The sequence below is a fragment of the Benincasa hispida genome, chromosome 12 (assembly GCF_009727055.1).
Source record: "Benincasa hispida cultivar B227 chromosome 12, ASM972705v1, whole genome shotgun sequence".
Taxonomy (NCBI): domain Eukaryota; kingdom Viridiplantae; phylum Streptophyta; class Magnoliopsida; order Cucurbitales; family Cucurbitaceae; genus Benincasa; species Benincasa hispida.
In genome coordinates this window covers 73,073,366-73,145,454 of record NC_052360.1, presented here as the reverse complement: position 1 = coordinate 73,145,454, position 72,089 = coordinate 73,073,366, and the positions used below count along the sequence as shown (strand labels likewise).

Here is a 72,089-nt window from a genome sequence, read left to right as displayed (position 1 = left end):
AGAATTAGGACACCAATCTCAACAATCTTCCACTTGTCCTAATGACTCGGGAGATTAATGTACAACACAATATAAAAATGTACAATATACAATAAACTAAGGCATACCCTTACCCCAGTATCATCTCCCACTTGCCCTAGACAAGATGCTGCATGTCCCGCAGACCCGGACTCTTCAGGTGACCCTCAAATACTTTAGTCGTGAGGGACTTTGTAAAAAAATTAGCAACGTTGTGCTCTGATGCGATCTTCGTGACTATCACATCATCGCGATGCACAATTTCCCTACTCATGTGATATTTCCGTTCTATGTGCTTACCCCGACGATGACTCCAAGGCTCTATCGAATTTGCCACAGCCCCGCTGTTATCACAATAGAGAGTGATAGGAAAATCCATATTTGGAACAACTTCCAAATTTGAAAGGAACTTCCTCAGCCAAACAGCCTCCTTAGCTACTTCACAAGCGGCTACGTATTCAGCTTCCATGTCCGCGATGCATCCTTGCTTGATGCTTCGCCATACTATAGCCCCTCCATTCAGAGTAAACACTAACCCCGATGTCGATTTGCGAGAATCTCTATCGGTCTGAAAGTCAGAGTTTGTGTATCCTGTAAGGATCAAATTCTTATCTCCATACACAAGCATGTAATCCCTCGTTCTTTGAAGATACTTGAGAATCGTCTTGACCACCGTCCAGTGATCAAATCCTGGATTGGCTGATACCAACGAACAATCTCTACTGCATAGCAAATGTCAGGTCTAGTACACAACATTGCATACATCAAGCTTCCTACAGTAGAAGCATATGGAATTCGTCTCATCTCCTCAACCTTTTGAGGTGTCTTAGGACATTTATCCTTAAACAATACGATTCCATGCCTGAAGGGTAACAAACCCCTCTTGGAATCCTGCATCCTGTACCTGATCAACATTTGATCAATGTATGATGCCTGAGCAGGGCTAACCGTTTGTTCTTGCGATCCTGAAAGATCTGGATCCTTAAAACATATTGTGCCTCACCCAAATCGTTCACTTGGAACTGGGCAGCTAGCCATTTCTTAATGTCAGTCAGATACCCTACATCATTCTGAATGAGTAGGATATCATCCACATATAGTACCAGGAAAGTTATTGAGTTGTTGATGCTCTTCTTGTAAACATAAGGCTCATCAACGTTCTGGTCAAAGCCAAATGACTTGACAGCAGTATCAAATCTAATGTTCCAAGATCGAGATGCTTATTTCAACCCATAAATGGACCTATTAAGCTTACAAACTCTTTGCTCTTGATCTAGAACTACGAACCCCTTTGGTTGAGTCATATAGATGGTCTTCTCAAGATTACCATTAAGAAAGGTAGTCTTGACGTCCATTTTCCATATTTCATAATCATAAAATGTGGCTATGGACAGGAGAATCCTGATAGACTTCAACATGACAACATGTGAGAAAGTTTCCTCATAGTCAATTCCCTCAACCTAAGTATAATCCTTTGCCACGAGTCTAGCCTTAAAGGTTTGCACCTTTCCATCTACACCTCTCTTCCGCTTATAGATCCACTTACACCCAATAGGTCTTACCCTATCAAGTGGATCAACAAGTTCCCAGACGTTATTGAAGTACATACAACTCCATTTCCTGGTTCATGACTTTAATCCATTCATCTTTGTCAACATCCTCCATTTCTTTCTTAAAAGACAACGAATCTTCAACCCCATCATTCGTAATGACGTTTTGGGCTTCAGTCAAACCCATTTAGCGATCCAGTGGGTTCATAACCTTCCCACTACGTCGAGGCAGTCTCAACTCTTGAGCTGGTTAACTAGACGTTCTAATCTCAATAACTTTTGTTGATCTGTCGGCCTGTTCAACAGTTCTTGTTGAACCCTCAGTAGTCTCAGTCTCACTAGAGATTTCACATAAAATGAGCGTACTTCGTGACTTATGATCCCTCATGTGGTATTCTTTCAAGAAGACAACATTTGTGGAAATAAACTTGTTCTCACTTGGATCATAGAAGTATCCACCTCTCATTTCCTTGGGATAGCCTATAAAGAGGCAAACCTTCGAATGTGGTTCCAACTTCTTTGGGTTAGTCTTAGCACATGTGCCGAACAGCCCCAAATCCTGAAGTGGCGTAAACTACCTTTACGGCCTCTCCATAACTCAAAAGGTGTTTCAGAAACACTTTTCGAGGGAACGTTGTTCAGGATATAACATGCAACCTACATTGCATAACCCCAAAACGAGTCTGGAAGATGAGAATAACTCATCATAGACCGAACCATGTCCAACAAGGTTCTGTTTCTCCTTTTAGATACACCATTCCACTGAGGTGTACCAGGGGTTGAGAGTTGGGACGCAATTCCATGTTCTATCATATAGTTCTGGAATTGGAGGTCCATATACTCTCCACCACGATCAAATCGTAGTGTTTTTATCTTCTTACCTAACAAGTTTTCAACTTCAGTCTTATACTCCTTGAACTTGTGAAGGGCTTCAGACTTACGTTGCATTGGGAAGAAATACCCAAACCTTGAATAATCTTCTATGAAAGAGATGAAATATTCATACCCACCTCGAGCTCTAACATTCATCGGACCACAGAGGTCTGAACGACAAGCTCCAAGGCTTCCTTGGCTCTATAACCTTTTCCAATAAAAGGTCGTTTGGTCATCTTGCCTTCGAGGCATGATTCACATATCGGCAAGGAGTTTTCTTCTAAACTCTTTAAAAGTCCACCTTTCACAAACTTCTTAATCCTTGAGGTTAATGTGACCTAACCTTAGATACCAAAGATGAGCGTTTTCCTTTGAAGAAACCTTTGGTCTTTTAGCTGTTGTTGCCGTACTGAACATTTCAGTGTTAAACAAGGCTTTTATGACTAACGACCTTAGTACATATAAGTTATTTTCCATTGAACCATAACCAATCTCCATTCCATTCTTGAAAATAAAACTTTATTCTCAGAAAAGGAGACAGTATAGCCTTATTCAATGAGACAAGAAATCGAGATTAAGTTCCTTTTAATATAAGGAACTACAAAAACATTATCCAATAACAGATAACATTTCTTGTCAACAAAATAACTTCAGCCTGCCTATTAGCAACAATTGAAACAACCTCACTAGTACCAACTCGAAGAGTCATCTCTTCCTGTGGCAACGTTTGCCAGGAACTGAATCCTTGTAAGAGGAACTAACATGATTGGTAGCACCTGAATCAAGGATCCAGGCATAATCATCATTCTCTACCAGACACGTCTCCAAGACCAATAAATCATATTTACTGTCTTGTTTCCTCTTTTAGAGAGTAATGGGATCGAGGTCGTTTGCCACGAAATTAGTTTCACATGATTCTTTCCACTGTAAATAGTTGGTCATTTAAAAGCTTTAAACAAAAATATTAACGAGTTGCTAAAAAGAATAACACATTGACCTACATTAGATTTTAAGCAAATACCCGTTGTAAAATAAAACAACATCTAATAAGGTTTTAGCAAAACTAACATGAACCCAGTGTGATATCTAGTTTCGCAATGACGCTTCAAAGGTTTAGGACAAAATTCGTCGAAGGGAGTTCAGTTATCCCTCCTCTTAATTGAGAAGATCTTCACACAGTCATCAATACCAGAACAACTCTTGTTCTTATACGACTATCTATCATTGATTTAACCAAGAGATCATTAACTTACTTAACAATCTCCCGTAAGTGTGACCCGCCATTTTAAGCCCTAGAGGTCTATCCCAAAAGGCCAATCCGAAGGGAAAAAATCCGATTGGGGAAAAACCTAAAGCGACCCTATCCATTTCTAGAGTTCACCTTGATATTAACCAACTGCACAAAACCCATCCGAAGGGGGACGCTCAAAGGCAACACGAGGGAATACAGAATGACCTCACGGTGTGAACTAATGACAGAGACCATAGGACATGTTGACACACACCCTTCACCCACTTACTATAAATACTCTCTCTATCCATCTTGATATTGATTCATGAAAACACCATCCGAAGGGGGATGGTCCCAAGGCACCACGAGGCCAAGCATGAATCTCACGGTGTGAACATACAGGAGAAACGTGATTGGAATCATAGACATATCATATATGCATTTTCCTCCCACTGAGTATTTTATAACCTAGGGTTTAGCTTACTTAGAATAAACATGGCTAAGGATTTTAACTAAATGACTTTTAGGTTTTCCCAAAAGTAACTTTTACCTTGAATAGTTAAACAACTTTTTATCATCATCCATTAAACTCTTTAACGGAGTCTTTGACCAAATCGTCGCATGCTTGTTGAAAATCTATCTAATTCACCTTTCCAAGTAGGTTCCCAGGTAGGGGTGTTATGTTTCCATCAACTTAAGAACCCCAGCCTAGCTAAAACCCGCCTTAGACAAAAGGTCCCTTATAGATAGGTTTATAACAAATTTAATCTTTTATTCCAACCAATTTAATCCCATTAAACCGATTTTAAAAGATTAATCTAGGTTACTAAACTCTTTAGAACCACTTAAACTTAGGTATATCTCAATTTAATTTTAAAACCCTTTTAAAAAACTTGAGTTCACCCTAAGTCCGCATGCAACTCTGAATTATTGATTTTAGGTCTAATTTTCTTTATAACACTTATAAACGGAAATCAACACCACAATGTTAAGCTAACACATGCAAGGCATTCATAACGATTAACAATAGCCTAAGTGTCATGCTCAATGCATTTTCCATTCATTGCTACTTATTTTATATAACACTTATACAAAACAACGATGAAACAAGCAAAATATGCTTCCATTCACCCTTAGACTATAAGATTTATAATAAAAAGATGATGCATGATAATGCTCATTGCATGCAAAATATAACTCTTATATTTCATGATGCATGCGCATGCTTTCAAGTAATTTCTTCATGCAATATTATAACATTTATAATACATGATGCATGAATAATTGCACAACCTAAGGTGGGTTTAGAACTATATGTCAAACACTTTAGCATATACATCATATATCACATGTATAATAAACCAATGTTGATGAACCGAGTAAAATTGCCTTCAAAACACAAAAGGAAAGCTAACTATTACAAAGACAAGGAGTCTTCGGTTCAAATAGGCGAACCGGGTCTTGAACCGCTCGGGCAAAGCATCACGTCTCCAACCATCGTGTACTAAGCACTCTGCGATCATCTACACGATAAAACAAACGCTTTGCTCTATCGCTTACCAGGGCTCCCAAAGCTAAACGATCGTTTAGTATTTACTACATGATCGTCTAGAATAATCTAAACGATCGTTTAGCTATTACGACACGATCGCGTACCTTTACTAAGTGATAAAGCTTGAAGTACACGATCGCTTAGCACGTTCAGCACAACGCCCGCCTTCCGCGATCGTCTAAACGACTACAATGTCGCATAGCACCATCGTCTAAGCGATCGCTTAGCTAGTGCCTTCGTATCGCATACGCGTGATCGTATAGGTAGTAACTAAGCGATGAAGCTTGTTAACTACACGATCGTCTAGCGTGCACATCTTACTAAATGATGAGCATCGCATGCTCCCACTACGATCGTCTACCTCCAGCACCTAGGAAAATTTTTTCCTTTTTTAAAACCTTTTCCAAAATTTACAAAATAAGGAAAATGATTTCCTTTTAACTCACGGTTACCATGAATCCAATAACCACCCACTCAATTGGTTATTAAAGAAAAAGAATTAATTATCCAATAATTAATATTATTATAAACATAAATGATAACCAACTTATCATACTATATTTATAACCTATAGTTTTAATATTTCATCTCATGAAATATATAAACCATAGTTCTTTTTCTATTCCATGGTACTTAATGTAAATCTCATTTACATCAATCCTCCAGTAGATGTATCTCATACATCATACCGATTATATCATATATAATCAAAATACATCTTGTCAATTTGAACATTTCAAATCAACTCCAAGAACTGATCCTCAACTGAATCTATTATGCTACCAAGGGGACCTCATAGACCTGTAGCTCAAAGCTCCAACAGTACGTGAATAACTGACTAAACTCTTTAATCATGGGATCCACCATCTGTTAACTATCAGGCACTCCACTAAAGACTGACAGCTGAGCTCTCTTTACCACAGATATATTATGTGTCCATCTTAACCAATCAATAGTGTGACAACCCTTCACAGATTGCTCGTAAGTACAGCTGAACCAATAACTGTTATGCCCCTGTAGTTACATCTATCTCCTTAAATACCACTGATCTCTCTAATGAACATAAGTCACAGTCCTACTATGACTGAGTCTTCTCTTTCAAAGAGAAGTTGTGGCCACTATGTTCAAGCCCCGAAATCAGCTCTTAATAGAGCAATCTCTTTACTTATCTCTGCTTCGGAAAAGGAGTGAATTTCATCTCGTGGATTGAGTTCCCAGCTCTCAGATCAGACAAGTCCCCAAAAAGGTAGGCATGTAGAGTTGACAATCTGGTCACTATCACCCATACTAATCAAAGGATCGCCCTCAAAGGCAGAAGTTCTCAAAACACTCAGGATTGAGGTTGTGTCACCTATAGTCGTTTAGGTGAGATGTAAATCTCTAGTATCAACGACGTTATATACAAAGTGTAGTCATCTCGTGGTCCAAGTGTTATACAAACTCTTTGTATAGGACACCCATGCTCGCAGGTCTCCACATAAATGGTTAGAATCTACCATCTGTAGTAGTTTACAACACTTGCAAACTTCTACAAAGCGAACCGTATCCGTAGTGTCACCAGGATCAAGTATCCCACCTTAATCTTATACTACAGACCTATTTAGGTTATCACTTAAATATGATCCACCCGTATGCCTCTACATACATGTTTAAGCTACAAGATAACCTTAGATGTTAGTTTATTGGTTTGTGGTTAATGCAACTAAAACATGGAATAAAATATCATATATTTTATTAGATAAACAATGAGTATGTTCAAATCATTTACAAACTATAAGACCCTACGAGATTTAGGGCATCAACCCCAACAGAAATTACGTTCTCAGTTCCCCATTCGGTCAAGTCTCCAAAATGGTAGGCATATTGAGTCAGTGGCTCGTGCCACTCTTACCCATGCAAATCAAAGGACGATCCCTTAGAGGCAAGAACTCATAACTCACTAAAGATTAAGATCGAGTCACATATTATCATCCTGTGAAATGTTAATTTCTTCAATTAACGAATTTACAAAGAGAGATCAGTTATTTTCCAATTCAGTCTTATACAAACTCTTTGTATAGGATATTCTCATTCACATGTCTCCACATGAACGATTTGCATTTGTAAAATTTACAAAATGGGTCATATCCATAGCGTCACAAGGATAAGGCACCCAACCTTATCTATTTACTATAGAAGTATATTGTTTGAACATTATCCACTTGTATGTCAACCACATACTATTCAAGATTTCATGTAGTAACCTGAGATTTTTCTTTATTGGATTAAGTTATGCACAATTTAAATAAAAAATAAAATAATAATTGTTTTATTGAAAATCGATAAACAATTTATTACTTACAAATATCAAGCTTTAGGGCACAAACCAAATGCCATGTCCAAAACTCATCATTTTCTTTGTCCACCAAATTGAAAACAACCATGTATATTTGTTTATTGGTATCAATCAAAACAACTTTGAACATAATACCTTCATACTTTCCTTTTATGTGGGTTTCATCAACTATAATTCACCAGTCGGATGTAGTTCAAGAAACCTCTTATAGAATCCCAAAGGCCATAAATACATACTTGAAGTGTCCTTCAGGGTCAAACTCTAACCCATATTGTGAATTTCTCTCTTGGCAATCCTCTATCACTTTATGATTCTACGTTGATCATTGACTCTCCCTCTGTGGTCATCAGATATTGATCTATCAATTGTTCATCATTAAGTGAGTCTCCATCAATGACACAATGTCTACCTCGAATACATTCACATTATTCACACTAATGTCTACATCATAATCCAATGACATATCTACATCTAAGATTGATCCTTATTCTCAACTCATCTGTATCATCTCTCAATTCAAATGGGACCACATTCTTCTTTAGTAGACTTAGGGATCACACATCATTCATATCCATGTGATATTCAGGAATAAAATCAAGTTGGGTGGGAAATGAGGGTATATTCTGCCCGAATGGACTTGGAAATGATGGTACCATAATCTTACAGTTTTGCACGACAAGCAGTAACTTAGACACTAAAAGAGTCATCTAAGAAATGTCATCATCGTTAAGAAAAAATGGAGGTCTTCTTGATTACCAATCACAAAAATAGAAACATTTGACCTAACATTATATAGAAACCTTATAACCAACTCAAACTCATCATAATTTATCCCACTTATTCTATATATTTAGCGTAAAAAGTCTTCATAGGTCTAATCATAGTCGAGATTTCTGTATTTTCTCGGAGACTATGTAAAGACTCACGCATAATACATTTTTAGGGGCCAACAACATGCATATTATAAACCAAACAATTTTATTAAAGATAAGAAATGAGATATATCTTGTTTTTGTGAGTTTGTGCAAAGAGATGTGTTGAAAGGGAAGGAAAGCCCCAAACGTGAGAATGAGGAAGCTTTGAGACCCAAAAACTTGTTGAGCAAGTCAATCGATGAGTTTCCAAAAAATTGAATAAATAATAATAAAAATAAAATAATTTGGGACATAAACGTAAAATCAACTTTCATTAATAAATTCAGACACATGACCAAATTTAATTTTTAACTCAATCTTGATCTTGATCTTGGTCGAGAAGAAATGAGTTTAAAAAATTCTACTATTTGTGAAAGGGGAAAACATTCGAGAGTTATTTCTGACAGTTTTTCAGGGTATACAATCTTAGAGCTTGTTTACAATCAGGTAGCTCTCGTGATTTTTTTTAGTCATATTTCTCTCAGTACAACTTCATTTTAACTAAATGCTAACTCATTTTCATACATTGATTTTTTTTTTCTAGCCATCCTTATAAACAGAACAAAAAAATGAATGGTTCTTTAATTTTCAAAAATTGAAATGATCAATTTTAAACTTTGTTAGACCATTGAAAAGTCAAGATAATTTAACATTTTTCTCATTTTATAAGCATGGTCAGAAAGAACACACAAAAATGTGTAAAAACGTGTGATCATTTAACGAAAACGGGGTTGTATCAAAAGAGATATGACCAAAATAAAATCATACAACTAGAGTTGCAAGATTGCACAATGCAAGGTATGTGATCGCACAATGATCGAGCTAAATTTGTCTGCCTAATTCTGGATTAAATAAATTGATTGTTTTTACCTATTATGTAGTAGTAATAGCACTAGTTTGAACTTAGGGAACCATTGAGTTTCTCAATTAAACTATTCCCAGCCCGAGGTAATCGAGGGGGGATGAGATTGTTTTGTTTGATTGTAGAAAATAAATTGCAAGAAAAATAAAGAAATATTAAATTCGAATGATTAAACAGTCTAGCCTAGGCTTTCGAATTATTCCCTAATTTGCAACTTGGTCATATATTCATCAAATTAATTCCTAAATTTGTTGGAGAAGAAATTTTGGCCAAAATCCAAAATGCCATGTGTTGTCCATTTGATCATTTGATCACAATCGATAAATTTGGTTGGATGACCTAGTGGGCTTTGAATCATAAATTGGATTGGACTGAGTATATAAAATTTCTCAGGTCCAAAATTCGACCCAATTCAAGCCCATGGAAAATTGGGTTGAAGAAAAGAGATTGGGCCTAAGTTCAATTTTAGCTCAAACCCAGAAAGTAGTTAGGTCCAAGCCCAAAAGTCCAAAGGCAAATGGGGCCCAAACCCACCTAAAATCTATAGAAATCCTCTATAAATAGAGGCATTTGCCTTTCATTTTGGGAGGAGGAAAAAGTTTTGAAGATTGGCAGCTTTGAAGATTAGAAGCTCTGAAGATTGAAGTTCTACATAATTGAAGTGTGAAGCTCCTAAGTTCTCAAACTCCAAAGTTCGAAGCTCCCAAGTTCTCAAGCTCTAGAATGAAGCTCCAAATTTCTCAAGCTCGAAAGACCAAAGCTCTTAAGCTCTCAAGATTTGAAGACTAAAGCTCCCAAACCCTAAAGATCTAAAGACCAAAGACTTGAAAGACTAAGGCTTCAAGCTCCTAAAGACTCTAGAACTTGTAAGAAGATTTGGAAGACTTAAACTTATTGTAACATTTGAGAGAAAGAATCAAAGGAATATATATTAGAGATTGTACCTTTACATACTACAAATTAATACAAATACAAAGTTTGAATTCAACAAATTAAATTTCTTTAGAAATCTTGTCGAACGGTCGAGCTTAGCCAACTTACCTAGAAAAGCTAGGCGAGAGTCCATTTTAGTCAATTTAATTAGATGATAAGAATCCTAATTAATTTGTACTAACCGCATTAAGACTTGGGATCATGCGAAGGTGAATGATCAATTTTCAAGTGCATACTTGAACATTCAACATGATTCTTCTTAGGTCGATGAAACAATATTTTTCATCATAGACATTGAATCACAAGTCTAACTAACTTTTTTCTACCTTAGATTAAATTACAATTATATGTCACATATTTTAATTCAATGCCTAGCTAATGATTGTACATCCTCAAGCAGAAATATAATCATAAACATGTAAAGACAATAAAATAATCCAAAGATAATATGTGAAATTATAATTAAACGATCTAAAACTCACAAGTCTACAACATAATTACTCTACGCCTAAGCTAGAATTCGGTCCTTAGCCCATGATCTTCATGGAGATTGATGAGGTAGAGTTCGGATACACTCAAACTCAAAGGTAGAAGAAAATAGAGAAAATAGAGAGAGGCTAAAAATCATTGGGTGGGAGTGCATCGACATTGCGGCGCCAACTCACGTGTGCTGGAATAGGGAAGCGTTGCGGCACCAAGGAATTCCATAAAAAATCGTTCTCTTGGGAAAAAGCATCGAGCACAACACCTAGCAGTGCAGCTGTGCATGCATTCAGGGGTAAAATTGTAATTTTAGCTTTCTCTTTCCCGATTGATGCATTTTAGCTCCGTTTTAACTCCATTTTAACTCTAACGTCCAAGTCTACTTCTCATGTGCTCGATACCTAAAAAATCAGAGAATAAATATATAAAACTAAATAACGACCCTGAATTAAGCGGAGCAAATATTTTCGGTGCTATCACACAATTCATGTGCGATTTTGTTTTGATCACATTTCTCTCGTTACGACTCCATTTTAGCCAAATGACTACTCATTTTCATAATTTTTTTTCTATATTCTTTTCAACCTTACTTACAAAGCTAAGTAAAATATTAAAGTATATTGACTTATAAAGTTAGAGAGAAGATGAAGATAAAGGTGAGAGAGAGAAAAAATGTTGTGAATCGATGTTGTTGAATAGGAAATTGGAATGAGAGAGGAAAGGGGAGAAGAAGACAAAATAGTAGATAAAGATGGGAGGAAGGAGAAAATTTAAGGTATTTAATGCTGTTTAATTAAGGGTAAAAATAATTTCATTCCTAAAAAGGATATAAAAAACTACTTTTTAGAAAGTATGTAGTTTTTTTTTTTTATCAAGTTTTTAGTATTTTTTTTTAGTAATTTTTCAATTTTTTTTAGTTCAACAACATATAAAGGTAGGAATATGAAGTCCTATTGATCGAGAATCTACGCCTTGACCAATTGAAATATGCTTATTGATAGCTCTAAAAAAGAGTTATATTTTCTTGCTTAATTTAGGCTCGTTAAGGGATTTTTGTGTTAATTGTAGGTACCGATCAATCAAGAGGTAGAATTAGCCATTTGATGAGAAACAGAATTAATTTGAAGTAATTTAGAGGTGATTTGAGCATTTGGGTTCAAAGGAGTTGAAATGACCAAACAATTCTTGTTAGAGCGTTGCAACGCTCTTATTGATTCAACCCTCTTGCATCACATCACTGTTGCAAAACATGCCTGATGCTTGAGGGCTGGATCGATAAGAGTGTTGCAACGTTCTTACTAGGGTTGCAACGCTACAACCAATTCTATAAATATTCTCTTCGGTTTTCAAGTTAGAAAGGATGTTGAATTTCATGGATGTCGAGGAGAGTTCTAACTTTCTTATTTTCCCTTTGTATTTTTAGTATCAATAGGTTAGATTTATGTTTAGCTTTGGATTGTAAGCATGGATTGGGTTGTATTTTATGAATTTATCTATGGTTTTTTTAGGTAAATTCCATCTAGTTTCTTGGATCAAGTATTCGATGTTAATTCCTTGAGTTTTGATCTACTCTCAATTGATATTTTGTATTCTGAATTATGTCTTCTTTAATTCCTAAACGTATAATTTTGAAGTTGACTTTTCATGCATAATCGTGCATGCTAATTGATTCTTAGTTCATCACAATTTTGCATGAATATCTTGTTAAATTTATTTTTGTATAAGAATGTCTAGTTAAGGTCATCTAAGTAGCAATAGTTGGGCCTTTGATGGCTATTCCTAGAATGTGCTAATTGCTAGGTTCAAAGATAAAATTGGTTAATTGAATATGACTTTCCTAATAGCTAATCGACATAATTGAATCTTAAATCATAATGCATGTGTTTTTAATTCTATATGATCGTTATCGAACCCAATAGAATTTAGAAGCATGTAGATTAGTTAGGGTATGTCCTTTCCGACCTTAATTAATAATTATGATGCTTTCTTGGTTAGATTCAAGCTAGTTGTCCGTCACTGTAGAAGCTAGTTAGATCGAATCGAGAGAGTAGTTATGCATGCATAATTTATTTGCATAATTAATTGGTAAAAAACGATGATTGAAATTACACTGAATGTCTATCTTGATTTGAGAACTAGATGAGCCAACCAATGTTTACATTTATTCCTTGCAATTTAATTTTCTGTATGTTTTCAAATTAATCAAAAACCAAAACCTCGTTTTTACTGTTTTTTCACAGCCAAATTTAGCTTAGGAGAGATTTAATTCTTGGCCTCTCTGTGGTTCAACCCTACACTTACCACTATTGCTACACCTATATAGTGATAGGAGTAGTTTGGTGATCTTTACAAATATTCTTTTGATCAGGTTTGAGGTTTATTAACAACATAAGCCTCAGACTTATCACTTAGCTTGACAAAAAAATGTAATGCTTGAGCTCCTGAGAGATATATAAATGAACCAAGATCACATCGAGATGAGAGAAATCTTGAAGGTATGAAAATGTGGTTATGAAAGACTTAAAAGAATTGATAGATATTATGTATACCAACAAGGTACACATTCCTTTTTGGTGGTCCAATCATAAGAACACAAAAGTTAAGTGTGGCTATGTGGCTCAATCATAAGAACCAAAATTAAGTGTACTTGTATCAATTAAAATTTTAAAACTAACCATTGTATTAAATAAATTTCTAAAGTTTTACAAGTTAACTCAAAATTATCTAAATAACATTATTTTCTCCAAAATCCTACCAAAATAGTAAGATATAATTATCAACAATTTATAACTACATACGATACTAAAATAATTGTTACCGTTTATTTCTTCTAAAAATATATAGTTAAAATAATTTAGTAAAAAATATCTTTTTGGTCCCTGGGTGTGTGATATAATTTTTATTTGGTCCTTAGTTTCAAAATGCTATACATTTAGTCCTTAAGTTTTGAGTTTGATTTCAATTTAGTCTCTAGTTTCATAATGTTATAGTTTTACTCTTGATATTTGAGTTATGTTTGATTTTGGTTCCTAGATTTCAAGATTTACATTTTTAACCTTAATTTTTCAGTAAATACTCATTTTTCATCTTCAGGTATGTCAATATATTTAAAATAATTAAATGAATTATAAGTTATTAAGTTTCATATTTTTCATCACTTTGAAAATTAAATTTAAAAATTTATTTCATAATTTATTTAAATTAATTAATAGACATTGATGTCAATGTTTGAAGGTAAGTATTTAATGAAAATTGAAGTTAAAAATGTAAAATCTTGAAATCTAGAGACTAAATTCAAACAAAACTTAAATGTCAAGGATAGAATTGCAACATTTTGAAACCTATTGACTAAATTGAAACCAAATTCAAAACTTAAAGACTCAATGTGTAACATTTTGAAACTCAAGGATCAAATAGAAATCAGACCTCAAACCTAAGGAGCAAAAAGGTATTCTATCTAATAATTTGTATAATCAATTTTACATGTTAGCGTTATCACATAAATTTACGTGAACAATACAATAAATGGTGTTCACAAGGAGTTTTTGTATGGAAGGCCCTTTTTTAGGGGCCCAAATGAAATTTGGCCCAAGATTCAAATTCGATCAAAAAAATGATTTTCCGCTTATGTCAACCGTGTGTGAAAGTACCATTTTGTCCTCAAACTACATGCGAGGGACTGATGCTCAAACGAATTTCTCGCTCCTTTCTTTTGTTCCTCATTAGACGCAACTACAATTGTTTTCTTTGTTCAAATTCTTCCTCTAGCTTCTTGCTTCACACTCTTTTTTCTTAGTCCTCATCAGGTACAACCACAACATATATTGTTGAAATACAGAAATAAGCAACGGAAGAAAACATGAACATTAAGCATTCTAATTCTATAATTTTGACATCAAAATAAGCATGTTCATAAGTAATTAAGAAGGTTTCAACACATACCTTGAAGATCCTCCAATGCAAGTTGCTCCTCACAAATCCTCATCTCCAAATCTTCAGTGAACCACCAAGAGATCTTCTCTACTATTCTTAGCCTTGAATTTGAGTGGTGGAACTCACAAATGGAGTGAATTTGTGAAGGAAATAGAATGAGTTTTAGGTGAGGAAGAACTTAACAGGAACAAAATTTTCCAGTAACTTCAACCCTCAATCCTGCCAAAATGGAGTGTTTTTATTCTTCAACTACATGCAGGCATGATTGAATTCAGTTAAAGACACCTCTAGCTTGAAGATTGAGTGGGATAGATGTGTGAATTGTAGAGTAAAACATATGAGTTTGAAATCTCGAGAGCCCAAATGCAACCAAACTCAAAATGTAGCGACAAAAATTATGACTCCATTTGGTAACCATTTGGTTTTTTGTTTTTGTTTTTAAAAATTGAACATATATTATCTGCATTTCTTACAATGATTTGTATCTTTACTAAGTACAATTGTTGAATTCTTAGCCAAATTAAAAAAACAAAAATACTTTTTTGAAAAATACTTTTTTTAATAATCAAAATTTGACTTGATTTTTTAAACTATTGGTGAAAAATAGATAACAAAAGAAAATATTTAGAGGTGGGAGTAGTGTCTATAGATTTAATTTTAAAAAACAAAATGATTACCAAACGGGGTCATAATTTTTTAAAAATAAATTTTAAAGTCAACAGTAAAGATGAAAATAAAACAAAATTAAATGGTACAATGCAATTTTAAAGAAATTAAGAAGAAAATAAAAGATAGAATTAATTTTTTCAGATGGGGATTTTTATACGGATGGCTCAAAATCAAAGACCTAAATAAAATTTGGCCTCTTCCAAGATTTTCAATGAAATATGGTCTTTTACTTGTGTCAACGGCATATGAATTTACTATATCACCCCCACAAAAGAGATTGACAGGCCCTTCGTGCGTTATACTCTCATTTCTTGCTCTTGGTCCTCGCATCTCACTCTCGGTCCACTTTGGTCAAATATTTTGACTTTTTACCTATCACTCGCTCTCGGTTCTCATATCCCACTCTCGTTTCGTGATATCGCTCCTCGTCAACATGTTTCTTGGTAATTAATGTGCATGCACGGCAATCAATTTAACAATTCACTCATTCCTTTCCAATCAACTTGAGTAAATTAAGTAAATTGTTTAACAAATTTCATTTGTGTGGATAGAAATCAAAATCATATTGCATTATGCAAATAACTTTTCATGAGTATCAATGGATCTATGGGTTCATCTATAGGAAAAATTTCGATCATGTTTGGTACCCATTTCGTTTTTTGTTTTTTATTTTTCAAATCAAATCCTAAAGGGGAAAATCAGTTTCTATGTTGGAGGTGGGAATATCACGCAAGAGAAAGCCGTTGGTAAAGAAGCCATTAGGGCACAATGGACAAGCAGTGCAAGAGGGCTCCAAATTCTCCTATTTCGTCTCAATCTCAAGTTCTAAAATCCAAACTCAGTGTTCCAAAAATCCTTGACAGTCCCTTCCTCACTGACAGAAAGATAAAAGATCAAAATAAAAAATTATAATTAAGGGTTATTTTCTTGCAAGAGATTCATTTCCAAGCCATAAGTCCTGCAAGAAGGAAATATTAGCCCCATCACCAAGACCAAGAGCATAGGGATATTCTATCATGAATCAGAGAGCAATGTTTCATAATAGCTTTCCATGAGCCCTAGGCTGTTCTAGGGAGTTGCTGCCCGCTTAGTTGTCGAGATGGGTGGTTCCATATTTCCTCACATTGATAACACCAAATCCATTTTGAAAAAAGAGGGCTCTATCCTGATACTTTCGGTTGTCTATACTGAGCCCTCCTTTCTCCATGGGAAGAAGGAAAATTTCCCATTTGACAAGATGTGGACCCTTAATATCACTGTTACCTTTCCAGGGGAAGTTTCTAAACAATTGTTCCACAATGTTTATTACTTCATTTAGCATTCGAAGATAGAATCTCGAAATGATGTCAAAGAATGACTTTTATTCATATACAAATGCTCAAAAGAATCAGCCAATGTATAGAGAGATGGCTGCTCAAGAGAATTACAAGTAGCAGAAACTGATTAACTACAAGCTCACTCTTGTTAAACAATAATCAGTTTGAATACAAAACTACTCGCCAAGTAAATCCAGAGTAGAGACTTTTATACAATGAATCTAAGAATGACTGCTATTCGTGATTGAATACTACTTATGATAGATTTTAACGCCCTCAAAACAAAACTTTGCAAGATTCTAATATAGATCTCACAGGGTATGGTAACTTAATCATTCTAATGGTTCAGCTAAAGATCAAACTCATAATTGATTGAATACAATTAAACAAGATGAGACTTCTTACTAACTTGGGCAAGAAGACTATCTGCAGTCAAGACTCGTTCCTTTCCAAACCTTCTCTAACAACAAGTTTCCTGTTGTTGTACTCCTACAATGAAAGAATGAAAAGGGTCAATAACAACAAAATGGAATACAAAAGTCAAATTTCAAGGGATACATAGAGAGAATTTTACTGTTCCATCCAAAGAAATTGCTGCATCACGCTCTGCAGCTGAAGAAAACGACAGAAACCCGTAAACACGGCTCTTTCCAGCTCTACGATCGTTCAAAACTTTTGCACTGACCACAGTTCCAAATCTGCTAAAAAGGTTCCTCAGATCTCCAGGTTTGACATCCCAAGCAAGATTTCCAATATATACTTTGTAAGGACTTTCATATATTATATTCTTCTTGGGTGATGAATGCAAGTTATTAAGGTTCCTCTTTTTGGGATTCATATCAACAGCAAATCTAACGCGCATTTCACGTCCACCAACATCCTTCAAAATAAAAAATTTTCTCTTTGAATGATACTGAATGAGCTAAGATTAAAACTAACTTATACTTGATTTGACACTAACAGAACCATCTAATGCTGCAATTGAAACTTTAGCGGAGTTTATTGAACCCATTGTGACATAGCCACATCCTTTGCTTATGCCAGTCTCTGGATTCCGAGAAACCTGAGTCCAAGTTACAGAGAAACAAATCAATACCATTCAAAACATGAAAAGAAACATAAACACTATTGGAGATCATTCTGCTGTTTAGTGTAGTTAACTGATTTGGTTTACTGTTTTTATCAACAAACAGTGGGTTATGTGATTTTGTTGTGTATTAACTTCAATCTTCAAGAACAATGTACAATCCAAGAGGGAAAATGCTTTTTCCCAAGGCAGATATGCAAATTGAGGACTGCCATTCAAGAATAATGATTATAATAACAACATTAAAACTCCAAATCCGGGAAAATGCTTTCTGAATTGAAATTCAATTTTCCCTAACTTAAGGAAATTCCAGACAGAAATAGAAGCAAATAGATTGTTCTAGAAAACTAAAATGAATGAGCAGACCATGAAGATATAGAAGGAAAAAAAGAAGAAAAAAGAAAAGAAAATCGTATCTACCTCAGCAGCCAAGACTGTGCCGTAAGGTTTAAACATCTCAACCAGCTCTGCAATGTCGCAACTCCTCGGCAAATTACAAACGTAGAGTTCACAAGGACGTGCTTGTTTTTTCACTTCCTGATTTGAAACACTGCCTTCGCTCTTAACATCGCCTTCCGCGATGACCTCCTCTGTAAGCGCGGATTCATTTTCGAGAACAGTGAAAAGCACTGGAAACCTAGCCCCGTGGTTATGCCTTAGAGAAACGAGCTTCGTGAAGTCGAAGTGGTTGGATGAAGGGAAAGAATGGAGTCGTTTAAATGAACAGTAATTTGGAGATTTATGTTTGAGGATCCATAGAGAAGGAGGAGAAGAAGAAGAAGAAGAAGAAGAAGAAGAAGAAGAGAAGGTTAAGGAGGTCGCAAGGTTAGCCATGGCGGAGATGAAGAAGCTTCGTTCCCCCTTTCTCTCCCACTCCGAGTTTGGGCGTATGGATTAGCTTTGGATAGCGCCACTAACGTAGAAGTCGGGTCGGGTCATAAACCGAAAGAAATCTAATCCGTTCGAAGTTTGAAATGTCAGTAAGGTCCCGTTTTCACTAAAATAGAAAGAGATGTTGAAATGAACGAGTACATTACACATTCTTGTTTTGAGAAATGTCTAAAAAGGAAAAATTAGGGTGAATTGCAAAAACCAGGTCTTTATATCCTTAAACCTTCCATTTGTGAAAATCGAGCTAAATTAGACCTCCAAATATTTAATGATAAAAATTGAATTCTTAAACTTATACAATTAGGGTTGGCAGAATTCCCCATGGGATCGAGTCCTCGAAGGGACCCGTCCTGATCGGGACGAAAAATCCCCGATTTGACTGGGGATGAGGTCAAACTAGAAAAAGCTTTTGGGGCCTTGCCCCAACCCCGACCCGATTAATCACCAACCCCGATTTGATATATTTATATTTTTATAAATATATATTATAGTATATAAAATAATTTATTTATATATATATATTTATAATGTATAGTGTTGGATTGGAGCCGAATATTAAATATCCAAATTCTAACTCTAAACTCAAGAAGTCAAGCCCAAACTTAAAAAACTTAAATAAAATCAAATTTTAATTAAAAAAAAGGAATCCCTGTAGGGAATCTCGGAGAACTAATAGGGGATTCCCCACGGGGAACTAGTAGGAGAATCCCCGTGGGGAATGGGGCCTCGCGGGGACCCCGTTTTCCCGACGGGGATGGGGGAGAATTTTCCCCACGGGTTTAGGGACGGGGGTGCCCCGGCCCCGCCCCGGCCTCGTTGCCAACCCTATATACAATGGCCGAAATTGACCCATAAACTTGTAAATTTGTAGAATTTTAACCCATAAACATTTAATTTTAAAAAATGTTTAGAGCTTTGTGTACAAAATATGATTGACATTTTTGCTCTTTAAATGGTTGACATGATTGATTTAAAGAGAAAAAGAGAGAGAGGGAGAGAAGTAGAAGGCTAGACATTCTTATATAAAGCAAATTTGGAGAAGGCTAGAATTTTTTAAAAGTGTGACATCTCATAGAAATTGGATCATGGGAACTATTAAAAGAAGGGGATCTCAATTTTGCATTGCTAGCCATCTTCGGGTGTAGACGTTGACGTAGGCCAAATCTTCTTTTGAGAAAACGACTTGAAAATAGATTATTGATGTTGGCCATGAATAATAATTTTGACTTTTGAGTTAAGAAATCAAGTAAGGATTTATACACTGTGCAATGTATCCATGAGACTTGTAAGTAGAGGTCTCGTGCAGTAAAGATGCAAGATTGTGACATCTTTAAAATTATAAAGTATATGGTTGTAAGCATATGTTTGATTGCTTTTAAATCATGACCACAATCAAGTAAGTATTTTGATAGTTGTGTACATTGGTTGGACTCAAATGCGTGCCCAAAGTTCAAAACTTTTGAAAGAAAAAGCTTCCGTCTCTATACAAGTGTACAATGCTAAATAAGTAGTAAGTAGGAAGCATTTTAACTATCATGTTCGAAGGAAATATTTAATTTGGTAAAAGATTTTCTTCAAGAAAACAATTGGACGTAATTGAAAAATAATCTTTAGAGATGGTAGGTTGTGAAATAAAAGAGGGATTCAAACATGTTTATCTTCACTAATAGGAGAATATAACATATTCATGCAACTAGCACATATGCTCCACCCACAAAAACAGTTGATTAGCAAGGTTGAGCATGTTAGACTATTTATGAGTAAAGCAAGTATTGAACCACATTTGAGTATCACATGGTGGTACTTACCAACATATTGTGTGGCTTCTTTCAACTTTAATTTTGATAGATTGTGGGGGTATTTTTTTTTATAACTTTAATCTGAAATAATATTGTATAGTTTTTTTTTAGAGAATTATATTGGAACTCAATTATGAATTTATCAATGAAATGAAATATCAATGGCATTCTAGAATTATGTTTGTCTTACTAAAATATAGAGTTGACAAAATTTTCGCGAAATCGGGTCTCTAAAGATACCTATCTCGATCGAGGCGCGGAATCTCGGATGAAGTTAAATTGGGAACCCACGGGGATAAGGCGGAGATGGGGAGGATATTCCCACCCCATCCCCAACCCCGCCTGGAATATATTTTTTTTTTATTCACTTTTTAAATACACTATTTTTTCGCATTTAATCATGTATATATTTTTACTTTATATATATTAAAAACGCTATAACAAGTTACTGTTTTTGTTTTTGCTTTTTTGTTTTTTTGTTTTTTTTATTTCATTTCTAATATAATTAACTTTTAATTTTAATTAAATTTTAAAATAAAGAAATTGTTAAAATATTTTTTAATTTATTAATATAATAATTAAATAAAATATATAATAATACTATACTTGTAAGTGTACAATTTTAATATAAATATAATATTTTATTATTTAAATAAAATAATTAAAAATAAAAGACAGAATTTTTTTCCCGCAGCGGACCCGATCCCGAATGGGATCCCCTGACTCTGATCCTAGCGCCAACAAATCTTTGCAGTGTTGAATTAGAGACGTTTAGTTTTTAACTGTCATCCTATATTATGTAACAATTGTCAATCAGCAACTAACATCATTTTAACATGTCAACCAAACATATGATGCATGGGGTATGATGTCGATTTGTGTGGTGTGTGTTGTGTTGTATGTGTTTTCGTGGTAAATTGATGGAGTGTGTGTGTTGTGTTTTCATGGTTAAAATTGTTTATAATTGTATCATTTTAATTCAATTAAATCATATTTTCTTACTTTTCTTTATTTAAATTAGAAATAATATTTGTTTCTATGGTAAAATTTGAGGAGCATAATGGAGACACAGATATGAAAAAAATCATAATATTAAATATAGAAATACATATAATATATAAAATAAAATAACTAAAATTATGAAAATTGGATAAATATGAAATTTTGAGAGAATTTTGAAAGTGGAATTTACCAATGTGTGCATTTTTCAAGATCCACCAAATGCCACTATTTATAGACAAAAGTGGTAAGTAAGATGTAGTCTAGGGTTGGACGGGAAGTGGTGCCCGTCCCCGGCCCGTGGGGGAAATTCCCATCCATCTTGCCTCACCTCCGTCCCCAGCCATTCTGAGCTAGGTGGGGACCGGGGGCCGGGGATTCCCGTGCGTAGGGAAACGGGTCCCGCCGGGGCCATGCATTCCCTGTTTCCCTGCGCTGGGATGTCCCTATTATCTAATTTCCCGGCTTCAAACTTTATAGAATTTATATATTGCACATATTGGGCTTACAACACTATACAGTCTATATGTATATACTTATAAACAATACATATAAATAAGTTATTTATTATTATAAATTAATTATTTTATATAATATTAAAAATATAAACTGATCGAAACATCGGGTGGGTCGGGATCGGGTCTGGGGTCGAGGAGCGGCATACCATCCCGTCCCCTGGACTGAGGCCCCGAAAAAATTTCTTCGGTTTGACCCCATCCTCGGTCTACATACCGGGGATTTCCCTACACTTCGAGTAGGGACTTGACCCTGCGGGAAATTTTGCCAACCCTAATGTAGTCTTATATGGACACCAAGTATGAATAATTACAAAACACATGAACAACAGGAAGATTGACACATGGTTTTTAGGACACTAAGCATTGGGCATCTATTTTTATAATATTTATAATAAAAATAATAATTAGACCATCTACAGGATGCATCTATTAATATCATAAAATATCTAAATGGTACACTTTGTGGATTAATAGATCCACATATATCACCATGAATTCGTTCTAAAAATGCAAGTGATTCAGTTCCCACTTTAGCTGGTGATTGTCAAATTATTAATTTGCCTTGAGAGCAAGCATCACATGATAATTCATTAGATTAAAGAATTTTATGACTCTTTAATGGATGTCCATTTGAATTCTCAATAATTCTTCTCATCATTATAGACCTTAGATGACTCAATCTATCGTGCCAAATAGCAAATATATCTAGATTCATGAACTTCAAGTTCATTGATGTATTGTCAATTGTAAATTTTATTTCTCTAGACAAAATAATATTTGCTTTTCCAAATCCTTCAATTAGGTTTGTAAAACCTGATATTGTATTGACTTTTGCTTCCAGCATTGTCAATTTGAAAAAAATATTTTTTATTTGTAAGTCTAGATATTCTCAAAATCAAAAGAAACACTTGATGTTCCATCGATTGTGTCAATCTTCTTTTTCAGGAGATTCAAATAAATCTACCACATCCAAATTTGTCATATGGGATGGGTCAAATATGTCATTATCCTGATATACAAAATTTGCTTCCACATTTTTTCTTTTTTCCTTTAAGAAGGCTTGATAGAGGTCAACTAAGTGTTTTGACGTATGACAAGTACGTGACCAATGCCCAGGCATTCCACATCAGAAACATTTATTTTCAACACTCTTTGAACTTTTATCTTATGGAGTTTTTTCTTTGTGACCACCATTTTGTGTGGTTCTTTTGAAATTTAAATGATTAGAACGACCACCACGAAAATAATAATTATTTCATCCTTTGCCATGGTCACAACCTCGACCACGACCACGACCTCGACCATGATTATTAACATTCACAACATTTCACTTAAGGGAATGATGTTGTTCCAGTTGGTCGAGATTCGTGGTTCTTCACAATAACTCGTTATTTTGTTCTACCACAAGAAGGCATGAAATAAGTTCAGAATATTGTTTAAAACTTTTCTCTCGATATTGCTGCTGTAAAAGCATATTCAAGACATGAAATGTAGAAAACATCTTCTCTAACATATCAAGCATCAGTAATTTTCTCTCCGCATAACAATAATTTTGAATGATTTTAAATAATGCATAATTTTAACCACTTACTGATTTAAAATCTTGTAGCCTCAAATGCATTCACTCATAACGAGTCTTAGGAAGAATAACTGTTTTTTTTTATATCATACCTTTCTTTCAAATTTTTCCATAAGATATAAGGATTTTTTATTGTAAAATACTTCATTTTCAATCTCTCGTAGAGATGATAACGAAGGAAAATCATAGTTTTTGCTTTGTCCTAACCAGATGTCGTATTTCCTTCTTTAATTGTTTATCCCAAGTTCATAGCATCCAGGTGGATTTCGGCATCGAGCATCCATGACAAATAATTATTGTCATTAATGTCCAGGGCTTCAAATTCTAATTTCGTAAGATTTGCCATGACAATACTATAAAAAAAACATTATATTTATATTAGAAATTTAATACGTACTAAATATGCAAAATAACATTTAATTTATTAACTATAATAAAGAGTAAAAAAATCGACCTACTTTAGGACTTACCTTCAGCGAGGGAAGCGACAGAAGCTCGTGTTGATAATATGTTGTAAAATTGAGGAGCATAATGGAGCACAATGGGAACACGAATATAGAGAAAATATAATATAATAATATATAAATATAATATAATAATAAAATAACTAAGATTATGAAAATGGGATAATATGAAAATTTGAGTGAACTTTTGAAGTGGATTTTCTCACCAATGTGTGTATTTTCAAGATCCACCAAATATCGTCAAAGTGACACATAGGATGTGATCTTACATAGACAACAAACATAATAATTACAAGGCACGTGAATAATATAAAGGTTGACACATGGTTTTTATGATACTAAATATTGAATATCTATTTTTGTAATATTTATAATAGTTTTCAATATATATGACTTTTTAACCATTGTTTTCCTATAGAAGAATTGAGATTGAATGATATGAAATTTAAATTAATTATCTTATAAAAAAATTGAGATTAAATATCAACCCAACATTTTGGTCATTGAAATATCATGCCTATTATTTTAGTTATTATAAGTTAAAAGCATAAATAGTTTAGTATTAATTTTAAAGTTAAAATCGGTCTTTTTTTAATTAAAAAAATTGATGTCTTTTACAATACAGTTGACAAAAATTATTTTAAAGCTAAAACAGTCTTTAGTCAATATATAAGTTCATCCCATTTATGTTAACTAATGACTATCACATGAAATAAAAAAAAAAATATATTAATTCCATTGTATATTGTTAATTGATTATTTACAACTTCTAAAAAGTACTGTATTTTCTAATGTTATAATATTTGAATTTTTCAAGAAATAAATATGTAAAATATTTTAGAAAATAAAATTATTAATTAAACTAATTTTGAGGTAGTAAAATGTTAAAAAAAAACTATCTGTTACAAATATAACAATCAGACCCAAAGTATTAACAAATATAACATAATGTAAAAAATTACAAATATGGTAAAATTTAGATAGTCTATAAGATCATATTATTGGTAGAAGTCTATCAACTGGTAAGAGTCTATCAATGATAGAAATCCATCTGATAGACTTTGCTATATTTACAAATTTTTTTAAAATGATGTGATACACTTGATTATTATCCCTAAAAATGCTATCAATTGCAATTACCTTTAATTTTATCGCTAATCAAGTTTTATTTTTTTATTAAAACATATATTTTTTAAAAATTTTTAGGAAAATTTTTCAAAAAAAAAAAAGAAAATAGCAAAAATTTAATCTTATTTGAGAGAGGCCGATAGAAGTCTATCGTCATTGATACTGTGTGATAGACACTAATACACAAATAAAAGTCTATCAATATTTATCAGTGTTTTTTTTTTTTTGCTAGATAAATAGTTTGACATTTTTTCTACCGATAAAAATTCTCAATTTTTAATTATTAAAATTATTTAAAAAACAAATATTGTTTAAAAAAAAAAAATTCTTCCTCTTCTTCTTTCCCCCTCCCTCCTTTATACATTCTCGCCTTCTTAAACAACCACCTACCATTGTCAAACTGCAATTTCATTTTTTTTTTCCATTTTCAGTCCCTTATTTTCCTTCCTCTTTTCCCTCTTCTCCTTTCTTCTCCGTTTTAAAAAAAATTAAATTAAATTAATTTTTTTTTTAAAATAAAAAACTGTGGATGGACCAAGGGTGTGCTACCAAAAGCACGCCTCAAGGGTAAATCCTTGAGCTTGAAAACTCAAGGACTTATTTAACATTATAGGGACTAAAATGTTAATTATTTCAATAAAAATATAAACTATCAATGGAAAATCTGGCCAAGCAAAATCACATGACCTTCACCCTATCACCACGATGAATTTATATTTGGGAAAGAGGAGACCTGCAAAAGAGAAAAAGTATCACATGAGTATGGTGTTTGCTACAAATACTCTAATAATACTTTAGTTAGTCAAAAGGGTAGAAAGCAACAAAGTTTTTAAGGAAACAACATGAACTTAAGATATATGAAACTATAATGCATTACGTAATTACAAGAGGGTAAGTCTTAGGACTATTTTTGGATTGAACTCAAGAAGTCAGAATTAGACTATCACTGGGGAATGGGTCAAGCCTCAAAGAGCAAGTCATGTTTTTTGTAGCCCATTTGTAACCAAATAAATTATGAAAATTATGATCCAAAGATAGATTATTTATGTAAAAGTCTCTGTACTTTATTATTGTTTTCTTTAATTAAAAAACACAATTAAACATGTTTAGTTTTCTTTTTATAATTGAAAAAAGCATAAAGGGATAAAAACAAAAAAAATATAATGAATCAGAGTTAAACTTTTTCTTTCGGATTATTGTTTAAAATGACAAAATTGTTAGAAATATTTTCAAATACAGCAAAATGTCATTGTTTATCATTGATAGATAGTCGAAGATACTGATAGACAGTAACATTTTGCTATATTTGTAATTATAGTGGATTATTTTTTTATATTTAAAAATAAGGATTTTCATTTTTAAATAAGAGAAAAATATATAGAGAGAGAGAATATACCAGATATTTATCCAACTTTTTATGGAAGATAAGAGAAAGTATGACTAGTATTGGGTATTATTACTGAGCACACAGACACTCATGGCCAACCCTAAAACCCTTTTATCCAATCAAACACCTTAAAATCCCTATCCATTTCAATCCTCTCTCATTACTCACTCACATAACATTATCCAAATTGATTGTGAAATGAGTGGTTGGCCATCCTCAAACTTTACAACCATCTCCAAAAATAAATAAATAAATAAATAAAACCAACGAAAAAAAAAAGAACTTAAGAACTACCTCCAAAAAGGGAGAAAAAACACATAAACACCTGTCTACAAAACAAAAAAAAATCAACAACAAAATCTTCACTTTCTTTCCTAGAGGAAGCTCTTTAGCTTGTTCTTGTGATATTTGAGTGTGGCAATGGCTTCTTCATCTTCCTCCACATTTGCTCTCTCTTCTTCCTCCACCCTCCTCGATTCTAAGGCGCCCCGACAATCCGCTTCGCCGTCAGCAAATGTGCCGCTCCCCACTCTCCCATCACCGCCTACTCCCTCGTCGCAGATCCGCCCTTGGAAGTCCACTGCCTATTGTGAGAATCATGATATGCACACATTATTTATTAAGTTTGATATGGTTTCTTTCCTGTCTTATCAAATCACTACTGATTTTAAAAGCTTAATTGATAGGTTACTATAAATTTAATCTTTTAACATTTTTTTTTTTTGTTTTTAGGTCGGAAGGTTGCTCGCAATGTGATGGCGATGGCAACCGGAGAAGTGCCGGCTGAAGTGGCCGCAGGGGAGCTGGCGGAGATGCCTGAAATTATAAAAAAAGTTCAAGAAGCTGTATGACAAAAAATAAAAAATAAAATAAATAATAATAGTAACTTTATTTTAGTTATTATTTATTGTCAATTTTTCTTTACATTGGCTTTGGATTTTTGTTTCTCAGTGGGATAAGGTTGAAGATAAGTATGCAGTAAGTTCACTCGCTGTGTCCGGTTTTGTCGCACTTTGGGCCTCCGCTGGCGTTGTCTCGGTGAGCGCTTTATATATTTATTTTTATAAAAAACAAATTTTAAAAATATCAAACTATTTATAAATAAAAAAATATAGATAAAAATTGGTAAATTTCTAATCAGTGTCTATCAATAATAGACTTCTATTTATTTCTATTATTGATGGACACTGATAGACTTCTATCAATTATTGAAGAAGATTTAAATTTTAATATTTTATGTAAATAGTTTCTCTTATTTTTCTATTTTTAAAAATTTTACTATATTTATTTTTATGTTGTGAAGAAACAATGATATAAAAATTTAAGAGCAAGAATAAGGAATGTTAAATCTTAGAAATGGGGAAATTTTGTTGGTTTATTGTTTTTATGTTTATTTCTTTTTTCAGGCAATTGATAGGCTTCCTCTAATTCCTGGCTTGCTTGAGCTTGTGGGCATTGGCTACACTGGGGTAAGTTTCCTTTAGTGGCTGAAAATTCTTCCAATGTTGAGGAAGAGAGGATTGTTAATTAACATAAAGGTTAAAGAAAAAAAAAATTTGGTTGTAGTCGGTTGTATCAATTGTGTAACCCTTGCTGCACCAAATGAAAAATTGCTACATGATAAATGGTAATTAAATTTTTTAAAAAATTATTAAAAAAATGTGTTTTTTATATATAAAAAATGAGGAATTTTGGTTGCATCTAAGTATTGGTCAAGATTAAATATCACACTTTCAATTTTAAGTTATGAATTTTTTATTTATAGAGAATTCATAACACTTTAATCATTGTACTTTAGTATGTAACCTTTAATCCCATATATACTTTCAAATTTTGTAACAGTTTAATCCTTATCATAAAAAATTTCATCAAAACTAAATGTGATTTTTATTACTCACAACATATAGTTTATAAAGAAATTTGCTAAAATAATTTTTATTGATATATACCTACATAAAAAATTCCATTAAATCTTCAAAATAATTTTTACGATAAAAATTAAATGATTACATATTTTAAAGTATAAGGACTAAATTGTTATAAAATTAAAAAATATAGACACCAAATCACTACAAATCAAAATTTAATGACTAAATTGTTACTTACCAGAGAATTTTGAGACTAATAGTACCCTAAACATGATGGGATAGAAAATTGGCAAGATTTTACAAGAATGTCTTAAATTAAATGTACATAATTGGTTTTTGTATTGGCTCTAATTTATGTATTCCCTCTCAATTTTGCCTAATTTCTCTGGATCATCAGTGTTCAATTTGGCTTCAATATATCTACTTGGTTCCTTTTTTTTTTTTTTTTTTTTTTTTTTTTTTTTTTACATATTGTTTTAAAAGTTTAAGCAGAAGACCAAAATTATGAACTAACATAAAGCATTTACCATCAATGTGAGTTCAAAGGTTCAATTTTTTTTTAAAAAAAAATTAAATTAGTAACGCAACCATTTAATTTAAGGGTATCTTTTATAACTTAGACTTATATATATATATATCTCAGTTTGGTAATGAAATCCTTAATTCTGCAGTGGTTTGCATACAAGAATCTGATTTTCAGACCAGACAGGTGAGAGTTCTAACATTGTTTAGAAACTATGAAGCTTTATTTATTTATTTAGTATTATTATTATTATTATTATTAATGTTATTTTGCAGGGAAGCATTATTGCAAAAATTAAAGGAAACTTACAGTGAGATAATAGGGAGCAGCTAAAAGAAAGATGTGTTGAAAGAGGGGATTTAATTTAAAGCTCTGTGGCTAATAAGAGTTTAAATTATGGTCTTCTTTTAATTTCAAGCCAAAAATAATCTTTATTAGTTTGCTGTTTGGCAAGTATATTTGCATAAAAATGTAACTTCTTTTTTCCCCACCTTTCTTTTGTAATTGCTAACTCAATCCCAATCTTTGTACTTTATGTGCTTTCCATTGTCCTCTTTAACATTCTCTCAATTTTTTTGCAATTCTAAACCACTTTTTGAAGCTTGCTAGGGAGTGTTACTAAATTGATATAATATTAAATTTATCGTAATTCATCAGCTAAGATCTCATTTGGTAATTATTTTGTTCTTTTGTTTTTGGTCTTTGAAAATTAAAAGTCTATTTTCTCTCCATTGTTTACAATGATTTATATCTTTCTTAACTACAATGGTTGAATTTTTTGTCAAATTTCAAAAAAAAAAAAAAAAGTTTTTAAAAACTACTTTTTTTTAGTTTTTAAATTTTTGCTTAATTTTTTAAACTATTAGTAAAAAGTAGATAACAAAGGAATAAATTTAGAGGTAGAAGTAGTGTATATAAGCTTAAATTTAAAAAACAAAAAATCAAATCAAATGGTTACCAAACAAAGCCTAAATTTTTGGGTTCATTAGTGATTGAATAGGAAGAAGAGCCGGACGCATAAAAAATTAGATATGATTTTTCCAAATTAATCCTGCGGATACGTAATTTTTTTTTTTTTTTTAAAGGAAAAATGTGTTTGTTTTTTACGTGCCTTAAAATTATTATATTGTAAATAAGTTGGTGAGACTCAAATATAAAAGATAATAGCCCTATATGATTCTTAATACCACAACTCGATATTTTGGTCTTAGCAACAAAATGAAACACTCAAAATCCCAAGAAAAATACTATTTTTCTTGATTGCAACATGAATATCGAATAACACACTGAAATTTTTAATTTCAACGAGAGTCGATAATCACTCTAAAAATTTCTAATACCACTATGATATTTACTACTCTCATTTATTACTCAACATATCGTTAAATGATTTATTAATTTATTATTTAATTCCTAGATTGTACATGATTTTTAAATTTGTACTATCTTGATATCAGAAATTTTCTCATGATCACTCGCCTCCAACAGTCCAACTCAAGAACGCATAACACATATAAATAAGTTGGCTGAAACCTAAAGCATTAATGGGCCTTAATTAGAGACTTTGGCCCAATATAATAAACCACCTATTTTCTTAAAAGGGCCAAAATGTGCATGCCTTATGGTTAATTCCATACAACTTGGGGTGTTCAAATAACCTGAAAATCTAAATAATTTGAATTATTCAATCTAAAATATAAGAGTTTAGTTAGGTTAGTTTTATTTTTAGATTGAGTTGGGTTGGATTAAACATTTTCTATTTTTTGGGTTTGGTTGGGTCTCGAGTTGGTTAAACAAAAAAAATTGGGTTAATCCAACCCAACCAAAAGTAATGTCCACATGGTGGGATGAGGCTCTCTGCTACCCCATTTCATTTTTCATCCATACAAAAGTTTTGATGGGTATCGAAACGAGGATTCCCCATGGGAATTCATGGGGATCGGGTTCTCCATAGGGAATTTTTCCCGTTTGATCTTTTTTTAAAAAAAAAATTGAATTAAGCTCGATTGCGGTAACTTTTAAAATAATTGTTGATAGTTGTGCTTTTAGATGAATAACGGTGAAAGGAAGTAAAATAGGGTTTTATAAATTTTAATTTAAATTTGAAAAAACTAGCTATAGTGTTTTGTAAACTAATACTAAATTTATGTAATTTAGTTATATGAATAAAAGTAGAGTTATTATCAATTATTTTTGTCTAGATAATTAATTTATAATTTATTTTAAAATGCCTATGATTTAAATTCTAACAAACTTTATTTAATCTAAATAATTTGATAAAAGTTTTAAAAATATCTTTTTGGGCTATGATTAAAAAATAATTCTTATAAAAAATGAATTAATTAACATTTAAAAATATATAGCAAAATATATTAATATAAAAGGATATTATTATAATATATTTAGTTAAATGGTTAAGAAGTTCGCAAATTTTGATAGAATATAAATCTAAAAGCTAATATCTATGAGCTTTTATACATTAGTTAAAATTAGAAAGTGGTTTTATTAGATTAATAAATAATTCATTTTACCAAACAAGGTAGGCAATTAAGATTTTTCTATAATCACTTTTTATGATTGCGCAGTCCCAAACGGAGCCTTAATATGGAAAATTTTAATTAAATAGTCAAACTCCTCATTCATATATGACAAAGATATAATTAAAATGATTAATTTGTATAGTTTCTAAATATTACAATAACATATTCTAATTTCAATTTAATGCATATATTGTACTAAAAAGAAGTTATATATATATTTTGTTGGAGTTGATGTTGTAATTATATTGTACAAACAATTTATTTATCTAATAAAATAAATAGGTATTTTATTTATCATTTGGTTGCATTTATCCACAAAAACCAATAGACTAAGATCCAGAGTTATTTTCTAAAACTTAAATATGTATGTAGAGATATACAGGCGGATCGTGTTTAAGTGATAATCTAAACAGTTTGTAATAGATGGATAAGGCTGAGTACCTGGTACCTTATCTTGGTGATATTAGGAATGCGGTCTGCTTTGTAATTACAATTGTTGAAAAGTGCTACAAATGATCTGATCCTTATCATTCATGTATAGACATATGAGTAGGGGTGTTCTATGCAAAGAGTTTGTATAAGACCGAACTACGAAATGTATAATCTCTGTATATAACACCGTTGATAAGTGAGACTTGCATTTCATTAGGATAACTATAGGTGACTTGACCTGAATCCTGAGTGAGTTGTGAACTCCTGCCTATGAAGTCAGTCCTTTGATTTGTATGGGTGAGAGTGGCCAATTTCGCCAACTCAATATGCCTACCATTTTGGGAATTCGTCTAGTTAGGGAGCGGAACATCACTACACAAGAAAAAATTCACTCCTTTTCTATTATAGATGATTCTGGGACTTAAACAATGTGGTGCTACACCCTCCCCTAGGCTGAGAGGGGTTTGGTCATAGTTAGATTATGACTTATTGTTCATTAGAGGGATTAGTGATACTTAAGGAGTTAGATGTAAATACGAGGGCAAAAAGATAATTTTGGTCAAGTTGTATTTACAAGCAATTTCGTGAAGGATCAATACACCATTGATTGGTTATATTCAATGAACATAGAGTTATATTTGTAGTATGAAGATGTGAAACTGTCAGTATTTAGTTGAGTGATTGACAGTTAATGGAAGTTGATTAATTTAATCAAATAGTTTGATTAATTAATCAGTACCACTTGAGCTTCAAACTATAGGTCCACAAGGTCCTCTCATTAGCTCAATTGGGATAAAAGCGAGAATCAAATTAATTCGGATTAATTTGAATTGCTCAAATTAATAAAGAAAATTATTTATATAAAATTATATGAGATATAATTTGAGAGAAAATATCAAACTTAATATGAATTTGATTCATATTAAATAATTGAGAGGATTTGTTTTTATAATATTAACTTAAAGTATATAAATTAAATAAAAATTAGTTTTATTTAATTACATGTATATTTTTTTAATTACATAAAATAGGTGGTGTTAATTAAAGTACATATTAATTAAATGAAAATTAGTTTTGTTTAATTATATGTATTTTTAATTACATAAACTTTTCATTTTCTTCAAATAACTTATAAACCTTTCATTTTTGTCAACAAATTCTCTCATTATTATTTGGAAGATGAAAATAAAAGTTCATTAGAGGAAATAGTGGTACTTAAGAAATGAGATGTAACTACAGGGGCAAATCGGTAAATTGGCCTAGCTGTACTTACGAGCATCTGTGAAGGGTTATCGTACTCATGATCGGTTATATCCTATGGACACAGGAATATATCTGTGGTAAGAAGAATTTAACTGTCGATCTTTAGTGGAATGCCTGACAGTTAATGAATGGTGGATCTCATGGCTAAAGAGTTTAGTCAGCTATTCACATACCGTTGAAGCTTCGAGCCATAGGTCCATAAAGTTCTCTTGGTAGCTTGGATAAAAGTTGAGAATCAGTTTTTGGGTCAGTTTGAAATGTTCAAATTGACAAGAGGGAGTTCGATTATATATGATATAATTGAACTGATTAGTTATATATGATATGATTGACTAAATGTATGAGATACATTATTTTGGAGAAAATTAGATATAAATATGATTTATATCAAGTAAAGGAGAAAACACTATAGTTGATATATGATATCAAGCTATAGGTTAAGAATATAATATGATTATATTTATTAATTTATTAATTGGGTGGTTATGAGATAATTGGCCGACGCTTTCTCCAAATAAGTGCATTAGTGGGAAGTTCAATTCAGTTTTAGTAACTGAAGAATTAAATGAAAATAGTTTTCATTTTGCACAAAAGAGACGCATAATTGCTCACGATGTGTTAGCATTCAATCCTTAGTGTTTGAGAGCATATACGATAACGCCTGCTTACTAAATGATTGCACACCCGTTTACTAAATGATCGCACACCCACGCTTTCCTAAACGATTGCCCTTGATTTCCTAAACGATCGTTTACCTTTTCATAGACGATCGCTTAGTGCTTGAGTTGAACTAAACGATCGTATAGATGATCACTTAGCTTTTATTACACGATTGTGTACCCCACACTAAACGATCAAGCACCCGACTATACGATTGAGAAATGAATTTTTAATTTTTGAATTTAATTAATTTAATCAACAATGCGATAACCCTTTACAAAATCGCTCGTAAGTACAGTTAGGCCAATTTACCATTTTGCCCCTATAGTTACATCTAACTCCTTAAGTACCACTAATTCCTTTAATGAATAATAAGTCATAGTCCTACTATGACTGAGCCCTCTCTTCCAAAGAGAGGGTGTAGCCATTATGTTCTAGACCCAGAATCAACCCTTAAGGGAGCAATTTATCTACTTACCCCTGCTTTGGGGAATGAGTGAATTCCGTCTTGTGTAGCTGAGTTCCTAGCTCCCCAATCAGACGAATTCCCAAAAAGGTAGGCTTGTTGAGTTGGCAATCTGGCCACTCTCACCCATACTAATCAAAGGACCACTCTCATAGGTAGGAGTTTCTAACTCACTCAGGATTAAGGTTATGTCACCTATGGTCATTTTAGTGAAATGTAAGTCTCAATTATCAATGGCGTTATATAAAGAGACTAATAATCTCGTGGTCTAGTCTTATATAAACTATTTGTATAGGACACCCCTGCTCGCATGTCTCCACATGAATGGTCAGGATCAGACCATTTGTAGCACTTTACAATACTTGTAAATATCTACAAAGCGAGTCGTATCCGTAGTGTCACAAGGATAAGGTATCCCTCTTTTATTCTTATACTACAGACCATTTAGGTTATTACTTAAGGCACGATCCACTTGTATGTCTCACATATAAGCTTAAGTTACATGAAATAACCACGGATCTTAGTTTATTGGATATGAGTAAATGCAAATAAAATAACATTTATTTTATTAATAACAATGTGTACAAAATGTTTACAAACTACGAGACCACCGGGAGAATTAGGACACCAATCCTAACAATCTCCCACTTGTCCTAATGCCTCGGGAGACTAATGTACAATACATAAAAATAGTACAATATACAATAGACTAGGACATACTCTATACTCCAGTATCATCTCCCACTTGCCCTAAACAAGGTGCCGCATGTCCTGTTGACCCAGACTCTCCAGATGACCCTCGAACACTTTAGCCGTTAGAGCCTTTGTAAATGGATTAGTAACGTTGTGCTCTGATGCGATCTTCGTGACTATGACATCACCGTGTTGCACAATCTCCCTGATCAAATGATACTTCCGTTTGATATGCTTGCCTCTACAGTGACTTCGAGGTTCCTTAGAATTTTTCACAGCCCCGCTGTTAACACAATAGAGTGTGATCGGCAAAGACATATTTGGAACAACTTTCAAATCGATAAGGAACTTCCTAAGCCAAACAACCCTTTTAGTAGCTTCACAAGCGGCTACGTAACCGGCTTCCATAGTGGAGTCTGCGATGCATCCCTACTTGATGTTTCACCAAACTACAACCCCTCCATTTAGAGTGAACACTGACCCTGATGTCGATTTTCGAGAATCTCTATTAGTCTGAAAGTCAGAGTCTATGTATCCTATAAGGATCAAATCCTTATCTCCATACATGAGTATATAGTCCCTCATTCTCTGAAGATACTTGAGGATCGTTTTGACTGTCGTCCAGTGATCTAATCTTGGATTTGGCTGATATCGACTGACAATCCCTACAGCATAGCAAATGTAAAGTCTAGTGCATAACATTGCATACATGAGGCTTCCAACAGCTGAAGCATAGGGAATCCGTCTTATTTCTTAACCTCTTGAGGTGTCTTAGGACACTGTTCCTTAGACAAAATAATTCCATGCCTGAAGGGTAATAAACCTCTCTTGGAATTCTGCATCGAGTACCTGATCAACATCTTGTCAATGTACGATGCCTGAAACAAGGCCAACCTCTTGTTCTTACGATCTTGAATGATCTGAAACCCTAGAAGATACTGCGCCTCTCTCAAATCTTTCATTTGAGATTGGGCGGCTAGCCACGTTTTAATGTCCGTCAGAAAACCTACATCATTCTTATCAAAGCCCAACGATTTAGCCATATATAATACCAAGAAAGCTACTGAACTGTTGATGATTTTCTTGTAAACACAAGGCTCATCAACATTCTGATCAAAGCCCAACGATTTGATCACACTATCAAATCTGATGTTTCACGATCTAGATGTTTGTTTCAGCCCATAAATGGACTTATTAAGCTTGCAAACTCTTTGCTGTTGATCTGGAAAAATGAAACCTTCTGGTTGAGCTTTGTAGATGGTCTCTTCAAGATTACCATTCAGAAAGTCAGTCTTGACGTCCATTTGCCATATCTCATAATCATAAAATGTCGCTATGGACAGGAGAATCCTGATAGACTTCAACATGACAACAGGTGAGAAAGTTTCCTCATAGTCCACTCCCTCAACCTGGGTATAACCCTTTGCCACGAGTCTAGCCTCAAAGGTCTGCACATTTCCATCTACACCTCGTTTTCTCTTGTAGATCCACTTACACTCTATAGGTTTTACCTCATCAGACTGATCCACAAGTTCCCAGAACAAAATTGAAGTACATAGACTCCATTTCTTGATTCATGGCTTTAATACACTCATCTTTGTCAACATCCTCCATTGCTTGCTTATAAGACAATGAATCCTCAACTCCATCATTAGACATGATGTTTTAGGCTTCAATCAAACCCATGTAGCATTCCGGTGGGTTCGCAACCCTCCCACTACGTCGAGGCAGTCTCAACTCTTGAGATTGTTGACTAGATGAACCGACATCAATAACTCTTGTTGATCTATTATTCTGTTCAACAACTCTTGTTGAACTCTCAGTAGTTTCATTAGAAATATCATGTAAAATAAGCTTGCTTCGTGGTTTATGATTTCTGATGTATTCTTATTCCAAGAAGATAGCATTTGTCGACACAAACACCTTATTCTCACTCGAATCATAGAAGTATCCACCCCTCGTTTCCTTGAGGTAGCATACAAAGAGGCAAACTTTCGAACGCGGTTCTAACTTTTTAGGGTTAGCCACAAGCATGTGAGCCGGACATCCGCAAATCCTGAAGTGGCTTAAACTATCTTTACGGCCTCTCCATAGCTCAAAAGGCGTTTCATAAACACTCTTTGAGGAAACATTGTTCAAAATATAACATGCAATCTCCACTGCAAATCCCCAAAACGAGTCTGGAAAATGAGCATAACTCATCATAGACCGAACCATGTCCAACAGGGTTCTGTTTCTCCTTTCTTATATACCATTCTGCTGAGGTGTACCTAGGGCCGAGAGTTGGGACGTGATTCTAAGTCCATATACTCTCCACCACGATCAAATCGTAGTGTTTTTACCTTCTTACATAACAAGTTTTCAACTTCAGCCTTATACTCCTTAACGTGTTAAGAGCGTCAAACTTACATTGCATTAGGTATAGATACCCATATCTAGAATAATCATCGATCAAAGATATGAAATATTCATACCCACCTCGAGCTCTAACACTCATCGGACCACAAAGGTCTGTATGTATAAGCTCCAAGGTTTCCTTGGCTCTATAACATTTTCCAGTAAAAGGTCGTTTGATCATCTTGCCTTTAAGGCCTGATTCACATATCGACAAGGAGTTTTCTTCTAAACTCTTTAGAAGTCCACAGTTCACCAACTTCTCAATCCTATTGAGGTTGATGTGACCTAACCTTAGATGCCAAAGATGGACGTTTTCTTTAGGAGAAACCTTTGATCTTTTTGCAGTTGACGTTGTTTTGAACATTTCAGTATTAAGCAAGGCTTTTATGACTAACGACCTTAGTACATACAAGTTATTTTCCATTCAACCAAAATCAATCTCCATACCATTCTTGAAAATAAACATTTTACTCTCAGAAAAGGAGACGGTATAACCTTGTTCATTCAGACAAGAAATCAAGATTAAGTTCCTCTTGATATGAGGAACTACAAAAACATTATCCAGTAATAGATAACGTTTCTTGTCCAAAAATAACTTTAGCCTGCCTACAGCAACAACTGAAACAACCTCACCAATACCGACTCAAAGAGTCAACTCTCCATCTGCCAAAGTTTTGCAGGAACTAAATCCTTGGTAGGAAGAACTTACGTGATTAGTAGCACTTGAATCAAGTATCCAGGTCGAATCATCATTCTCTACTAAACGCGTCTCCAAGACAAATAAATCACATTTACTGTCTTTAGACTTCTTCCTCTTCTGAAGAGTAGTGAGATCAATATCAGAACCTAAATAAGCTCCAAGTTCCATTTCAGAGAACAATGCTTGTCGATGAACTTCATCTGTCAGCAACAATTGCTTTCTCTTTTAGTTCCTTGACATTCAAGAAAGACTGAAGGTTATCTTGGGAATTGACACTGCTAGTTTCTTTGTCAGCCATCCCTTTTTGCTCAAAAAGTGAGAACTTACGTTCAAACAATTCTTACAACGAGTCCATGATCTGACGTGCAATGACCATGTTCTCAACTCTTTCGGCTAATGTATCAGGTATGCTAGCCAAAATGTGAAGTCGAGCTAACGAATTAGCCTTCATCCATACCTTATATGAATTACGAACATTTCGTGGTGCATCAAAGGTCGAGACTTGAGGACACTCCTTAACCATGACAAACTCGAGGTCGTTTACCACGAAATATGTTTTAAGAGACTCTTTCCAATGTATGTTATCGGTCAAATTAAAAGAGGCAACTAATGGAAAATCATACATGTTGTTGGAAAAAAAACACATTGATCTAACATTAGATTTTAGCAAATACTCTTTAAAACAAAATCCAATCCGGTTTAGCAAAACCTAAATGAACCTCATATGACATCTAGTTTTGTAATGACGATTCAGTGGTCTAGGACAAAATCCACCGAAGGGTAGTCAATTTATCGCTCTTCTGAATTGAGACACTCTTAACCAGTCATTAATACCAGAACAACTTTTGTTCCTATAACGGCTAGCCATCATTGATTTGGTGAAGATATCATTAACTTTCTTAACAATTTCTTGTACGTGCGACCCTTCATTTTAGATCCTAGAGTTCTGCCCCAAGCAACCAATCCAAAGGGAAAAAATACGATTGGGGAAAAAATTAAAGTGACCCTATCCATTTCTGGAGTTTACCTTGATATTGACCAACCACACTAAACCATCCGAAGGGGGACGCTCCCAGAGCGCCATGAGGTCGTGCAAGAAGATCTCACGGTATAAACCAATGAAAGAGACCGCAGGACATGCTGACACACATCTTTCACCCATTTACTATAAATATTCTCTACGTCCACATTGATATTGACTCATGTAAACACCATCCGAAGGGGTTGCTCCTAAGGTACCATGAGGCCAAGCATGAATCTCATGGTATGAATATTAAGGGATAAACGTGAGTGGAATTGACATATCATATATATCTTTTTCTTCCACTGAATATTTTATAACCTAGGGTTTAGTTGACTTAGAAAAAAACACAACTAATGATTTTAACTAAGTGACTTTTTAGGTTTACCCAAAAGTAACACGTACTTTGAAAAGTTGAACAAATTTTGATCATCATTCATTAAACTCTTTAACGAAATTTTTGATCAACTGCATGCTCGCAGTAAATCTATCTAATTCACCTTTCCAAGTAGGTTCTCAGGTAGGGGTGTTATGTTTCTGTCAGCTTAAATACCCCAGTCTAGATAGAACTTGCCTTAGACAAAAAGGTCCCATATAGATAGATTTAATACAAATTTAATCTTTTATGGAAATCAATTTAATCCTATTAAATCGATTCAAAAGATTAAACTTAGATATCTAACCTCGTTAGAACCATGAACTTAGGTCTATCTCAATCCAATTTTAAAACCCTTTTAAAATATGAGTTCATCTAAGTTCGCATGCAACTCTTTCTTATTGATTTTAGTTCTAATTTCCATTATAACACTTATAACAGGAAACAACTAAAACCATCCATAATGCGAAGCAACACATACAAGGTATTCATAACTCCTATAAATAAGCCTAATTATCATGCTCCATACATCGTTCATTTATTACTACTAGTATATGACACTTATATAACAACATAATGAACCAAGCATACATGCTCTCATACACCCTTATACTATAACTCTTATGATATAAAGATGATGCATGAATATGTTATTTAGTATATTATAACTCTTATGTTATGATATAACTCTTATGCCATTTAGTATATTATAACACTTATAATATATGATGCATGAATAAAATGCATAACCTAAGGTGGGTTTTAAATCTATATGTTATACACTATGACATATAAATAAACATACATCTCACGTATATTAAATAAAAATTGATGAACCCGGATAATTAGCCTCAAATCCTCAAGGAAAAGCTAACTATTACAAAGAACAATGAGTCTACCGGTTCAAACAAGCGAATCAGGTCGTGAACCGTTCGGGCGAAGATCGCATCTCCTTGATCGTATAACAAATACTTGTGATTGTCTAACAACGGTGTATGAGCATAAACGATCGTATACCTTTGACTATGTGATGAAGCATGAAGGTCACGCGATCGTGCAACGTGCATCGTGTAACGCACGCCTTAAACCATTGAGTAGACGACAAGGATACGGTAAAGCATAATTGTCTAAACGATCGTTGAGTAAGCGTAAGGTATCGTATATCGGGTGATCGTGAAGTCAGTGATTATGCGATGAAGCATGTTGAACTACACGATCGTTTAGTGCATGTGCCTTTTATTAAATGACGAGCATCAAATACTCTATGCGATCGTTTACCCAAGCGTCCATGCGATCGAGCAACCAACGCTACACGATAGAGTAAACTCTCTACCCCATCGTTTAACATTAGCTATACGATCGTTTAGTAAATACTATACAATCAGGCAGAACTTTTCTACATAATCGCTTAGCAAAAACTCAACAATCATTTAGCCTGGGCTACACGATGCGACCAGCCTTTGGTCTTCTTCCTCGATGAGAACTACATCTCCATGCTTCGAAACTTCATCACGAACGACTCAAAAAATTCAAACACTTCGAATATAGACTCGATTGCTTGTTAATTATGCCCAAAAACGCAGTGGCCCTTACAAATTAACACTTTATAAACTTAAAGAAAGCTTTAAACAGAGGTAATCATCCCGTAAACATCCATTAACGCATCCAAAACCACATTTAACTCTTTAATGCATTGCAGAACAAACTTAAAACCCACCACAACTGTAAAGGAAGTTCAAAATAGAAATGGAATTTGGAATATTAGAACAACCTGACTCTGATACCAATTGAAGGAAATCACAAACAGAGATCTCCATGAGCACCGGAAGTGGATTGTTCCAAATTCCATTAAGAATGAACACAACAATTACAGTTTAACCGGAAAATAACAAATTATGCATGTACAGAAATTACAACATGCTACAAGAGGATTCAAGGAATAGAGTATGCGTACCTGTGAAGAGCTATTCTTCAAGTATCCTTGATTAGTCTCCAATGCGTCCAAAACAGCATTTGAATGCAATGAACATCACACGACCTCCACAAACGTCTGAATGAGCCTCGAACCCAATCGAGTCCAACTCGATTCACGAATTGAGTTAGAATACCACCACAAGTATCACCTTGGTATTCTCAGTGTGAGAATCCAAGAGTTATGGGCTTTGTATGATCTTGGATTGAGAAATATAGGAGGTATGCGATCGAGTAAGTGAGAGATATGAACACTGTCTATTGCATAGACGATGTACTCAATCATTTAAAAAATGGAAGCCTATCGCATAGACTTTGCTACTCGATCGTGTAGCAACGATCAACGAGTAATTATTATATAGTCAACTCTTAACGGTCGTGTATGCTCTCAACAACTATCGCTTAGTAAAAACTCTTTTTACTTAATAGCCTTTTTTCATGAGAATCTTCCGAGTGAATCAACTACTAATTTTGGAAAACAATTTTCCGTTTATCTCACGGTTATCATAAAACTTTTAATAACCTCCCACTCAAATCGGTTATTAGAGAAAAATAATTAATTATCATATAATTAATATATTATAAATAAATATGATAACCAACTTATTATATTATATTTATAACCTATAGTTTTAATATTTCATCATATGAAACATATAAACCATAGTTCTTTTTCTATTTTATGGTACTTAATATAAATCATATTTATTTTAATTCCTCCAATTAATGTATCTAATACATAACACCAATTATATCATATATAATTGAATTTTCTCTTGTTAATTTGAACACTTCAAACTAACCTAAAATCTGATTCTTAACTTGAACCCATTGAGCTACCAAGGGGACCTTATGGACCTGTAGCTTGAAGTTTCAACGGTATGTGAATAACTAATTAAACTCTTTAGTCACGAGATCCACCATCCGTTAACTGTCGGGTACTCCACTAAAGATCGACATCTGCACTCTTCACATAAAATTTATTTCTGCATCCATATGACCGACCAACAGTACGATAACCCTTCACAAATCGCTCGTAAGTACAGCTGGGCCAATTTACCATTTTACCCCTGTAGTTACATCTAACTCCTTAAGTACCACTAATTTCTCTAATGGACAATAAGTCATAGTCCTACTATGAATGGGTCCTCTCTTCCAAATAGAGGGTGTGGCCACTATGTTCAAACCCGGAATCAGCCCTTAAGGGAGCAATTTATCTATTTACCCCTACTTCAGGGAAGGAGTGGATTCCGTCTTGTGTAGCTGAGTTCCCTGCTCTCCAATCAGACGAATCCCCAAAAAGGTAGGCTTGTTAAGTTGGCAATCTGGCCTCATAAGCAGGTGTTCCCAACTAATCAAAGGACCACCCTCATAGGCAGGTGTTCCCAACTCACTCAGGATTAAGGTCATGTCACCTATGGCCATTTTAGTGAAATGTAAGTCTCAATTGTCAACGACGTTATATAAAATGACTAATCATCTCGTAGTCCAGTCTTATACATACTTTTTGTATAGGACACCCCCGCTCGCATGCCACCACATGAATGGTCAGGATCAGACCATTTGTAGCACTTTACGATACTTGTAAATATCTACGAAGCGGATCGTATCCGTAGTGTCACTAGGATAAGGTATCCCTCCTTTATCCTTATACTACAGACCATTTAGGTTATTACTTAAGGCACGATCCACTTGTATATCTCACTAATAATTGGTAGAAATACATGTTATTACAGCGCAAATAAGTAAAACAATGAGAGAATGCGACAAAAAAAAAAAACAATATCATGTTCAAAAGTGTTAAATTGATAAAATTGTGATCCCATGCACCTATCGCATAAAAGTAGTTAATTTACTTATTTTGTGCAGGAAAAATGCGTTGGCACAAGTAAAATTGCGATCTAAGGAATTAAGCGTCTGCGCGCTTGAAAGATTGCGATCGCAAAGTCATACGATCGTATGCGATCGTATGCGATCGTGAGAAGTTGCTCAAGACGGTGACCGCATAAAGACTGCATATCTAGGTGACAACATAATAAATCATGATAAGACGGAAAGCTGGTGACGGTCGAATTCGAATTTAGTTGACAAGCCATTAAAGCCACACTGTAGCAAGTACACTCAACTTTCGGTGACCATTAATCGATGCATCAGAGCAGGAGATTTAATGACCGCCTATCATTGCAATCATTAGAGAGAAAAGCTGCTTCACCCTAAACTCTATAAATACCAAAGGCCACCATTGTACCGGGGATCACCATATATCATATAGAGATAAAATAAGTTCGATAGCCATTTGTCTGTTCATAGTCATTCTTATACTTAGAAGACGGGGACGAGCCAAGAGAAGAAGACGCCGAGAGATCATTCCTGGACAGCTTGAAAGACTACCGGAAAGCACTAAAAATGGAGAGAGGGCCAACACTTGCGAAAGCAAGGACATTCATCTGGGCAGAGTTAAAGTGAAGAAACAGTGTAAAAGGTCATGGGAAGCAAGACATTGCTACCGGGTTTCTTATCTCTACATTCTTATTGTTATTCTGTATTCTGCATCTAATTTATAAACAATGGAAATTTCGTTTCAACTTATGTTCAATCTCTCCTTACTTCGTATGAGTAGCTCAATTTCCGAATAGGTTGAGAAGTACTTAGCTAGCATGACCTAAGAGCTACAGTTTATGCAATCATCTTGTCTTATGTATGAGTCATTCACCCTTTAGAGATACTTGAAAGAGTAGTCTAAAGAAAGAATTTAGACTTAAGAGAGTCAGATTAGAATCTAGGTTTGAGAGAGTCAGATTAAAACTGCATAAGCAAGAGATAGAAACTTAGACATAAGTTCTGTTTGCTATTATGCATTGCATGCACCTTAGAAATAGGATATGATAGTATGTGGTCACCTTGTGTATGTATGCATCATTCATCATCGCATAGACAAGAATAGAGGCTTAGACATAAGTCCTATCGACATTATCGTATATATCGCATGCGTCTTAGAAATAGAAACTATGGCATTTGCATTGAGAGATGACATGCTATTGTATGTGTGTAGCATGATCGCATAACTTGAACGCAATCTTAGGAAGTGTTAGCTAAATCCCTTCTCAACCCGTTCATCGCATACTCATCGTAATTCTCGATTTCATCAACTCTTTACTCGAACCCGTCGCATAGGAAATATACTTAAACAAAACACCAACCATCTTATTTGTTTTCGCCACCGCAAAGTAATCAAATTTACTGTCGCATATTAACTCAGTAGTCCCTGTGTTCGACCCTGGACTAACCAGGAAACCTAGTGAGATTTATACTTCTACTAGAAAATTTTGCATGTGCAACACATAGCTCATCAACACAATTATACATCATAATCGCATCACATTTACAATGCATCAAGTTTTTGACGTTGTTGTCGGGGACTACGACAGTACATATTGCGCTAACAGTAACTTTTTGATTTTCTTTGTAGCTTTCGACCTCTGTGCACTGCCATTCCTTTGGTAAGGGAAGAGGCAGGTGTCGCATGAGTGAAGGACACATTCCTGAGCCCAACTTTTACCCAAAGATCGAAAGAACGTTCCAAAGAAGATAGATAGACAATCGCCGACAACAACAAAAGCGAAATCCTAGAATGGCGGAACAACCAGAAGAAAGAGCAGCAAATGCAAATAATATCATGGCAAACCCCATTCTCCTAGCGAACGACCACAGTATACCCATCTGGGACTATGCGTCGCCTAACCTCTATGATTTCTCCCCAGGAATCATGAGGCCAGCTCTGGACAGATCGAGGTTTGAGATGAAGTCGGTTATGTTGTAGATGATTCAGACGGCCGGACAATTTGGTGGGTGTGGCAAGGATTCACACGCCTATCTTCGGAGTTTCATCGAAATCTGTAATACTTTTGTGTTCCCAAACATCTCAACTGAAGAAGTGTGACTAACGTTGTTCTCATTGTCACTGTGCGAACAAGCAAGCAAATAGGCCTATTCTCTCGAACCAGGTGAAATATTCTCGTAGGAACAAGTTGTTACTTCCCTCCTACCGAGAACGCAAGAAGGAGGAAGTTGATTACAAATTTTGAACAGGAAGTTGACGAATCGCTCAGTAATGCCTGGGTGAGGTTTAAGCGATTGGTGCGAGATTGTCCACACAATGGCTTACTTGACTGTCTCCAAATGGAGATATTTTATCACGGTTTGTACCCTGCATCGCAGACAGCTGCCAATGCGGCAGCAGCTGGAGGTCTGCTTGAAAAAACTTATGATGAGGCTAAAAATATTCTTGATCACATATCAAAGAATCACGAAAATTGGAGGAAAAATGATCAACGACTAAAAGTTCGAGAAGGTGACGTAAACAATAGAGCCATCGCATCTCTACAGAATCAAATGAATGCGATGATTAATCTGTTACAGGGCATCGCAATCAACAGCCCGGGAACGCAAAAAGGGCAGGTCAACGCGATCGAGCAGTCAAACACAAGTTGTGCTACTTGTGGAGATTCACATCCGATGGAAGAATGTCCGAGGAAACCGTAATCAGTATACTTCGTAAAGAACAATCCTTTCTCTAACACATACAACCCCGGGTAGAGAAACCACCCCAATTTCACATGGAAAAATAATCAACAACAGAGTCATCAACCGATGGCGCAAAAATAAGGGCCACCAGGATTTTTCCCGCGAACAAACAATCAACCGCAAAATCAAGCTAGCAGCTTACAAGTGTCGCCATCTTCCTCCCTAGAAAGCCTATTAAAGCAGTACATAGAAAAAAAACGAGACGGTGCTCTAGAATCCGGCGACTTCAATCCGCAATCTCAAAATCCAAATAGAACAGATTATGGGCAAGCTTAAAAGTAGAACGCAAGGGACGTTGTCGAGCTCAATTAAGCTCTCTCGCACTCCGGGGAACATAGGAAAGGAGCAATGTCAATTTGTGACTTTGCGAAATGAAAAAAACAATAGCGGAATGGAAGAAGAAGCCAAGTAGAACCAATCAAGTTGAGATGGAATCCAAGACCCCATTGACACATAATGAACCAGAAGAGTAAGAAATGATGGAACCAGAAGTTACGTCCACCTCCAAGCCTATAGAACACAGAACCGTGAAGGTACAGCTGCCACTATTCCCACAAAGTGTAGTATCATCGCTTCATGGAAATGTTAAAATAGTTACACATCAACATCCCTTTTACAGAAGCAATTAAACAAATGCCAAAATATATGAAGTTTTTAAAGAATATGGTGACAGAGAAAAGAAGTATAGGAAAGTTCGCAACGGTGGCGTTAATGCAAAAGTCAAACACCATAATTCCACCGAAGATGCGTAACCCCGGAAGTTTCACAATACCCTGCTCAATTGGCAGGATATATATTGGTCAAGCACTTTGCGACCTTGGGGCCAGTATAAATTTAATGCCCTTTTCAATTTTCAAACAATTGAATGTGGGACAGCTAATGCCTACGACGGTGACTCTCTAGCTAGCTGACAGGTCTCTAGTTCACCTAAATGGAAAGTTGAAGGATGTCCTAGTCTCAATTGACAAATTCATTCTACCAGCAGACTTAGGTTTATCATTGTTAAAGCCATTTTTATATTGGGATGTGCCCATCATATTGGGATGACCATTTTTATCTACTGGTCGTGCTCAAATTGATGTGTACAAGGTAGAGATCACAATAAGTGTAAATGGTAAAAAGCTTAGGTTTATCATTGTTAAAGCCATGAAGTATCCGGAAGATGAAGATCTATCCGATTCTGACAATGAACCCAGTTGTAATGAAGAAGAGGAGTCCGAAGAAGAAGACAAAAGGGAGGATGCGACCGCATCCGTAGAAACTTGCAATGTGATCATGGAAACAGCAAACAAAGAAGAAAAATTGACGTTGAATGAAGAGAGAAAAGCACAAAAACTATCTTTGGAACAACCACCTACCATGGAATTAAAAACTCTGTCAAGTCATCTGAAGTATGTTTTCCTGGGGCAAAATGAAACTTTGCCAGTGATAATTTCCTCTGCGCTACAAGAAGAACAAGAAAATGCGCTGCTTAGCATCCTGAATAAGTACATAAATGCAATAGAGTGGACGCTAATAGACATAAGAGGAATCATCCCAACATATTGCATGCATAGAATACATCTCGAAGAAAACCAAAAAGGGTCTATCGAACCTCAACGCAGATTGAACCCTGCGATGAAAGAGGTTGTGAAAAGGAGATAATTAAATGGTTGGACACAGGCATCATATACCCAATCACCGATAGCATGTGGGTCAGCCCCGTGCAATGCGGGCCCAAGAAGGGAGGAATGACGGTAGTCTCAAACAAAAACAATGAATTAATACTAATAAGGATCGTCACTAGTTGGCGGATTTGCATGGACTACCGCAAACTCAATGCGGCGACGAAGAAGAACCACTTCCCTTTGCCTTTTATTCACCAGATGCTAGGCTGCCTAGCAGGAAATGATTACTTCTGTTTTCTGGACGGGTATGCGGGCTACAACCAAATAATGATCGCTCCTGAAGACCAAGAGAAAACCACATTCACTTGCCCATACGAAACATTTGCTTTTCACTGCATGCCGTTCAGCCTTTGCAATGCACCAAGCACATTCTAGAGGCTGTCTCTTATACACATCTAGATGTGTATAAGAGACAGCTCCTGAAGACCAAGAGAAAACCACATTCACTTGCCCATACGAAACATTTGCTTTTCACTGCATGCCGTTCGAATTATGCAATATGCCAAGCACGTTCCAGAGGTGCATGATGGCTATCTTCTCCGAGTATCTAGAGGATTTAGTGGAAATTTTTATGGACGACTTCTCGGTTTACGGGCAAACATATGAAGTCTGTCTGAACAACTTGGAGAAGATATTAAGGAGATGCAAAGAGACAAATCTTATGCTGAATTGGGAGAAGTGCCACTTCATGGTGAATGAAGGAATTGTGCTCGGGCACAAAGTTTCCAAGGAAGGGTTGAAGGTGGATAAGGCGAAGATTGATGTCAATGAAAAGCTTCCACCTCCAGCAAATGTGAATGCTCTCAGGAGTTTTCTGGGACATGCAAGATTTTACCGTCGTTTTATGAAGGACTTTTCGAAGATTGCTCGACCATTGAGTGCATTGCTGGTGGCTGACAGAATCTTTGACTTTGATACATAGTTCCTCAACGCATTCAAGATACTGAAGAACGCATTAACTACCGCACCTGTGTTGATCGCACCTGATTAGACAAAGCCATTTAAGCTAATGTGGGATGTTAGCGGGTATGCGATGGGGGCAGTGCTAGCTCAGAAGAAAAATAACAATGCTATACACCATCGCATATGCGAGTAGAACACTGAACCCGACCCAAGAAAATTACACTACCACTGAAAAAGAACTACTTGCGATGATCTTTACTCTGGAAAAATTTAGAGCTTACTTGCTGGGATCCAAAGTGATCGTTCAAACTGACCACTCGGCAATCAAATATTTAATGACCAAGAAAGATGCAAAGCTGAGGTTAATTCGATGGTTTCTCCTCCTCCAAGAGTTCAACATGGAAATCAGTGACCGCAAGGGGATGGAGAACCAGGTTGCGGACCACCTATCAAGATTAGAGAATCCGGAAGTAGACGCAACCAATCGGAGGTGAACGCATCCTTTCCAGATGAGCAGTTGTTCAAAATTGAAGAATTACCATGGTACGCAGATGTGGTCAATTATCTGGTCTGTGAACAATTTTCGAAAAATTACACAACCCACCAAAAGAGGCAGCTTATGCACGAATGTAAGTCCTATTATTGGGATGAGCCAAATCTTTACAAGAGGGGGTCAGACCAGATCTTGCGCCTATATGTGCCAGAAACTGCTTATTAGCGCATACTATCCCAATGCCATGACTCACCGTATGGTGGACATTTTGGAGGTCAATGCACAACAGCAAAAGTGTTACAAAACGGGTATTTTTGGCCGATTCTATTCAAGGATGCAAGAGACTATTCTATGAGATGCGACAAGTGCCAACGCACGAGAAACATTTCATGGAAGAATGCGATGCCAATGAATATTATATTAGAATTGAAACTCTTCGACGTGTGAGGCATAGACTTTATGGGACCATTCCCACCATCAAATGGTCACAAGTACATTCTGTTAGCCATCGATTATGTATCCAAGTGGGTTAAAGTGGTATCATGCATCACAAGCGATGCAACGATAGTCTCAAATTCTTGAGAATAAATATCTTCACTCGTTTTTGCACCCCATGTGCCATAATAATTGATGGAGGCTCCCACTTTGTCAATGGCGTCATCAACAAACTGCTGGTCAAGTATAATATCCAACATAAAGTCAACACCGCATATCATCCATAGACAAACGGCCAAGCCGAAGTGTCTAATAGGGAAATCAAACTGATCCTAGAGAAGGTGGTGAATCCTTCACGAAAAGATTAGGCCATGAAGCTGGACGATGCCTTGTGGGCATACAGGACCGCTTATAAAACATCCATAGGAATGTCCCTGTATGCACTGGTGTTTGGAAAGGCATGTCACTTACCGCTAGAATAGGAACACAAAGCACTGTGGGCAATGAAGAAGCTCAATTTTGATTTGAAGATCGCAGGGGAGGCAAGAAAACTTCAGTTGCTCAAGTTAGACGAATGGAGAATTTAAGCATATGAAAATGCCAAGATCTACAAGGAACGCACAAAACGTTGGCATGAAAAATGACTATGCGAAAAAAATCTCCAAGTTGGACAGAAGGTCATGTTATACAACTCTAGGCTACGGCCTTTTCCGAAAAATTAAAGTCACGCTGGTCCGGACCATTTATAATCAAAGAAGTATTCCTGCACGGTGCGGTCGAATTAACCAATGAAGAAGGGACCAACGCATTCAAGGTCAACAGGCAAAGAGTCAAGATGTATCATGGAGGAGACTTCCATCGCGAGAAAACATCTGTGAGCCTGAAGAATTCCTGACTGAAGAAGAAATGAGCAGTCCCTGCGCTAATATGCGATACAAACTTATCAGGGACGCAATTTTTGAAGTATCCTTTTGATATCTTTATTTCATGAACTTTCTCTTTTTTGTACAAACACTACTCTCTAAAACTATCAACTCTGTCTTTCATATTTTTTACCCTCTTGATTTTTTAGCAACGATTGTAGTAAACGATTGCATTGGAGCTACGTGATAACCTAAAAACACGCGACCAATTCATTCAGCCCATCGCAATCGAGGAATCAACCCGCTTCAAAGAAGGATGCGATCATAGGTGAGGCGGGCAACAGAGCAAATTTGGGGGTTGTATCTTTCCTTGATTTTTTTATTCCAAATTTTGCACTCTCACATCTCATTTTAACATTGCTAATTTTATCATCGCATCCTCTTTTGCTTGGCGTAATCATTGAATGTTGATTACTTTATTCAGTCACCGCATTTTTTCGGACCAATTATGATTTCAATGATGAAACTCATACCTTTATTTCTCATCGCATGTACTAGAATCAACTTAATTTCAAGATGGTCAATTCATGAAATATTTCTAGAAGTTAGTGGTCCACCAGCTTTCTTTCAAAATGATTTTTACGAAACTTTCTAAGAGCATCACATGAGTCATTTCAGTCTATTAGCAATGAGAACATTGCTGCATATAAATTTGGGGGTGCCCGTATTTATTTTCAACCTTGCTACTTTTAGACATTTCATTTAAACTTCAAAGAAAAATCATAATGTTGAGATCGGATCTTCCTCGTAGTTGGATGTTCGCATGACACCCGTGGGGGCAAGCCAAAACGAAGGTAGGAATCGTGATCAACGCATAAATCAAGTGATCGCAACTCCGCTGCCAAATGGGCATGAGTTTAGATTGAGAAAGTGTGCCTTGCTCGTAGTTGAATGCTCGCATGACACCCATGGGGGCAAGCCAAAACGAAAGCTAGGCACTTGGATCAGTGCAAGGTCACAAAAAGAATATCTAAATTGCGCAAGGATAAAAATCATTTGGAAACACCCCGGATGGAAAAAGTTTTGAAATGAATCTTGCGATGTCCTGGAAACAAGTAAAGTCTTTTTTAAGGTTAAACTTGTAGTCCCTAAGTATTAGAAATATTTTAGGAAGAGACCAGGATAGAAATTAAGAAGATTTTGGTTCATAAAATTTGAATAAGGCACCTCGAGAAATTTAGGTAGGGAAAAGGCGTCCAACTCTTTAAAGAAAATCTTTAGTTTATGCTTGAGGACAAGCATTGTTTTAAATTTAGGGGTATGATAACGGGAAGAAATGCACATTATTACAGCACAAATAAGTAAAACAATGACGGTATGCGACGGTAAAAATACACAAAATCATGTCCAAAAGCGTTAAACTGAGAATATTGCGATCGTATGCGCCCATCGCATAAAAGTAGCTAATTTACTTATTTTGTGCAGGAAAAATGCGTTGGCAGGAATTAGGCATCCGCACGCATTAAAAGATTGTGATCGTAAAGCCATGCGATCGTATGCGATCGCAAGAAGTTGCTCAAGAAGGTGGTCGCATAAAGTCGGCGCATCAAGGTGATAGCATAATAAATCATGATGGGACAGAAGCTGATGACGGTCGAATCTGAATTTAGTTGACAAGCCGTTAACGACACACTGTAGCAAGTACACTCAACTTTCGGTGACCAATAATCGGTGCATCAGAGTAGAAGATTTAATGACCACCCATCATTGCAATCATTAGAAAGAAAATCTTCTTCACTTTGAGCTCTATAAATATCGAAGGCCACCATCGTTAAAGGAGTTCGTGATATAGAATAGAGATCATATACACGATAAATAGTCGTTCGTCTGTTCATAATCATTCTTATACTTAGAAGATGGAGACGAGCCAAGAGAAGAAGATGCTGAGAGATCATTTCTGGACAGCTCGAAAGACTGCCGAGAAGCGCTACAAATGGAGAGAGGGTCAACACTTGCGAAAGTAAGGACATTCATTTGGGCAGAGTTGAAGTGAAGAAATAGTGTAAAAGGCCTGAGGAATCAAGACATTGCTACCGGGCTTCTTACCTCTACATTCTTATTGTTATTTTTTATTCTGCATCTAATTTATAAACAATGGAAATTTCATTTCAACTTATGTTCAATCTCTCCTTACTTCACATGAGTAGCTAAATTTCCGAATGGGTTGAGAAGTACTTAGCTAGCATGACCTAAAACCTACACTTTATGCGATCATCTTGTCTTATGTATGCGTCATTCACTCTTTAGAGATACTTGAGAGAGTAGTCTAAAGAAAGAATCTAGACTTGAGAGAGTCATATTAGAATCTAGGGTTGAGAGAGTCAGATTAGAACTGCATAAGTAAGAGATAGAAACTTAGACATAAGTTCGGTTTGCTATTGTGCATCGCATGCACCCTAGAAATAGGATAGGATAGTATGCGGTCACCTTGTGTATGTATGCATCATTCATCATCGCATAGACAAGAATAGAGGCTTAGACATAAGTCCTATCGACATTATCCTATACATCGCATGCATCCTAGAAATAGGAACTATGGCATTTGCATTGAGAGATGACATGTTGTTGTGTATGTGTAGCATGATCGTATAACTTGAATGCAATCTTAGGAAGTGTTAGCTAAATCCCTTCTCAACCCGTTCATCACATACTCATTTTAATTCTCGATTTCATTAACTCTTTACTCGAACCCGTTGCATAGGAAATATACTTAAACAAAACACCATCCAACTTATTTGTTTTCACCACCACAAAGTAATCAAATTTACTGTCGCATATTAACTCAATAGCCCATGTGTTCAACCCTAGACTTACTAGGAAACCTAGTGAGATTTATACTTGGGTTTTACTAGCAAAACTTGCATGTGCAATGCATAGCTCATCACTGCAATTATACATCATAATCGCATCACATTTACAATGCATCAACCACCGGGAGAATTAGGACACAATCCCAACACTTAAATGCAAGAAAATTGGCTCTGATACCAATTAAATAGATTGAATCCCGAGCGGAAGTATGTGAATGCCTTGCATTTCCAGTTTGATTCAAAAGAAAGAAAATACAACAACAAGCATAATAAAATAGAGGATAAACATATTTAATTCAGCATGCTTTTAAAGAGAATAGAAGAAAAGGAAGAACGATTTCTTACCTTTGGAGATTTCCTTAATCTTCATGAAAATCCTAAGCTTTTTCTTCGCAACGAATCTCCAACGAAATATGAACCACCGTAAGAGAGACCTCGATATTCTCTTGGAATCTAGTAGTAGAAATGTGGTTTCTAACCCTTGAAGGAGGAAGAGGAATAGAGAATGTTGGAGGGGAGAAATTGTTAAGAGAATTTGGGAGAACTTTGGAGGCTAGGTTTTTCAAAATGAATGTTTCACCTTAATTTGGGCAAAATAAACAATTTCTTTGGAAAAGGGTTTTCCCTTTCTCCAAGTATTTCCATATTTGCCCGTATGGCTCAATTAATCAAATAACAATGATTTGATTAATTAACATATATATATATATATATATTAAATCTAATTTAATGTATATAGTTAATTAATTAAATAAACACCATATATTTATTTGCCTCCACCTCTCAAAGTTAACTAATTTCTCTCTTAATTATAGATCAAATCTAAAATTAACCATATCATATTAATCTTATCAATATGTTATTCCATCAATTGATTTGAACAATTCAAATCATTCTTCTTGTATTTCCTTTAGTGAGCTATTGAAGGGACCTTATGAACCTTCAAATTAGAAGCTTCATCTGCACTTATCTTATGGCGATGAAGAAAAAAAAGATAAAACAAAAGAAGATGATGAAAATGATACTGAAGAAATTAGAGAGATGCATTGATTACAAAATGTATTAATATCTTAAGCCAAAATGTAATACAATACAGAGGTGAGAAAGAAAGATGGAAGGCTAGATGTAGGCAATCTCTTACTTCCATCAGATGTATGTCAAGGCTACTAGTGGTGCAATGGGTGAGCGATGGAATAGGCCTTCTCGAGCTCTATCTCCAGTGAAGCTCCGGTCGTCAATTGAAGATGGTTGTGGAAGTGAAGAACTTTCAGAGAAATTCTTGCTCATGCTCTCGTCTGTGATCACATGAATCTGCCCAAACTAGAAGTCCCAGATGTTTAAATATTGGCGTCAAGTCTCTATAGAGCCAAATGTCGACAGCTTTGGTAATCCTGCTCTGAATCACCGCCATTACTAATTCGGTAGGTGAGAATGTCATCATGATCTGATTGCTTTTTAGAAGATCTGCTGTGCAGCTCAAATATCCCAAGGGATGCATTCATATTCGTTTCTTCTAAAGAATCAACGAATTCCACCCAATCTTTGCGATCATACTTTTATCACGACTATCACTGTAGTTGCGGCAGTGCATGCGACCAACTTTTCTTCATTGAGATCAGCGCATGCGATCGACTCCTGTGATAATTGCAAAATAGACACTTTGACGCAGGATAACGAATGATATGGGGTTAGTGGGGATTTTTAGTGTAAATCAATGCAAGTTCATTATTTCACATGAATTCTTACTACTCATCAACCCTCATTATTCTAAAGTAGAAGGTTTCGATAGCTTGAATTTGTATGAGCTACCACACCCTCAAATTTAAAATCATGCTTGTCCTCAAACATGTCTTATACTAAGGAAATTCAAACTTGCCCTATACCATTTCCTCTGCGTTGACTAGCATCTCAGAATGTAATTCACTTGGACTTCTAGTCTAGGTAGCAGTACTCTCCTCAAACTTAGCCACTTCTTTTAAGAAATATTTTTTTAAGTATAAATCTGGCAAGTCTCCACTCAAAACTTTTTACTCATCACAGACAGCTTTGTTTTCAGCTTCTTACAAGGTGATTGTTCAAAACGATTAAGCTTGTGACTTATTATTAGATTATCGGCAAGGCGTTGAACATGGCTACACTCTTCGTTTTGGCTTAACCCCACGGGCGTCATGCAAGCATTCAACTTCAATTGTGTGCCATATTCTACTCAACACTTATCTGGTCACCTACTTTCGTTTTGGCTTTCCTGCACGAGTGTCATGCGAAGTATCCAACTACGCGTAAATACCTTTTACAACTTAACTCTTATCAGTTTGGTTTTTCCCTTTTTGCGTTGACAGCGGAGTTTATTACTTTTTTTTTTATCGCAATGTTTACGTTGAACGCATCTGCTTAGACAGATCCCACCCCAAAATTTAGAGAATGGCAGGGTCCTTGCCAAAAACTAAAGACAAATTTGTTTAGAGATGTGGTAAAAGAGATTTGAGCAGAGGTTTGCACGCAGCGAAAATTAAATTGTCAAACTATTGAAGAAGCTACTAAAGCGCCATGCAACTTTTAGTGAGAAGATTTAACGAACTTACATAAGTATCATCATGGATGCTAATTTATTAATGCAAAAGAAGGAAGAAAGGCAAAAGAGAATTTCAAAAGGATAACGCATGAAAGAGAACAAAAAAAAAATAGACGTACGCAGAATGGTTGATCGCATCAACACTTAGAATTCATGTCGAAGAAATCATCACGCGTTGAATAAAGGAGATAATTCTTCTTTCAAAACATCGCACTGAAAAGAAGTTATTATCGCACAAAAAAGGAGCAATCACAACATACCACATCCAAGAAAAGCAGCCAAAAATCCAAAAAAACAATAATAAAATAAATCGACTAAAAAAAGTTAACTAGGAAAGCAAAGTAAAGATGGTGTAGAAGACGTCCCTGAAGGAATTTGGAGTGAAGTCACCACAAGGACTTTTCAACGTAAGGGATCGACCTTGCTTGCTTAGGTCAAAGGACTCGTTGTCCCGACCACAGAAGCCTTCAACAATCATCAGACACATGAAGATTACCATGCTTCTAAGATTGCTTCCAGCTCATGCGACAAATAGCCTTTCGATCTCAAGGTCAGTATTTAATTCAAGCACAACACCTTTACTCAAATACTATTTGCAACTTGGTCACACAAGCTACAATACACCTATGATCAAAAGAGAGCCTGTGAAAACACAAAACGAAACAAACTATTAGATGCCAAGTCCCCGAAAACGGTGCCAAAAACTTTTTGGAGGTAAATTAGTTTGTCGATATATGTTAATGGTCATGCGATGATCACACGATGGTCTAAAGAGTATGAGTTAAGTGTGTATGCGATGATCATGCGATCCTGTCATAAGTTTTCTTGCTCTTTTGCCAAGTATAATAAGATCGCAAGTTTCTCGAGAATATCCAAGGTCAAACATGGGGACTTACAACTAAAAGACGAATGTAAGTGATGTGTTTGAAACGGGGATAAAAATAAAAAGAAAGAAGCTGACTAACTATGCGTTACTCCTACTTCTAGCTAAACAGGCAGTGAGCATTTGAAGTCTTAACTATAAGAATCGTTAGAGGCGCGACGGGTGTTAATGCATAATAAGATGCATGGAGAAGTTGGGTTGGGGAGGAAGCATCATCAAGTCCCTAACTTTGGTCGCAAGGGTAATCCCAGCTTGCCACACTCGCACACCACCCACCTCTCAGTGGTCAACTACATGTGTCATATCTCTACGATAAATGATTGATGTTGCGTTGAGCATAAGGTTATTTCTATCTCTAGGAACACTTCTTACTTTGCTTAGTGAGTTCCACAACTACTTACCCTCTCGGGTAGTTAGTTATAGCCACTTGTTTCTATAAGCGATCATAGACATGCATGGAAATAGCCTCGCACTAAGAAAATAGGATTTACTCTCTGCACTCGCACGTCGCACACCTCTCGGTGGTCCGCTACATGTATCATATCTTTATGACGCATGATTGAATGTACCATGACTCTTGTGATCTACACTTAGCTCATGGTGGTGAAGAAAAAGACGATAAAATAGAAGAAGATGATGAAAATGATATTGAAGGAATTAGAGAGATGCATTGATTACAAAATGTATTAATATCTTAAGCCAAAATGTAATACAATATAAAGGTGGAAGGCTAGATATAGGCAATCTCTTGCTTCCATCAGATGTATGTCAAGGATGTTGGTGGTGCAATGGATGAGCAGTTGAATAGGCCCTCTCGAGCTCTATCTCCGGTGAAGCTCCGATCGTCAATCGGAGGTGGTTTTGGAAGTGAAGAACTCTAAGATAAATTCTTGCTCATGCTTTCGTCTGTGATCACAGGAATCTACCCAAGGTAGAAGTCCTAGATACTTGAATATTGGCATCAAGGCTCTATTTATAAAGCTAAATGTCGACAGCTTTGACAATCCCGCTCTGAATCACCGCCATTACTGATGCGATAGGTGAGAATGTCATCATGATCTAATTTCTTTTCAGAAGATTTGCTGTGCAGCTCAGATATCCCAATGATGCATTCATATTCGTTTCTTCTAAAGGATCAATGTATTCCACCCACTCTTTGCTATCATACTTCTATCATGGCTACCACTGTAGTAACGGCAGTGCATGCAACCAACTTTTCTTCATTAAGATCAGTGCATGCGATCGACCTTTGCGATAACTACAAAATAGACACTTCGACGCAGGATAACACATGATATAGGGTTAGTGAGGATTTTTAGTGTAAATCAACGCAAGTTCATTATTTCACATGAATTCTTAGTAATATCAATGCATGTTCTACTCATCAACCCTCATTATTCTAAGTAAAATGTTGCAATAGCTTGAATTTCTACAAGCTATCAATAACATAAATCTGAAGCTTTTGAAAAGTTCAAAGAGTACAAGACTGAAGTTAAAAATTCACTAAGTAAAACAATAATAAAGAAAAAAAAACATTTTGATCTGATCGAGGTGGAGAGTATATGGATTTAAAATTTCAAGATTGTTTGATGGAACATGGAATTGTATCCCAACTCTCAGCACCTACTACACCTCAACAAAACGATGTAGCAGAAAGCATAAACTAAACCTTATTGGACATGGTTATGTCCATGATGAGTTATACTTCCTTACTTGACCCATTATGAGGATATGCAGTACAGCTTGCAGCTTATATTTTGAATTGTGTTTCATTCAAGAGTATTTTTAAAACACTTTTGGAGTTATGGAATGGTCGTAAATGTAGTTTATTTCATTTCAGAATCTAGGGTTGTCTAGCACATGTGCTTGAGGCTAATCCTAAGAAATTGGAAGCTCATTCAAAATTATGCCTATTTGTAGGCTACCCCAAAGGAATGAGAGGTGGTTACTTCTACGATCCAAAAGATAATAAAGTGTTTGTGTCGAAAAATGCTACATTGTTAGAATAGAAGCATATAAGGGAGCACAAACCACGCAGTAAAATAGTATTGAATGAGCTTTCCAACGAAAGTACTGAATCTTTAACAAGAGTTATTGAAGAGCAAAGTACATTGACAAAGAGTTGTTGATGTCAGTTAACCTAGGAGGTCACATCCACCTCAAATGTTGAGGGAACCTTGACGTAGTGGGAGAGTTTCGAACCCGCCTGTTCATTATATGGGTTTAACAAAAATCGTAGCCATCTGATGGTGAAGTTGAGGATCCATTGTCATATAAGAAAGCAATGGAGGATGTTGACAAAGATGATTGGATCAAACTATAAATCTCGAAATGGAATCTATATACTTCAATTAAGTCTTGAATCTTATAGATCAACCTAATGGGGTAAAACCTATAAGTTGCAAAAGGATCTACAAGAGAAAAAGGGGTGCAGATAGTAAGGTGCAAACCTACAATGCTAGACTAGTGGCAAAGGGTTATACCCGGGTTAAAGGAGTTGACTATGGGGAGACTTACTCACATGATGCCATGTTAAAGTGTATGCAGAGGCTCTCATCCATTGTTGCATATTATGACTATGAGATCTAGCAAATGGATGTTAAAACTGCTTTTCTGAATGGAAATCTCGAGGACACCATTTATATGCAGCAACTAGAGGGATTCATAACCTAAGGTCAAGAGAAAAAGGTTTGCAAGCAAAAACGATCCATTTATGGACTAAAACAAGCTTCTCGATTTTGGAAAATAAGATTTGATTATGTAATCAAGTTTTACGGTTTCGATCAAAATATTGATGAACCTTGTGTTTACAAGAAAATCATCAACAATGTAGCTTTCTTAGTGTTATATGTAAATGATATCCTACACATTGGGAATGATGTAGAACTATTGACTGACATAAAATAGTGGTTGACGACCCAATTTCAAATGAAAGATTTGGGAGAGGAGCAATTTGTTCTAGGTATTCAGATCTTTAGAGGTCGTAAGACAAACCACTAGCTTTGTCTCAAGCATCATATATTGACAAAATACTTGTCAAGTATTCGATGCAAAACTCCAATGGAGGCTTATTACCTTTCAGGCACGGAGTTGTTTTATCTAAGGAATAGTGTCCTAAAACACCTCAAGAAGTTGAGGAAATGAAACGAATTCTTTATACATCGGCTGTTGGTAGCCTGATGTATGTGATATTATGTACTATATCTGACATCTGCTATGCAGTAGGGATAGTCAGTAGATATCAATCTAATCCAGGATTAGATCATTGGACTGTCGTTAAGACCATCCTCAAGTATCTTAGGAGAACGGGGGACTACATGCTTGTGTATAGGTCTAAGGATTTGATCCTTACAAGATACACTGGCTCTGATTTTCAGACTGATAGGGATTCTAGGAAATCCACTTCAGAATTAGTGTTTACTGAGTGTTAGTTTGGCGAAGCACCAAGCAGAAGTGCATTGCTGACTTCAACATGGAGGCAGAATATGTAGCAGCTTGTGAAACTGCCAAGGAGGCTGTTTGGCTTAGGAATTTCTTGACTCAACTGGAAGTAATTTCAGACATATAACATTTTTATTTTAAGAGATTTTAGTTATTAGTCATGTGTTGTTGATAAATTTCCATGATTTTAATTAAAAAAAAAAAGTTATAACCCAACACAATCTGAATTTTAAGGGTTAGGTTGTGTTGGATTGAAGACTTTATTCGGGTCTTTTGGGTTGCCAACCCAACCAACCTAAAATTTTTGGATCGGTCCAAAAAACACCCTTAACCCAATCCAAGCCAACCCATGTACACTCCTAGTTGTAGCTTTAACTTTTTAGAAATGGTGAGAAATGTATTCCATTTGCACTCCTATTTTGTTAGGCTATTGAAAATCCTATTTTGTTGAGGATTTGTAAAAATCTTTTATAACATTTATCGCCAAAATGAGAATCCAAGGCATCAACATGAAGCCAAGGAAGAAAGTAATTGGTCCACAAAGCATCAAAGATAACGAAATCTCCAAAAGCAATGTCGCGAATCTAACTAGGTCATCTGAGAGGAAGCCAAAATTCTCAACGATGATGAAATAGAAAAACATAATTATAGAACATGATTGCAAAAAGGAATCAGAAGGGGTGGCAATCATAGAATTTTCAAAAGCAGAGACGAAATCTCATGGAAAACCCCAAATTGGGGATGTTGCTGAGGCCTTTTCATAACTACTAAAAGAAGCCCACAACAAAGAAGGGAATGAAATAGGATGAACTCAAACTAGCTGCATAGTCGCATCCACAATCGAACCTAAGCAGTGGCGATGTACAACTTTAGGAAACAGACAACTCACAAAACCTTGGACTTATAAATACATTGTCTACGTATGGTAACAACAACCAACATACACCTATAAGGTACAAACAATATGTGTATTAGTAGAAGAAGAAACATGTTTATGTTTATTTTTTCTTTTTTGGAGAGGGATGGAGGACAATGTGAAGAGGTTGGGGATGTTGGTTTTATTAATGGATTTGGGATTATTGTGTGTGAGTACAGTGTAACTAAATGAAATTCAAAATATTTTTGTACCTTCATAATCTTCTAGAGTTATTATGTTTTCCTTATCCATTTGTGGTAGAAAATTTATATTGTTGTTATTATTGTATCACTTGCATGCCTTCATAATCCTAGTTAAATGCTGGCTCATTATTTAACATATTTGAGAATCAAAGTACTGAGTTTCCATATGTGTCCTTCTAGGTTTTGTGCCTCCATTTCTATATTATGCATTTGTTACTTTCATAGAGGCAGAAGTACAAAACAATGTTTAATTTATTTATATACTGTGTATTTGTTACTATCATATAGAACATAAAAGAGGTTGTATTTTATTTAAAATTTTGTATTTTATGTATTTGTTCTATCATAGAGAAGGTATATTACTTTCATGTATATTTGTGTGCAAATGATTTTTTGATGGGGACAATTTTCATTTTAATATTGTTTTTTTTTTTTTGTATAATTTACTAGTTTCACATTGATTGAATTAATTAATTTTTTGGATTGATTTATTTACCCTATCTTTTCCTTTATTTTGGGCTAGTTTGAATTATTGGTTTAAATTCTATATTTTCATTTGAATTTTTGAATTATATTATGCAATTAAATATTGTGCAATTGTGTTAATTGTCAGAAATGATGTATCTATCTACATATGAAAATAATTATCGTGTATTTTAATTAAAATATATTAAGTTTAGACATTTTTTAGATAGAAATTGGCTTTAGATATTTTTCAAAGTTACCTTTAAAAATTAGACATTTGTCCAATTGGTCTTTAATATCTCCACAAACCAAACACTACGTTCTTCCTCCATAACTCGTTTTCACAGCTCCAACCTTCTTTCGAAGTCTTCAAATCTAATATTGATTTTATCTTCATCCATCAGCTTAAACTTTTAGGTCAATTGGTAATTTAAGAATAAAAAGATTTAGAAGAACTAATGACCTACTTCACAAGGAATATTTCATAAATATCCTAAATTTTAATTATATTTCATAACTGGAATTCTGCATATTTTTTGGACAATTTTAACTTTGTGATACATTCTTTCTCATATAAAATTTTGAATTATTTTATAGTTAAAATATTTTTTTAAAAATTCAAGTCATATTTAATATTAATTATCTAGAGATTTTATTTTTGAATAATCATTAATTACACTATATCTCATAATTAATTATGGGTTCTCATATAATGATTTGTTATTTATTTATTAACTAATATGATATATATCCCTAAAATTATTAAGGAATACGATATGCTAATTACATTTGAGCTTCCTTTTGTTTATGATAAGAATCCTTTTTTTTTCGTCTAGTGGTGGGTTCTTCCTTGTATTATTTTATGGACATTCAAGATCCATCGTTCAACTTTATTTATTTCAAATATATACAATGTTATCTCAAATATATATGGAGTTATTTCAAATGCATTTAAAAGAAGTATAGATTTATGGTTGTTACATAATATATACTCCATATTTTAATTTTAGTCTCGTTTCTATTGAGATATATATTCCACATCCAGACTATAGGGCAGTTTGAAGGGGCATCGGGAGAAGATCCCTATGCCCACCTGACTAGCTTTGTGGAATTGTGCAACCTTTTTTTCTATTCATGGCGTGATACCAGAGGAGATCAGGCTTCCATTCTTTCCTTACACTCTTCGAGATGAGGCCAAACAATGAACCTATTCCTTGGAACCTAATGAGATAGTTTCACGGGACTAATTGGTCGAGAAATTTATGAAGAAGTTCTTTCCACCAGCCGTCAACACAAAAAGATGGCGAGACATCATTGTGTTTGAACAAGGAGATTCAGAGACTTTAAGTGCTACCTAGGCCAGATTTAAGCGTCTTGTTTGTAACTACCCGCACATTGGCATCCTTGACTGCATACTGATAGAGACCTTTTATAACGGGATGAATAAAGCCTCACAAGCAGTGGTTGATGCATCAGCGGTAGGTGGACTTATGGATCGAACATACACGGAAGCTAAGGGAATTTTGGATCGAATAGCTAGAAATACTAAAGAATGGGTGGACGACGGATATGGGAACCGAAACTATGATAAATAGAAAATGGAAGGTGTGTTGGTCATGTCGAATGCGGTGATTTCATTAGTGGCTCAGATAACGACAATCACCTCCTTCTTAAAAACAATGGTCATTAATCAGAGTGCGCCAAACACAAACGCTGCTTAGTTTAATACGATGAATCAGGTTGTGGCTTTGAGTTGCATATAATGTGGGGGACCTTATACTCCGTTAAAGCATGCCAACAAGATCCTCAAGTTGTATTTGAAATTCTTAACAACCCGTTTAGTAAAACACATAATTCAAGTTGGAGGAATCATCCCAACTTCTCTTATAGAGGCAATCGGCAACAGAATGAGCAACAAAGCGCACCTTAACAGTAAGCACACAAAGGAAATCCTCTCAGATTCAATCAGCACGATCAAGGCCATCAACATGTCCAAAACCATCCTCACCACAACCATGCGTTGAACTCAATTGCATCTTAATCATTAAAATCGCTCTTAAAAGAGTATATCCAGAAGAATGATGCATTGATCCAATCCCAAGCATCCCTAATCCGAAATCTCAAAGTTTAGGTGGGGCAGATCGCAAATGAAATGAAAAATAGACAATTAGGCACCCTTCCAAGCAACATAGAACCTCCTTACAGTAACGGTAAAAAGCAGTGTCAAGTTGTGACACTGTAGTGTTAGAACGACAACTAATTTGACCACAAATCTCCGAAATACTAGACAAGTAAAACCACCGGCTCCAGATAGACCATAAACTGAAATACCTACCACCACAATCAACTCCAATGATCCTAAATAATAAAAAAAATCCTTCTAACAAAACTCCTCGAGCCTTTGATAAATCTCCAGCAACTTCAAATCCTAATGACAGAGAAACCTCATCACTAACAAATCCAGAATCTTCATCACAGAACCCTAGTGCAACGAAAGATAAAAACAAAACAAGCAAAGTCTTGTATAGGCCACCTCCATTTCCAAACAGACTGAAAAAGAAAAATGATAATTAAGATTCAAGAGGTTTCTAGATGTATTGAAACAGCTTCACATAAATATCCATCTGGTACAAGCCTTTGAACAAATGTCGAGCTACGTAAAGTTCCTGAAGGACATATTAGCTAAAAAACGAAGGGTGGGGGAATTCGAGATTGTCGCGCTAACTTAAGAGTGCAACGCATTATTCAAAAACAACATCCCGGCTAAAATGAGAGATCCAATAAGCTTTACCCTACCATGCTCTATTGGTGGAAAGGAGATCAACGATTAGAATTGATGATTATGAGGTTAAGTTCAATGTGTTCAACGCATTGAAATATCCAGACGAATTGGAAACCTATCAAAGCATTGATGATTTGGGCACAAGTTTGTAGGAGGTGTTTAAAGAGGAGTTGAGAGAAGAGGAAGAAATTGAATTGGCGATGGAAGAAATCCATGTCGTGACCATGTCTGACCCAATCTTTGATTCATTAAACTTAGAAGAAAGAGAAGTAGCAAGAATAAAAGCATCCTTAGAAGAAGCCCCTCTTTTGGAGCTGAAGGCCTTGCCTGTGCACCTTAAGTATGTGTATCTGTGCGATAATGACACCCTACCCGTCATCATCTCCTCTGCGTTGAGCAGATACGATGAGGTGGCCCTATTGCAGGTATTAAGAAAATATACTAAGGTCGACAATATACTAAGGCCATTGGATGAACTCTAGTAGACATCCAAGCGATCAACCCCTCTTATTGCATGCATACAATCAGGCTGGAAGAGGGGAAAGAGGGCTCTATTGAAAGGCAACATAGGCTCAATCCAGTTATGTGCGAAGTAGTCAAGAAAGAGATAATGAAGTGGCTCGACATATGGGTCATTATCCAATCTCTGATAGCAACCAGGTGAGCCCAGTATAGTGCATGTCAACGAAGGGTGGTATGACAGCCGTTGCTAATAGTAAAAATAAATTTATCCCTACAAGAACTATCACTAGGTGGCAAATATGCATGGACTACTGAAAGCTAAATCAGGCGACCAAGAAAGATAATTTCCATTTGCCCTTTATTGATCAAATGCTGAATAGGTTAGTGGGAAATGAGTTCTTCTCCTTTGTAGATGGGTACTTCGGATATAAACAGATTACAATAGCATATGAAGGTCAGGAGAAGACGATGTTCACTTGCCCCTTTGACATTTTTGCCTTTCGACGCATGCCCTTCAGACTCTATAATGTGACAGGGACTTTCCAGCGATGCATGATGGCCATATTCTCAAATTTCTTGGAATAGTCAATGGAGGTTTTTATGGATGACTTCTCCATTTTCGGTAATTCATACAGCGTTTGGCTTACAAATTTAGAAAATGTGCTTAAATGATGCGAAGAAATCAACCTTGTCCTTAACTAGGAAAAATGTCATTTCATGGTCACTGAAGGCATTATGTTAGGACAAAAAGTTTCAAAGGTAGGGCTTGAGGTGGATCAGGCGAAGATTGATGCGATCGTCAAGTTACCAGCGCCCATAAATGTTAAGACTTTGAGAAGCTTTATGGGACATGTTGGATTCTATAGGAGATTCATTAGAGGTTTCTCCCAAATTTTCTAACCCTTGAGTGCGCTCCTTGAAATAGACAAACCTTACAATTTCAATGATGCTTGCACCCAGGCATTCAACACGCTTAGAGATGCGCTCATTTCTGCGTTCATCCTGGTGGCGCCAGGTCGCAACCCTTTAAGTTTATGTGCAACGCAAGCAACTATGCAGTGGGAGTTGTATTGGTTCAACGCAAAGAAAGAATCCCACATCCTATCTTTCATGCCAATAAAGCTCTTAATGATGGCCAAGAAAATTACATGACCATAGAGAAAGAAATGCTAGCTGACTTGTTTGCGATAGGCAAATTCAGACCGTATCTAGTGGGCTGTAAGGTGGTGATTTACACTGATCACTCTGTGATCAGGTATTTGATGGTGAAAAAGGACGCCAATCTAGATTGATTAGATAAGTACTCCTACTGCAAGTAGTTTGACGTAGAGATTAAAGATTAGAAGGGAACCGAGAACCAAGTGGTAGATCATTTTTCACGTTTAGAAAATGAGGAAATTTAGAAGAAAGAGAAGGAGATAGAAGATTGCTTCGCAGATGAGAAACAAATAAGTCTCAGCTAGAAAGAACCATGATATACGGATATTGTTAACTAACTGGATTACACTCTAATGCCTGAAGCATACAATTTTCAATAGAGGAGATTGTCCACAAAGAAAAATTTTATTGTTGGGATGACCCATTTTTATACCGATTAGGATCTTATCATATTTTACGGGGATTCGTTCCAAAGTGGGAGTTCATCGCATCCTTGAACAATATCATGAGTCCCCATATAGTGGACACTTTGAGGGATAAAGAACCGCTGCTAAGGTCCTTCAAAGTGGCTACTTCTGGCTTACTCTATTCAAATATGCTCGTGTTTATACGGTGAGCTGTGATCAGTGTCAATGGACTAGTAATATATCAAACAAAAATGAAATGCCACTGACTTTGATTCTAGAATTAGAGTTGTTTGATGTGAGGGCATCGATTTTATGGGTTCCTTCCCTGCCTCTGGTAGACATTAATACATCCTGGTAACAGTTGACTACGTCTCCAAATGGGCGGAGCCCAATTTCTATCCTAAGAATGATGCGGCCACTGTTGCCAAGTTTCCAAAAAAGAACATCTTCTCATGATTCGAGATTCCTTGTGCATTGATCAGTGATGAAGGTAATCATTTTATCAATTTCCTTATTTCTAACTTGCTACTTAAGTTCAATGTGAAACACAACCGCATACCATCCACAGACCAACAGTCAGGCGAAAGTATCCAACAAGGAGATATAATCCATATAGAAGAAGGTGGTCAACACCTCTTAGAAGGATTGGACACAGAGATTGGACAAGGCTTTCTAGGCCTACAGAACCATGTACAAGACACCCATTGACATGTCTTCTTATACGCTAGTCTCTGGAAAGGCATGCCATCTCCTGTTGGAACTAGAGTACAAGGCACAGTGGGCCCTGAATAAGTTAAATCTAGATATAGCAAGTTCAGGAAAGGCTCAAAAACTCTAACTGAACGAATTGGAAGAATGGCGGTGCATCGCATACGAGAATGCAAAGCTCCAAAAGGAATGGATTAAGTAGTGGCATGACAACAAGATTTGTAAAAAAGATTTCGCTGTTGGCCAACGAGTGTTTCTTTTTAACTCTTGTCTTCATCTTTTCACATGTAAGCTTAAGTCAAGGTGGTATGGACCATTCGTTGTGCGTGAAGTTTTCCCCTATGGAGCCATGGAATTGATGAATGAAGATGGCAACAATGTCTTTAAGGTCAATTGACAGCAAGTGAAGCCTTATTACAGAGGCTCTATAGATCATGACAAGGAAACCATTGACCTAGGCGGGCAAGCTTGATCGCCCATGCTAAAGAATCCCTACAATGATTTAACTCCAATCTTTCCAGTGATGTCTTTTTTTACTTTATTATGCTTTCTTGTTTTGATTTATTTTATTTCTGTTGTTTTTGGAATTCTTACTCTTGGCTTCTTGACTTGGATGAATTTGAAATTGAAATCTTGTCTGATGTGATGAAAAATGAATGATGCGTTCATATTATTATGCAATAAGTTAAAATCAATCAACTCTACGCATGGAATGTATAGGGTCTTTATTTATTCAAATTCTAAGGACAATCGAGTGCGTCATTTGACAAAATTTCCTTTCGTCTGATCCATATTTAATGAAATGTCATGACATGACGTCATTGCCTTCGGTGATTGCGTATCCCGGTCTAAGCCTATATAAAGCGCTCGTCTTTTCCATTTCATTCTTTTATCGCCTTTATTTGAACCCTAAGCCCTAAGCCTCTCTGATCTTCTGAGTTCCCAAAACCTCTTTGATCATCCTTTTTTTCCGTTCTTGCCCTAACTCACCGGAATCAGTAGCTTCTTAAAACAAAAATACCCGAGGTCCCGCCTTTGAGGACGCTGGAAGCCTTCCTATGCAACCAAACACCTCTACTCTTTTGGCTTTAACTAAAGGAAGCAACTTACCTTACTGTTAACTGGCAAACTCAAGCCCAACAAAAGATTACTCGACCACCGTTCTCCTGTTGAAAACCCATCATCCGTAAACAAACCCCTTCTCCGACTTTTTCGACCTCATCGCACAACCGTAAGGGACAATGCAAAGAGAGTGTCTCCACCAAAAGTCCTGCACTAGTCACGTCAACGCTTCCCTCTAAAAGTGAACTCAAGAGGAAAGACGACTGGGAAGTGTTTGGCAGTATCTTAAGCACCATCGACAAGAATGGTGGCTTGGTGGTAGTGAGGGTGGTCAACCAGCCAGTAAGGTGAGAAGAGAACTAGGGTGGAGTAGTTGTGGTGCTGCCGCAAGGGTCAGCCCTTGTGGCTAAAGATCCTAAAGGGAAAGTGCCAATAGATCCTAATGATGGACCTATCAAGCTGGTGGTGGAGGAATTGGCCGCGAGGAAGAAAGAAAAAGAAAAAAAGAAAAATAAGGAAAAGGAAAAGAAATTCAAGAAGAAGGAAGAAAAGAAAAAGAGGAAGGAGGAAAAGAGGTTGAAAAGAGAAGAAAGGCATCGACGTAAGATCGATCGTCAAATAGTTGAGGAGCAGTCCACCACCACAAGGGTGGAAAACTGTTGGCGATAAAGTCTACTGAGCCAACATCACAAGATAAAGTTGAGCTCCCATGAGAACGAGTGGTTGCATGTGAGGCCTAACCAAGGGATGAAGAAGACGAGGATGATGTGCATGAGCCTCTCATTGAAATTCAGGAAGAAGAGAAGAAGAAGAAAGGGTTGCTGAGCCCAAGAAAGATGGACAAGTGACCAGTTCTGAGGTCACCACAATTGGGTCTTTTGTGGACCTGGCCCATGTGCGGTTAGCTGAGCGCATCAAGTGGGAAAACGAATAAAAGAAGAAGAAGAGAAAGGCGGAGCTGTTGGAAAAAGCCCACCTGTTTATCGCCTCTGGTGACTTAGCAATGAATTTGCGTCAGGAGGAGGTTCATTGCGACAATACGGCGACAGAAGAAACATTGAGGAAAAAGAAGAAAAAAGATAAACGCATTGAGGCAGTAAGCAAAAAGTTGGTTCAGGAAATGGAAGAGAAGGAAGAAGAAGATAGAAAAGGACGAGAAGAAAGAGACGCGTAGGAAGAAGAAAATTCTGCGTCGAAAAGAGGATAAGAGAATTGAAAAGGCTTAGTGGGAGAAAGAGAAAAAGGAGAAGCAACAAGTTAGACGTATGGCTGATGAGTGCACAAGAGACTTAAAAGCTCAGGTAAAGGGCAAGGAGAAGATGGCAGAGTCATCTCCCAAACAAAAAGCAAAGAAGGGGAAGAAGAAGGAAGGCAACGACATGTTGCTAGAAATGGAGTTCTTTCCAGTGCCATCACCATTACCCAACTACATCACCAGCGTCATCGCAAAGCTGGGATGGGAGAACTTCTTCCAGAGTTCCTCAATTGTTATTCCTAACATCATGCATGCCTTTTACCAGAGTAGCTTGCATGAGGAGAACGAAGTGGTGACTGTGTCTGGTCACCGTGTGCCGTTTAGTGCCAATGACATAAATGAGCATTCAAGTTAAAAGAGAATCCTGATGCACCTGGCAACAGGTTGATAAAGGCATCAAACGTTGAACACATGGATGATGCGCTGAGGATTCTGGCAAAACCTAACTTCGTATGGAAGATCTCCCCAAACGGCATACAAACTTTGGCTTCTGATCGATTGCTTCCAAAAGGGAGGTTGTGGGTTTATCTAGTTAAGAGATAACTGATCCCCATAACGCATGAAAAAATAGTATTAAGGGGTTATCTAATGGTTTCCTACTGCATCATAAGAGGCATCCCTATCAACATTGGATGCCTCATCGCATCGCAAATACAAGGAATGTTCGATAAGCTTAGAAGACAACTCTTCTTTCCTTGGACCATCACAAGCCTTTTCCTGTGCATAGGCTTTGGTGTCGAAGAAGAGCCCTTGGAAAAAGTAAATGAGATTATCACCAATAAGATCTTGCACCGATTGTTAAGAAACTCCCCGCTTTGACCTGAACCTGCCAAAAGCCCCCAAGCGTCCAGCCCTCATTGACTTAAATGACCTTTAACCCCCTCTAGCCAGACACCAAAGGTCCAAAGCCAAAGTCAAGGAAGTGGTCGGAATTAGTTCTGAGTGCCATAATCTTGTAGAATAGTTCTGCACTCCATCGTTGCTACAAACCCTTACGCCCCAAGACCCTTTGCCTCTACTCTCCCCTTTGCCTGACACTTTAAGTTTACTTCCCCCTCCGCCTAATCAACAAGGCCAATCTTCTGCTAAGCAACAAAGGAACTCTCCTTCACTGTAGAAGTCTCCCTTCGCTGACTCTAGAGAAAAATCTCCTTCGTCGCATCTTATGGCGAAATCTGATGACCCACTTGATTTGGGCACTGGCCCATCCAACTAGCACCAACCGAAGTTGGTGAGGATTTGGACATCTTGTCGCACCAATCCTCTCACCGCATTCCCCCACCACCTCCACCTGCTTCAGCCATCAACCTTGAGGAGTTAAAGGACTTCATTCGCACCGAACTCACCTATCAACTATGGCCTCTACGACAGTCCATTAACTCTGTGTAGCGATATGTCTCTATCATGCAGCAATTCCTAACCCTCCAGACTCATCGAAACCATGAGTACTTTAATTTCTTAATGTATTACCTCCATGGTCCCATTATCCCAGTCCATCTCTGCAACCCTCTACATTTTTACGATGATCCTACCCCTGCTTCTGAGCATAGAGATGACGACTCTCCGATGTAGCAGTAAATTTGGGGGTGTTGTTTTAAAAGTTGATTTTCTCTATGTTTTGTTTCCTTTGCTTATATCTATAAATTTTGTAATTCAACGCACTATCTTTATATATAACATGAATTTTATGTTTTTTTGCGCTCATTGTTCTGCTTGTATCTATTCTTGCCTTGTCATTTTTCATGTCTCGTCCTTTTGCAATTCATCTTTATTTTAGATTTTTTTGCGCGTTGATAAATTAGCAACCGTGATGGTACTTATGTACTTCACTAGTTCACTCACTAAGAGTCCCATACTTCTCTCAGCCTTAGTTGCTTCTTCATCGTTTGAAAATCTTAATTTTTATGCACGTAAGCCTCTACTCTATCCTATTTTTCAAAATTTTCAAGTAATGTTGTTTTCATTTTTTTAAGCAATAAGGACCTTGTTGCTCTAAAAAATTTGGGGGTGGGAGAGGTCTGAGCAAATGTGTTTAACTTATACATTTCGATTACATACATCATTTAACTTTTTAAAAAAAAACCCAAAAAAATAATGAACTCCACTATTAGCGTAAGGGAAAAACCCAACCTGATAAGAGTTTAAGTTATGAAAGAAACTGACTCGTAGTTTGATACTTTGCATGACACCTATGCAAGTATGAAAAAATGAAGGTAGGTAACCAGGATCAACACAATGTAAGTAGTATTTAATAAACACAACTCCAATGTCTAGCAAAAAGTAAACTTAGTCAAGATAAGAGTTGAGTTGAACTTGACATCCAACTACTATAGTTGGATGTTTACATGACACCCATAAGGGCAAGCCCAAACGAAGGGCGTAACCAAGTTCAATGCCTCACGATAATTTGAATAAGTAACTGCAAAGTGTTAAAATTGTTTGTCTTTTGAAAATAAACGCATACAAAAGAAAAAGGGGATACGAAAGTATTTGAAATGAGAAAAAGGATTTTTAGCGGAGGTTTTTCGG

At 35.7% G+C, this 72,089-nt stretch overlaps 2 protein-coding genes and 1 non-coding gene across 4 annotated transcripts; 1 reads left to right on the top strand and 2 right to left on the bottom strand.

The window, feature by feature from the left end:
• Positions 1-14,222: 14,222 nt before the first annotated feature.
• Positions 14,223-18,703, bottom strand: LOC120092751 (28 kDa ribonucleoprotein, chloroplastic). 2 transcript variants are annotated; one of them, XM_039050935.1, is made up of 5 exons: positions 18,177-18,703; positions 17,631-17,732; positions 17,244-17,549; positions 17,079-17,158; positions 14,223-14,903 (listed from the first exon to the last, which is right to left on the bottom strand). In XM_039050935.1, the coding sequence occupies exons 1-4, from the start codon at positions 18,588-18,590 to the stop codon at positions 17,102-17,104; spliced, it is 879 nt and encodes a 292-aa protein (XP_038906863.1). In that variant the 5' UTR covers positions 18,591-18,703; the 3' UTR covers positions 14,223-14,903; positions 17,079-17,101. The 2 variants fall into 2 exon arrangements, with proteins under 2 accessions (XP_038906863.1, XP_038906862.1); XM_039050934.1 differs by lacking the exon at positions 14,223-14,903 and having other exon boundaries at positions 16,695-17,158; positions 18,177-18,701.
• An 8,093-nt stretch (positions 18,704-26,796) lies between these two features.
• Positions 26,797-29,512, top strand: LOC120092687 (protein CURVATURE THYLAKOID 1B, chloroplastic). The gene is made up of 6 exons (XM_039050837.1): positions 26,797-27,110; positions 27,254-27,366; positions 27,473-27,559; positions 27,928-27,990; positions 29,061-29,098; positions 29,188-29,512. The coding sequence occupies exons 1-6, from the start codon at positions 26,942-26,944 to the stop codon at positions 29,243-29,245; spliced, it is 528 nt and encodes a 175-aa protein (XP_038906765.1). The 5' UTR covers positions 26,797-26,941; the 3' UTR covers positions 29,246-29,512.
• Positions 29,513-45,487: 15,975 nt separating this feature from the next.
• LOC120068640 lies at positions 45,488-45,594 on the bottom strand. The gene has a single exon (XR_005479277.1). It is a non-coding gene; the product is annotated as a small nucleolar RNA R71 (small nucleolar RNA).
• Between the last annotated feature and the right edge of the window lie 26,495 nt (positions 45,595-72,089).

Bases quoted from the DNA above. Each gene is read 5' to 3' on its own strand.
- LOC120092751 (XM_039050935.1), bottom strand. From the start codon at position 18,590: ATGGCTAACCTTGCGACCTCCTTAACCTTCTCTTCTTCTTCTTCTTCT. The intron at 17,733-18,176 runs GTAGATACGATT...ACTTGGACTCAG, and splicing joins GCACAGTCTTGGCTGCTGAG to GTTTCTCGGAATCCAGAGAC. The intron at 17,159-17,243 runs GTAAAATTCTCT...CTTTCATTGTAG, and splicing joins CAATTTCTTTGGATGGAACA to GAGTACAACAACAGGAAACT.
- LOC120092687 (XM_039050837.1), top strand. From the start codon at position 26,942: ATGGCTTCTTCATCTTCCTCCACATTTGCTCTCTCTTCTTCCTCCACC. The intron at 27,111-27,253 runs GTGAGAATCATG...TTTTGTTTTTAG, and splicing joins TTGGAAGTCCACTGCCTATT to GTCGGAAGGTTGCTCGCAAT. The intron at 27,991-29,060 runs GTAAGTTTCCTT...TTAATTCTGCAG, and splicing joins TGGGCATTGGCTACACTGGG to TGGTTTGCATACAAGAATCT.